Here is a 72089-nt window from a genome sequence, read left to right as displayed (position 1 = left end):
AAGGCTAAAGTGGATAAGAAGTTAGGGAAACTCACCAAAGTTCTTCAAACAGATAATGGGGTAAGTATGTGAACTCAAAACTAATAGACTTTTTCACTTAAGAGGGTATTGACCTTCAGAATTCACTACCATATACACCACAATAGAATGGTGTTGCTGAAAGGAAATATAGAATGCTCAATCTTTTGGGTAGAAGTGATGAATTGTGCTAACTATATCTAGAATGGGAGTCCTCACAAAGCTTTGGATGGTGTACCTCCTTTTGAAGCATGGACTTGTAGGAAACCTATAGTTAAGCATTTTAGAGTCTTTGGTTGCCCCACATGGGCAAGAATAGCTCCATAAAAATGCAAGGCATTAGAAGCTCAAAGAAAACCTTGCATTTTTTCTAGATATGTAGACTCACATAAAGCCTACAAGTTAATGGATCTAGAGACACATAATATATTCTATGAGAGGAGTTTTCATTTTGAAGAAAGTTTTCCAAGCTTTTCTTCTTCAACTCCTCCTTCTTCCTCCTTCATTGAAGAGAGTGATAGTGAAAATAGTGACTTGGAAGATGTTCATCCCTGACCAATATAGAGGCATAACCTAGTTGAGATTGAGGATACTTCTACTACATCTTCTTCCACTAGACCTAGATGTGCCAAGTAGACATTGGATGCAATAGGACCATTGGCAGGGAATCCTTCTAATACAAGAAGGACAAGATCACATCACAATTCACTCCCACATGCTTATATTGCAATTTCTTTAGATCCATAATCATTTAAAGAAGCATCAGGTATTCTAAAATGGGATAGAAAAATGGAGGAAGAATATAACTTACTTATGAGAAATGATACATAGAACTTAGTCTCTTTTCCTAAGGGAATAAAATTGGTTTGATGTAAGTGGATCTATCAAACCAAATTTGCAATAGATGGAAGTGTGGATAAACATAAAGCTAGACTTGTTGCAAAAGGTTTCTCTTAGGTATCAAGCATTGATTACATGAAGACCTTTGCACTAGTGGCAAAGATAAAATCCATTTGTTTGACAATAGCTATATAGCACCAGATCCGAGATGGGTTGTTCATTAGATGGATGCGAAGAGTGCATTTTTGGATGATGATCTATACATATGAGGAGATAAATGGAGCAGCCATAGGGATTCATACAAGATGCTACCTTGGTTTGCAAATTGAAGAAGTCTATCTATGCACTTAAACAAGCCCCTAGAGCTTGGTACACCAAGATGAATTCCTTCCTTCTCTTCGAAGGCTTCACCAGATGTCATTTTGATTCAAATATCTATGTTCTTCAAAGGGATGATTCACATTTTCTCCTTGTACTTTATGTAGATGACTTGATCATTACAAGAAGTACTACACCCATCATCAACAATGTTAAGGCTATTTTGTAGGATAGGTTTTCGATGATAGACTTGTGACTACTACACTATTTCCTTAGTGTTGAGATACATTAGTCTTCATCACGAATAACACTATCATAGCCCAAGTATGTTCTTGATCTTCTAGCTTAGTTTCACATGAGTGACTGCAAGGCTACATCCACCCCATTCCTTTTAGGTGTTATGTTAGAAACAAAGTGTTCCTCTCCACTTGTTGATGCAACTTTGTATGGATAGTTGGTGGGAAGCCTCATCTACATAACACATACATGCCTCAACATCTCATTTGTAGTTGGCATGGTTTCTTGCTTCATGCAAGATCCACATGAACTTTATTGGAAGGTAGCCAAACACATCCTACATTACCTCCAGGGTACACATACACATGAGATACAATATGCAGCTAATACAGGTCTTCAGTTAGTGGGATATACAGACTCTAACTATGTAGGAGATATTGATTCTTGCAAGTCTACTTGAGGATATGTGTTTCATCTTGGTTTTTGCCCCATCCACTGGTAGAGTGAAAAGAAAAACAATAGTGCTCTTTCATCAATCGAGGCTAGGTATCGAGGAGCTGTGAATATAACAATAGAGGCTATTTGGCTACAACAAATTCTAAAGAAATTTGGATTTGATCTACCCAAACCTACCATCATCTATTGTGATAACTAGAGTCCTATTGAAATTTTGAAACATCCAGTCTAACATCAGTAGACCAAACAACTGAGGTTCATATGCACTACATCAAAATGTTGGTCCATGAGTAGGTCATTGTACTGTAGTATTGTCCTACTGAGTAGCATGTAGCTGACATCTTCACCAAGCCCTTCATAGAGGTTAAGTATGTTCATTTGTGAGATCTCTTGGGGGTGAGGGATTTTTCGCTAGGGGGGTCACATGATCCTTCTGTACTATATTGTACATATCTCTCTTTTTAGGGGACAGTTTTCCCCATGAGGTTTTCCCTCTTTCTTTGGTTTCAGAGAGATTTCATGCATTTCAGCATTACATTGTATTTGGTTACCTAACATGGCCTAGTAGTTGGGACCCATTATGCATTTTATTATAGCTTTTATGAGCTTAAGTGCATTCCCCTAAGTTTCACTTAAGGGGGGTTGTTAGTGTAAATAATAATTATTTACACTTTACTTGAGTTTACTTAGGATAAATGCATTATTTTATTATTTCTTAGGTTAGACACCTAGGAGTTTGCATACTCATTTGAGTTGTCATGTTGACAACATAGGAGTAAGAAACTCTAATTTAGCACATGGTATCTAGAACACTGGAGTTCACATAAACAACTGAGTCATCGTGTAGAAAACATAGCTTTTCACACTACTATTCTAGCCAATGTTGTCTACAACATACTTTTATGTGCTATACCTTTTTAGGCTTATCCTCTCATCATCACACTAACTCCTATGCTTAATGGAGGATAACCCACACCTAGTGGACATGTAGAAAACACAGTTGTTTGGACTATTATTCTGGCACATGTTGTCTACAACATAATTTTATGTGCTACACCTTGTAGGCTTATCCTTTCATCATTGCACTAACTCCTTTGCTTAATGGTAGATAACTTGGACACCTTGTGGACATGTGCCTAGTTGTAAGACTTATCATGTAGTAAACTCTTAGGCATTCTCGATGCATCATAGAGGCCTTTATATACTGTAATATACAATGGAATTGAATATCATATTGTTAGTCTGATCATAGTCTATTGGTATTTGTGCTAGTTATTGTACTTCTTGGTCTTGGATGAATTTTTCCCTACAGAAAATTCTTACAAAAAGTGACATCACAAAAACTAGCCAAAACTCAAAATTAAACTTCACATGCAAAGATAAACTCATGAATTTAAAAAGGGTGGAAATTTAGTTATGAGTCCTCCTTGCAAGATGAGTATATAGGCTATGGTTGGGATTGGAACTGATCATTATCTCTCCATTCTTACCATTGAGTTATTGTGATAGGTTATGCTAATCCTATCATTTTAGGGAAGTTGATGCCTGGCACCTACAAATCTGTATAAACAATGAACATGTACATGTGCATATATATCTAAGCCAAACATACAATGGCAAGGAGTGGTACATCATGTAGATCTTGGTTAGTAGGTGACTATGACTCCCTCCCTCAACCATATTGGGCATGCCAAACATAAATATAAAATAGACACACATAGCATACAAATGCAAGTATGGGGTAAGTAGAATAGTATATTAGAAATGTAAATAACATCATATTCTAAAATGAACATCTCATCATGAGGACATAATAAACATTTTTTTAAGACACATCATATGACATCATCGTAAAAGTAATTTCATTAACTAACTAAGAGCAATTAAAGCATCATTACTACAAGTAACAAGTTGTTACAACCTACAATAATCAATTATTCAACATATCAAAGTATTGCATTTCAAATATCAAGTAAGGTTTATCACATCTATAAAAGATTCATATAGAATTTTAAGCAAATAACTATTAAATGATAGCAAAGGAGGGGCATTACATCCTCCTTCCCATAAAATAGGCTTACTCTTGGAAGCTAACTATTTCTACTAGGATAAAAAAGATGAAATGTAAAGTTACAAAATAGCTTTGAAACACCACATGGTACGATTCCAAATTTTATTTAGTTCTATTGTTTTCAATTTTGTTGTTTATATTTAATGTTGATAAGTCTTTTAGTTTAATCTTGTTGTATGTTTAACTACTTGTTAACTGATGGCATAAAATATGCCTAGAGTTTCCAAAGTTGAAAGTTGGCTCTTATACCAAATGTAATGCCTTGCTCAGGAATCGAAAGGAAATAAAATTAATATGTTACAAAGTTTGTGTAACTTTTTTTAAAATTTTAAACAACATCAAAGTAATATTACAGAAGCAATATGCACATACATAACATTTATGCAAATGCAATTACAATATGTATTTCATTCTTGAAGGGTTCCTTTCAATTGATTCATGTTTAAGAAGTTTATAATAATTAGTTTACGTATCCAGTAAATGTTCAAGAGTCTCTAGCCACATTCATATATATTGCTACTAGCATAATTTCCACTTGTACTCTCACTCCTTGAGAGTGAAGGACAAACACTTAATTAACTAAAAGAAAAATCCACTCTAGGGAACTCTCTAGCTTGTCTCAAACTTATATATGTTGCTTCCAACCTTCCAAGAAGATTCTCTCTAAATAATTTCTCTATACAAGGTACCCATTGTTCAATTATTTGTGTTATCTTCTAGAATGGTGGTGTCAAAATTTATAAGATCTTCCATATGATCTTAGCTTCTTCTTTTGTTCCTTTAAATAACTCTTTTTTCTTACAACAATTTCTAATATTCTACCAATATAACTTCTTAAAGATTCATCTTCCTTTATCTTAGCCTCTTGAAATAGACATATCAATTTTGTAATCTAACCCTCTTAGCATGACTATCACCTTCAAAATTAAATTGAAAAGATATTAAAATTTTGTGAGATAATCCCAAAGATTTTACCTAACTATACTTGCAACAGCCCACTCGAGAAACCAAAAGAAATAAATCTAATATGTTACAAAAGTTTACAAAACTATTTTTAATTTTAAACAACATCAAAGTAATAGTGTGAAAGCAACATAAACATACACAATATTTACACAAATGCAATTACTATACATATTTCATTCTTTAGTGGTTCCTTCACTTTGAGTTATGTTTAAGATGTTTATAATAATTGGTTTAAGTCTCCAGTACATGTTCATGAATCAGAAGGATATAATAGATACATTATCCCATAAGAAAATGTATAAGTACATATGAGACAATACAATTAGTGAATAACAACCACTATGAATGTTATAGGGTATATGAGAATAGGTACAAGTACATCCAAATATAAGTTACATGTTAACATGTATACATCAACTGAATTGAATTCTCCAAGATATGAATAAGAATGATAAAGTTAAATTTCCTACAACAAATATCAAACAACTAGCAATGTGAGGTGAACCCAAAAAGACACTACCTCCTGATCATGTGGTTACCTAGTCATGCTTCCACTCCCACCATGAAGGGAAGATAATGAATGATCCAAAAAATAGCTAATCAATCACAAAAAATTCCTAGGAAAGGAATCCTAATAGCCAAAATTAACTCAAAGGTAAAACAAACTACTCAAGAAGAAGAGATAATCCAAATCAAAAGGACACCCATTCCAATACTAATATCGCACACCAAGTCAATATCCATATACCAAATAAGATATCGTATCAAATAAAGATTAAGTCAATAAAAGGTATCCACCTTAAGTCAAAGGTCATATTTCCAAAAAGAATGATTGATATATAACAAGTGCTATTAGTAAAGGTAAATCACCAACAATAAGAACATCTACAAATAAGTACACCACTAATAAATAGCTAACACTAATCAATAGAAGTCAGCTATCAATAATAAATGACATCAAATCAATGAGTAACAACTCAAAATAAATACACCATCAAAAGAAATATCCAACAAGTACACCAATAGACACAAATTTAGAAAAAATCATGAAGGTGACTCGGGCTACATACTAGGGAGTGTCATCATGGTCAAACTAATTGAGTTACCTTAGACTAGTCCCTCACTAGACCCCAAATCTATAAGTGTTGAGTTACCATTGACTAGTCACTCTTGGCCTCCAACCCTCAATGTGGCACATGCAAAAGCAAAATACCCTCTCATGGAAACAAGGAAAACCAATCACACCTCTCACTAGGTATTATCCCATTCCCATCCTTACCATGTACAAGTACTCAAGACATGGGTTAGGAAAACATTTCTAACTTATCTTTTTAGTGTATCTAGAGGAAAAGTTCTAGGCAAGATATTTTAATTACTATGATATCACTTGTTATACAACTTACATTGAGTTACCTTGGTAGTCACTTTGGGTCTCGACCCCTATTGCAAACCACTCCCATGGACATGCATCTAGACTATATTCCAAAATCTCACAAACTAACTTTGTGTCTCATACCACAAAAGTAATACTGATTGAATTCAGTTTATTAATAGTATACCAAAAAATAATATTAGTTCTCAAACCCAAGTTCTCGTAAATTCTCAATAGCATAAATCTCAATTCAAATCATTAAGTACATCATGACGTCAAATCAAATAATCACAAGAGAGATCTTAAAAACTCCTCTAGTGCATATCCTAACTTGGTCAACTAAAAGAGCCACAAAGAAAACCATTAGCGATATAAAGATCACAATACCATAAATAGAATATATGAAAAGACATAGTTTTTAGTCATATGATTTAATTCAATCAATAAGTTTTTCTTTTCAAAATATAGGACATAATTCTTTATCCAAAATTCAATACAATAAATGAATAAGCATTATGCAAGCATCCAAGAGGACAGAAAGTAGAGAGATCTTTCAATAAAGTTATACAATGGGTTTTCAAACCCATCCTAAAAACCGCAGTGAAAATCTCAAACAATATGTGAATGCATGCAAATCCAAAACCTCTGAAATTTTCATCAATTATCTTGCTTCAATTATTTTTTCTCCCCCAAAATCTATGTCTCTCAAATGAACTACAAACCCCCTCATAAAGAACCATAAATCTAAATAGCATTTCCAAACTATTAAAGCTACTAACATTATTAAATAATAGGGTAAAAGTACAAATTTGTGTCACCTTTCAGGTTGACTTATCAAAACAAGTGATTTTGAGTATTTCTATCTAAAAATAAAATTTTCTCAAACATATGATCTAGATAAATTCATTCTAGCTAAGTTATATATGGTCTCACAAATTTCCAATTAGAAATATCTATTAAATGCATGTTTTATACTAGTTTGTATCTAGTTACTAAAGAAATACTATTATTTAGAAAAGTAGCATTTCAATAACTCTTACTATTTTTTATGATTTTTTTCATAACATATATACACCATTTTAAAGAGCTCAGAGTAAAAAATATTCTCATATAGAGTTTATAGTGTTTTAGTTACATATAGTATTTTGTAATTAAAAAATTCTACAAGCAAATATTTTAACAATAAAAAAGATGTCAATTTTGAGAAAGAAAAAAAAATTAAATAATATCAAAAAAATTAATAATCATATGATATTCTAGAGTAGAGAGTCCTTTTTTATAATGCATATTTTTTCTCCTAGTTAGAATAGATTTGTTTTGAAAAATGTGGTCGGAGATGAAAACTATCAAATTTAGTTAAGTTGAAATTTGAATCATTACAAAAGAGAAAATATAGGTTTAAAATTGATTTTTATTTTTTATTGTTTTGGCTACATGATGGAGAGCATCTTGAATGGGAAATTTGAAAGTGATGAAAATTATAATTGAAATAATAAAAAAATAGAAAAAAGGGAAAAGGAGGAAAAAGGAATTTCTATTTTCGAGGTGCATAGGTGGCATAAATAGAAAATCAATTTGTCATTTCACTTATCAAGGTGTGCAGGTGGAATTTTAGGAGTTTTTAGACACTTTATTAAATCATGCATTTAATATGTGTTGGGCCATGTGGTGGTGCTTAGTTGTATTTGGGTGGGAATTAAATATTTGTTGTAAGGTATTTGCATTTACCTTTTATCCTAGATTGGTTGTGTTTGCAACATCTTGGATGGTGACTTGCTATTTACGCAAGGCATTTGAGCATCTCTAAACAAGCTTGAAGGTGTGATATCTTCTTAGTAGAAGCATGGAAAGGAGGAAGCGATTAGTGACTTTTCTTGAGTTTGTCGACGAAGCATCAAATGTGAGGCAGTTTACAGTAGGATTATGGTGGAGTTATGAGTTCATGAGATGTGCTAGTAGTTGTGGTGTTGAAGACATGAAGATTGCTTCGTGGGCTTGTGAGCACAACTTTAGATCTTCTTTGGAGGTTTCTACCAGAGTGTGGATTTAGACTAGATAGGGTTTGTATTGGATCTTGAGGGATCTTGCAAAACTATTATTATAATTGCTATTATATTTGGCCATAATCGTGAAGGCCTTCTTGCCTAACACATTGCATATAATCAGTTATATCTATGACTAAATTATTGTGAGTTGGATTCATATCTGATATTGTTATTGTGTTTCCACTGCGTGGTTATTTGCTAGGTATTGGGACATCTCCTTTGAAGATTCTCCTACCATGCACTATGTTAGATGGTGTAAGAGAAAAAGTTGTTCTTGAGCATGTAGAAAAATTGCCAAAGTTGAGACAATTTGCACCAGGATTTGAGTTGGAGAAGTAGATCTAAGTTGATCTTGATCTAGTGGTGGATTTTTCATTCTAGAGTCCTAGATCTCTTTGTTGTGAGATGACAAATCATGGTTCTAACTTAAATTTGCAGAGGGATTGCAGATGGATTGATGAATGTGAAGATGGAAGGTTGATCTTGTTGAGGCATGATCATAAAGAGTTTGTGGATTATAGATCCATGGTCTTGGACTTGTGATGTGGTTATTGATTATTGATGTGTGGTGCCTAGTTGTGATTTAACTTGCAAAAAATTCAAGTTTTTCACAAGAAGTGTGGGAAGGATTTGTTGTAGAGAGTTTACGAGGACCTTGGGAGATGGTTCCAAGAGTATTGGAACCTGAGATGTTTTTGAATCTCCACGATGTGGTGGAGAGGAATTTTTTGAAGATGTCTACTTGGCTTGAAGCTAGTTTGGCTAATTGAACTAAGAAGGTGGTTGCTCAATTTGAAACTAGTTTGGATGATTGAGATAAGAACAAGATGAGGAAGGCATTTTGTAGATATTTGTGGAGCTAGAGTATACCAATCTAGAAGAGAGTTGTTTGGATAGTTAAGAGACTTATTCATGAGAGATGATGGCATAGCAAGGTCAATGTGGAAGAGGTTGGTTTTTTTGATTAGTTTGTGAAGTCTAATACAAAACTTGCAGAGCAAAAGGATGTTGTTCCTAAAGATATTCCTAACCTTGTTGATATTGGGATGGAGATTAGTTTTTATGATCATTTGGTTGAGTCTAAGATGGGGATTGTAAAGCACTTGATCATGGATGATCTAGTTGTTGTTAGTGATGATTTGTATGTTACAAAGCATCTTGTTGTGAGCAAAGAGACTACTAGTGTTGCGAGCTTGACATATGTTGTTGAGGAGTTGTGTATTGTTGCTGATATGGAGTTTGTTGTTGTTGGTGTAGATTCACTAGTTGCTGATGTGGATGAGGTTTTGCTAATGAAACATTATGTTCAAGTTGTTTTTGGGAGGGAGCATGCTAATTGGATGGTTGATATTCTAGTGTTTGATAGAGTAATGCAGATGTTAATGATGTGCAGATTGGTTTTCTTGTCCCTGTTGAGGTGGATACCTTTGGTAAAGATGAAGATGGTTGTAGATCTTTCTTTTGGTGTCAATGTGTGGAGCACACTTTTTATCTACTTGGGGAGTCTGATGTAGGAGCATCTTGCATGGGAAAATTTATTTAAAAAATAAAATTGAAAAAAATTGGAGGAGAGAGAAAGTGATGAAAATTAGAGGAAAAATAATAATAAAATATTTAAAAAGGGAAAAGGAGAAAAAATGAATTTCTATTTTTCAGGTGCATAGGTGGCATAAATAGAAAATTAAATAAAAATTGTTGTCATTCCATTTATCGAGGTGTGTAGGTGGAATTCTAGAAGTTTGTGGACACTTTATTAAATCATGCACTTAATATTTGTTGGGCCACTTGGTGTTGCTTAGTTACATTTGGGTGGGAATTAAATATTTTTTGTAAGGTATTTGCATTTACCCTTTATCCCACATTGGTCAAGTTTTTGGAACATCTTGGATGGTAAGTGCCTATTTCAGTAAGGCATTTGAGCATTTGTAATCAAGCTTGAAGGTCTAATCTCTTCTTAGTAGAAGTGTGAAGAGGAGGAAGTGAGGAGTGAGTTTTCTTGAGTCTGTTGAAAGAGTGTCAAATGCGAGGTAGTTTACAGTAGGATTGTGGTGGAGTTGCAATTTTGTGAGAAGAGTTAGTAGCTACAGCTTGAAAGACAAGGAGATTCCTTGGTGGGCTTGCAAGCATAAGTTTAGATCTTCCTTGGAGGTTTCTACCAGAGTGTGGATCTGGACTAGCTAGGGTTTTGATTGTATCTTGAGAGATTTTGCAAAATTATTATTGTAATTGCAATTGTATTTGGCCATAACCGGGAAGGCTTTACAGCCTGGTACATTGCATGTAATCAGTGATATCTATGAATAAATTATTGTGACTTGGCTTCAGATCTTACATTGTTATTGTGTTTCCGCTATGTGGTTATTTTCTAGGGGCTAAGAAATCTCCTTTGAGGATTCTCCTACCTTGTACTACATCACTATATGTGTTATCTTTAGCATAGTTTGAGATCAAAGGGAAATAAGTTTACTTCCATCTAGTTTTGTGGTGGGAACTAGACCACTAATTTTTAGCATTTTTCAACAGCAAAAAAATTATCTATAAAAATTAGGAAAATATATCAATTCTTATTCGAAACAATTATTAAAAGTTATAATCCTAAACTTCATCCATTTCTACACATTTCATTAGTTTACTTCATTTTTGAATTCAAAATAATAATACCAATTTTATGTCATTGAACGTGAACAATTATAATTTTGTTACCCTTTTCCTTTACAAAAGGGTGACACAGGTTTGTGCTTTTACCCAATAATTACTTTGAGTATTTAATCCTTTCATTCACACTTAAAGTACCTTTTAATTCTTTTGTTTTCTTTTCTCCACTTTATTAATTAGTGTAAGCACTTTTTAATGCATAGTTTATGAAGGGGACACAACCCAAGACAAAAATGAATGTGATAGGAAAGGGGGAATATTATTATCAGAAGTAATATAGTATTACATTGAGTACAACAAAAATAGACTCCACAACATGCTTTATGGGCTTGCAATGTTATCAGATTCTAGAGAAAACCCTTCTCATAGTATCTTCTCCCAAACTCAAACAAAAACTACCTTTAAAATGCTAGAAATGTCCTTAATTAAACCAAATTAGGTTTAGGGTTAGAAATGCATTTTAGAATATGTCATTTGGCATCCACTGCCAAAACAAAAGGTTCTAGAAAACATGTCAAAAGTTATTGTAAAATTAGAAGAATCCAAAAATGGTAGTCCAACATCCAAGAGGCATAACTTTTGATCTAGGACTTCAATTAACAAACCATTTACATTGGAAAATTCTACAAGAACTCTATAGCCCTATGGACTAGCTTCATTTGTCCCCCAGTTTTTAGGCCCATACGAGGCCATTTAGTGCCTCATATCTGACTTTGAAGTGCTCTTAGGAGGTCTCCAAACAACTCAAAACTGCAATAACTTTCAAACTGTAAAGCCTTTTGACCAAATTCTTTATCTAGAGTGCTTTAAATTACAATTATAATCATCCCTCCAACTTACACCCTCTAACTCATTAAATTACAAAATGACCTTTTTTACATTGGCACATATCCCAAGGTGCTCAAAAGCTCTAATCTAGAAAACCAATAGTGGAACAATGAGAGTTTGAATCTTTATTTGACCAAATAGGTATCTATAAATGAAAACATTTTAAACAAAAACTAACACTAAGCATATTTTTGGATGATACAGGATTACCCTTACACAATTGGATGCTCTTGTATTAGTTTGTTATTTAAATAAATAATAATAAAATTTAGCTCATTATTAAATGCAACTCTAATTTAAATATTATTAATTAAATTTTTATAATAAAACAATACCGAATCTATAATCTTTTAATCTATTAATTCTTTTTTTAATTCAACTTCCTAAATTTAAAATTTAAAACTAAATCTGTTAAACTAAAGCACACATTTAACTAGTTATCAATTAATTAAATATCTTCATATTTTTATTTCTCTTTAACCAATTTTGTAATTTAGACTTCCAAAATAAGTCCTTTAAATTAAAGCACATATTTAATGATTTTTTAATTAATTAAATATTCTTATATTTTTATATTTTCTTATTAATTAAATAATATTTAATAATTATCAATATAATATGACTGACCCAAATATTATAATTATATCATCTACCAAGTAAATCACATAGCTAAATTCACATAAAGGAAACATTACAAAAATTGGCCAAAGCTCAAAATTAAACTTCACATGCAAAGATAAATTCATGAGTTAAAAAATGTTGGAAAGTCAGTTATGAGTTCTCCTTGTAGGAAAAGTATTTAGGCTATAGTCAGGATTGGACATAATAATTGTCTTTCCATTCTTACTATTGCATTATTTTGATAAAGAGACACTGATCCTAGCAATTTGGGGAAGTCAATTCTTGGTACCTGCAAATCTGTATAAAAGATGAGCATGTACATGTGCATATATATATCTGAGTTAAACAAAAAATGGTGAGTAGGGGTACATTGTGTAGATCTTGGCTAGTCGGTGACTACGAGTCCCTCCCTCAACCATATCAGGCACACCAAACATAAATGTAAAACATACACACACACCATACACATGCATGTATGGGGTAAATATAATAGTAAATCCTAAATATAAATAACATCATATTCTAACATAATAAACATCTTTTTAAGATACACCATATGAAATCATAATAAAATTAATTGTATTAACTAACTAGAGCAATTAATGCATCGTCACTACAAGTAAGAAATTGTCACAACCTGCCATAATCAATTACTTAACATATCAAAGTTTTGCATTTAGAATATCAAAAAAGAGCTATCACATCTATAGAAGAGTCATATAGAATTTTAACAACTAATTATAAAATGATAGCAAAGGAGGGGCATTAAAATACTCATTTTTAGGAACAGCTGACAAAAATTGCTTCTCTTGCAAGCTAGTACCATGGACACATGCATAGAATATAGGCCTTCATCTTCTCTTTCTAGTTGTCATAGTTCACTCAATCAAACTTAGGATTTTATTTTTTGAAATATCTCAGCATTGATCTCCTCTAGGTGTTAAGATTTTCTATCAAGTACTTGATGCTCTAATAGTTGGAACTCTTTAGAATAACTAAGAGTGGGGGTGAATCAATTTTTCAAGGTCCAAATGTCCAATTAAAACTTTTTCATCAAGTAAAGTGGGCCCATTAAATTGTTCATTCATCCAAGCTTTAACCTTCCTACATAGCAAGTTACTATAAATCAACATGCAAGCATAACGCATGAAAGATCAACACCTAACACGGTGATTTATGTGGAAACCCAATTTGGAAAAAACCACCACTAACATGCTACTCGATTTTCACTCTTCTAAAGTGATGCCCTATGAAAGACCTACTCTATTAAAGGCTACAACACAATGTTAAATGTGACTTGGTTAGAGGACATTAGAACATTCACTTGGAATGTCACCCTATGAAAGGATTTACAAATGGTTGTTAAAGTAACCTATGTCCATAGGATTTTACCCTAGTTGACACAATTGTTAGAGAGTAACAACAAGGGTTTTTGACCTAATACAACTCACAAATTAACTTGTTAATTTCAGACCTCTATTCAATTCTTCACAATTTTCTTGGCTTTCGATCTCTGCATCTCTAATAGCTTGTCCTCCTTTCAAGCTTCATCTCCTTGAGTCTTCATGGTCAATATATATCTCCTATATGACCACTTATCAAAGCAGAGTCTCTGTACTCTGTTCTTCCTTCTTCTCGATGCCTTCTCCTTGACACCCTTCAACCCAACCACTCTAACTTCTTGGCCTATGAATCCTTAACTAGAAGTCTTGAAAATGTTTTTCCCACTCAACTCTTCCCTCCTTTAATTTCACTTCAAATGGATTAGGTAGGATTCAATGAATTTACCCCATATCTTGTTTCCTCTAGAAACATCATGAAGAATCCTCTTGAATTTACTCAAAAATAGTTTATCCAAAATTTTGTGCCTCCAGCTCATCATCCTTATCCTCCATCTAGTTTACAAAATTCAAGATAACAAAATTTTTGGCTCAGATCTGGCGAATCTTTGACTTTTCTCATAATGCAGCAATTTGACACTATTAAAATTTTGGTGCTTGGCACATACTGTGTTACTTAGCACCAACTACATTTTACTAATGCTCGACATCTACTATGGATTCATTCGACATCCACTAAGTTTTCTAATGCTCAACACTTGAAGTTTTCTTGGCTCCTTCTATATCAGTTGACACACACTAGATTTTGTATTTTCTTGGCACTAACTAAAAATCTACTTGGCATGAACTAGTTTGCTCGACACTCATTAATGAACTTAGTTAAGCTTTGTAGATAGCCTTGTTACAACTTGTTTTTCTCAAGCTTTCAACTGTGTTCAACCTTTTTATCTTCAAGTGTATTATCAATACATCATTTTACCATTGTCTTAACTAATCTTTGCACTTCATTACAAAACCATAACTCAACCTTTCCCTTAAGTACTTTTGTTGCTTCTTGTTTATTAAATCACCTTCACCAATCAACTAAGTGATAGTGCTTGGATCTTATAAGAATTTTTCATTCCAAAAAATAATAGGTTTGATGTTAGTGACAAAACAATGATTAAAAACATTCTTTATCAACAATCTCCCTCTTTGCAAATAATCTTCTTCACTCTTCAACACTGATCTTTTCAATTAGATTTCTAACAATCTTCGTCTCTGGCATTGATGGAAAACCAAATTGATCAACTAAGTTATCAAAATTCTAACTAGGTTAAAATGGTAAATCGAATGCCAAAAAGAAATTTTATTACCATTTCTATTTTCACCAATTTTCACATCTCTCTCTTAGCTATTTTTTTCCTTTCTATTTCCTTTTTGTCATATCTTCTCCCTTTGCTTGTTTGATCAGTTCCACTTGTCTTAACTACTATTTCTCCCTCTTACATTTTTGTTTCTTCATTTCTCCCTCTATATGAATTGATCAGTTTCTACTATTTCTCAATTTTTGTTATTTCTCCATTTCTCCATTTGATTCTATAGATTTGATCAGTTTCTACTATTTCTCCCTCTTTGAAAACAATGTCAAAGATATATTATCTTTGCATCTTAACATGCAAGTGTAGCATTTGTAGGTACTCCAAATTCTCCCTCTGTCACCTTGCTTGTGACTAATTTGGAACTTCAATATTTTAGTTACTTCAGGGAAAATCCTAAAGTAAGTGTCCTCTACATCAATTTGTAATATTTCAACAATCAACCTATTTGATGTAGGGAAATCTTGTTGTTTTTCAAATAGTCTTGGATAGGGGTATCACCCCTAGCATACCTCTAATATACTCAAATGCATCTTTAGGTAGTACTTTTGTAAATATGTAAGAAATTTTTTCCTTTGAGCTAACATATTCCATCCTTACTTGCTTATCTTCCACCAATTCTCTCACATAGTGATACTTAATTGAAATATGCTTTGTTTTGGCATGCATCACAAGATTCTTTTATATGTTGAAGGCAATTGTGTTGTCACAATAGAGTATCATAGCTTCAATTACTTATTCCTTCATACCTTGCAACAGATGTTTGATCCTTACAATATTGGTGTAGTTGATAGCAGCAGCAACATATTTAGTTTTTGTTGTGGACTATGAGGTACAAATTTTCTTTTTACTGGTCCAAGTAACCAATCTTTTACCTAAGAAAAGTTATCCACCATTTGTGCTTTTTCTATTATCAATATTAACTCAAACTTTTCACTTCTCTTGTAGTATAATCCAAATTCAATAGTTCCTTTTAGGTACCTCAATATTCTTTTTACTACCATCAGATGATTTTCTCTTGGGTTTGTAGAAAATCTTGTCACTATCCCAATAGCTAATGCAATGTCTGGTCTACTATGCACAACATATTGCAACTTTCTAATCTTTGATCTATACATGGTTTGATTTACTTTAGCTAACTCATCATTCTTGGATAACTTAGGTCCTATTACCGTTGGCGTATTGACTAGTTTTGAGTCTTCTAATCCAAAAGTCTTGAGTATCTCCTTGATATATTTTAATAGGGTCACAAATATGCCCTGCTTTAGTTGATTTACTTGTAATCCAACAAAGAATTTGATTTCTCCAAACATTGACATCTTAAACTCATGTTTCATTTCATCAGCAAAATCTTTGCAAAATGACATCTTTTCCTTCAAATATTATATCATCAACAAAGATTTCAGATATCAGAATATCTTTACATTTTTCTACCATCATATACAAGTTATTGTTGTCATTTGTTCTCTCAAATCCAATCTTCACAATATATTTGTGCAATCTCTCATACCATGCTCTAGGTGCTTGCTTCAAACCATAGAGTGCTTTATTCAATTTACAAACCATATCCTTTTTGTTATCATCAACAAACCCCTTTTGTTTCTCTATGTAGACTTCCTCTTCTAGTATAACATTTAGAAAAGAAAACTTTACATCCATTTGGTAGACTTTGAAACCTTTATAAGGAGCATATGCAAGTAGTGTTCTCACTCCTTTCATTCTTACAACAGGGGCAAATGTTTCCCCATAGTCTAGTCCTTCTTCTTATGCATAGCCTTTGCAAACTAGTCTAGCCCTATTTCTTGTGATCTCACCATTTTCATCAAACTTGTTTCTAAATACCCATTTTCTACTAATCACATTTTTAACATCTAGTCTTTGAACTAAGGTCTAGGTTTTGTTCTTCTCAATTTGGTCTATCTTCTCTTCCACAACTTTATGCCAATTATCATCTTGCAATGCATCTTTCATTGTTTTTGGCTCAATCTTGCTTAGAAAACATGATTCATTTCTTAGTCTATTCCTTGTCATTGATTTGGCTTCCTTGTCACTAATGATTTTTTCTATAGGGTGATGCCTTCTCACATACCTAGATAGTCTTGGTTCTATCCTTCTTTCCATGTTTGATCCTTTAGCTTCAGTGTCACTATGCACATCTTTGTCTAGTATTTCATCATCTCTTTCATGTAAACTAATTTTAGAATCAAAATGTGCATTTTCTTCATTCTATAACTTAGCTTCTAAATGTAGCTTGACATTCAATGGCTATGACTTAGCTGATACTAAAACTTATTGTTGATTACCAACTTGATTTGTAGCTTCATGTTCAATAAACATTCCTTCATAGAAGTATACTAAAGACCTATAATCTTCTGGTTTCCTAGATTCATCAACTTGGACTTTTGTATGCTCATCAAAATTTACATTTTCACTCTCCAAAATTCTTTTAGTGTTAGTATTCTTACACTTATATGTTTTATTTCCAGTGGAGTATCCAAGGAATTTTTCTTCATCACTTTATGCATCAAACTTTCCATTTCTAGTATCTTTAAGAATATAGCACCAAATACTTTGAAATGTTTTACATTGGGTGGATAACCATACCATAATTCAAAAGGTGTTGCATTTGTACCTTTCTTGACTTGTACTCAATTTAGGGTGTAGACAACTATACTTACAACTTCTCTCCAATATTTCAAAGTAACATTTTTCTCCATCATCAATGTTCTGACGTAATCTATCACTGATCCATTCCTTCTCTCTACAATGCCATCATGTGGGGGAGTTCTAAATGTTTATGTTTGTCTCTTGATTCTTTTATCATTGAAAAGTGTCTCAAATTCCTTCGATGTAAACTCTCCTCCTCTGTATGATCTTAGGAACTCCAAAATCTTTCCTATTTCCTTTTCAACCCTAGCTAAATACCACTTAAACATTTGAAATGCATTAGATTTTTGTTTTAGGAAAATGGTACTCATCATCCTAGAGTAGTCATCCACAAACAATATTATGTATCTATCTCCTTGGTAGCTTTGTACTTCTATTGGGCCACAAAAGTTTGTATGGACTAGTTCTAATACTTTGTTGGACGCGTAGACTTTGCTTTTGAAACTTGACTTGGTCATTTTTCCTAGCTGACATTGTTTTCACATGGTATTTTCTAGCTTCTTAAGCTTAGGAAAACCTCTAACTTTCTTCTTTTTGCTGATGCTAATTAGATTATCAAAGTTAACATGACATAACTTTTATGTCATAGCCACACATCTTCAAGTTTTACAATAAGATATGTTGCATCTTCCATATCTAGGTAAAATAAATTACTCCTAGTTTGTTGTCCTTTTCCTATCAAATTTCCATCAATGTCATAGATTTTGGTAGTTTTATTTACAAATTCAACTTTGCAACCTACATTTCCTGATTGTGATACACTCAGCAAGTTGTAGTTCAATCCTTCAACATAGTATACACTATCACATGAAATTTTCTCTATAAGTTTAATTGAACCTTTCCCTTTGGTTTCACATGGAGCATCATTTCCAAATCTAACACTATTTCCATCATACTGAGTAAAGGTAATAAACTTACTTTTATCTCCTATCATGTGATGTGAGCATCCACTGTCTATGATCTGTTTGTCATTCTTATTCACATAGGTTACCAGTGATGTTGCCTCATCTTCATCTGACTCATCCTTCATGGCTACATAAACTACCTCATTAGCATTTTCATTAGAATCTTGTTCTTGAACAATGTATCACTTTTTGCCTTTATCTTTGTAATCTTTTCCATCATCTTCCCTTCTGTTCTTGTTATTGTTTCCATCCTTGTAGTTCCTCTTCTATGTGTATCTTGCAGCAATATGTGTTACTTCATTGGAATTAAAAAAAATAATTGAAGCTTACCTTTAAATTTACCTTTGCCACTATGAAATCTTCTAGCTAGTAGTGCTTCCAATTGTTCCACATCTTCTTCATCTCTGCTACTGTCACTAGATGCATATTTTACCTTTTTCTTCTTCTTCTTTGCTTTCACCTCCTCAATTTCTTTCAATGATAGTTTGGCCTTGAAAGCATATTCAAGATTCTTAGCTCTGTAGTTTTCAAAATTGGACAACTCAAATATAGCGAGCCTTCCTACTATTTCTTGAAAAGTTAGCTCATTTCCTGGTACACACCTTAACTCTTATATGGTTGAAACTCTAATAGCATAGATAGGGAGTAGGGTTCTTAAGTATTTACTATAAATAGTGTCATCTTTTAAATGACCACTCAAACTTCATATTACACTTACTACTTTCATTCTAGAGGCATATTGAGCAACATTCTCACCTTCCTCCATTTTCATGTCATCAAACTTTCCTTTGAGGCTTTCCCTTTTGGCTCTTTGAACATTTTGATCCCCTCCATAGATATCAGTCGGGGCTTTCCACATCTTGAATGCAAAATCACATCCCTTGATGTCATCAAATTTAGCATAATTGAGGGCAGAGGCAATCTCTAGCATTGCCTGATTGTGCTCCTTTTTCTTCATATCTTCTATAGTGGGTACAGATGGATCAACATGTTCTACTTTAATTGAGGTTTGTGCATGGTCACTTATTGATCATAGGTGTAGCTTCATCAACTTTTTCCATGCAGTGAAGTTGTCTCTGTTGAGCTTGGGAACTTCTCTCTTGAACATCTTGATCTTCTTGCTTCTAGTACCTTTAAACTAAATCAACAGATGGCTTTGATACCAATTTTTAGAAATGCTTTAGAATAATTAAGAGGGGAGGTGAATCAGTTATTCAAGGTCCAAATGTCCAATTAAAACTTTTTTTATCAAGTATAGTGAGCCCATTAGACTTTTCATGCTTCCAAGCTTTAACCTTCCTATTCAGCAAGTTATTGTAAATCAACATGCAAGAATAACACATGAAAGGTAAACACATAACACAATGATAAATGTGAAAACCCACTTTGTGAAAAACCACTAGTAACATGCTACTCAATTTTCACTCTTCTAAAGTGATGCCCTATGAAAGGCTTGCCCTGTTAAAGGCTACAACACACTATTAAATTTGACCTAGTTAAAAGATTTAACTACCTTATTAGAAGTGGGCCTAGTTAGAGGACTTTAGAACATTCACTTGGAATTTCACCCTGTTAAAAGATTTACAAATGGCTATTAAACCAACCTAAGTCCATAGGATTTTACCCTAGCTGAAACAATTTTTAAAGAGTAATAAGAAGGGCTTTTGACCTAATACAACTCAAAAATTATCATGTTGATTTTATATCTCTATTTAGCTCTTCACAATTTACCTAGCTTTTTGTCTCTACAGCTCTGACAACTTTTCCTCCTTTCAAGCTTCATCTCCTTGAGTCTTAATGCTTGATATACCAGTGCAATCTCATATATGACCATCTATCCAAGCAGAGTCTCTATACTATGTTCTTCATTCTTCTCTATGCCTTCTCCTTGACACCCTTCAACCCAACCACTCTAACTTGTTTGTCTATGACTCCTTAACTAGAAGTCTAGAAAATGCTTTTTTCACTTGATTCTTCCCTCCTTTAATTTTAGTTTGAATGGATTAGGTAAGATTCAATGAATCTACCTCATATCTTGTTTCTTCTAGAAACATCATGAAGAATCCTCTTGAATTTGGTCAAAAATATTTTATCTAAAATTCTATGCCTCTAGCTCATCATCCTTATCCTTCAATTGGTTCACAAAATTGAAGATAACAAACTTGTCAATTCAGATCTAGTGAATCTTTGACTTCTCTCATATTTTAGCAACTCGACACTATTGAAATTCTAGTGCTTGACACATACTATGTTACTCAGCACCAACTACATTTTACTGATGATCGACACCTACTATGGATTTGCTTGGCATCCACTAAGTTTTTTGATGCTTGGCACTTGAAGTTTTCTCAACTCCTTCTTTATCACTTGGCACACACTAGATTTTTCATTTTTTCAGCACTAACTGAAAATCTACTTGGCATGAACTAGCTTGCTCGACACTCACTAATGAATTTAGCTAAGCTTTGTAAACAACCTTGTTACAACTTATTTTTCTAAAGTTTCTAAGTCTGACCAACCTTTGCATCTTCGAGTGTAATATCAATACATCATTTTACCATTTTCTTAACAAATCTTTGCACTTCACTAGAAAACTATAACTCAACCTTTCCCTTAGGTACTTTTGTTACATCTTGTTGATTAAATCCTCTTCATCAATCAACTAAGTGTTACCACTTGGATCTTATAAGCAATTGTCATTCTAGCAAATAGTAGGTTTGACATCAGTGACAAAACAATGATTGAAAACATTCTTTATCAAAAATCACCCTCTTTGCAAACAATCTTCTTCATTCTTCAACAATGATCTTTTCAATCAGATTTCTAACAATCCATATCCATAAAGCATTTTCATGATCCATGCATCCATTAGATCATATAATCGCTTAAACTTGTAGGTTACTGCTAAATCAACTTTTCAAAAATGTAAATGTGAAACATAATAGATTCAATAATGCATTTAGAAATCCAATTTGGGAAAAACCACCAGTGACATGCTACTCATTCTGACTCTTCTTAAGTGATCCCTTGTGAAAGGCCAACCCTGTTAGAGGTTACAATGCACACTATTAAACATGACCTAGTTAAAGGGTTTCAATCTCCCTGTTATGAGTGGGCCTTGTTGAAGGACTTCAAAACATTCACTTGAAATGTCACTCAGTTAAAGGATTTAATAATGATTATTAGGTCAACCTTAATCCAAAGGATTTACCCTAGACTAGTACAATGATTAGAAGGTAAGAGTAAGGCTTAATCTAATAGCAACATACAACATACTTGCATATTATAGATCTTTATTTTTAGTTCTCCATTCTACTTGGCTTTAACACACTTCAACTCTAATAGCTTGTTCACTTTTGAAGCATACATACCCTTAAGCCTTCTTACTTTTCTTGCCAATGCAGTCTCTTCTCTTCTGTCACTGAATGAAGCAATAACCTAGACTCCTTATCTTTCTTAGATTCTTGCACATGATAACCTTTTCTTCTAAACAATCATATATATAAATATAGAATTCAGATCTTTTACATTCATCCTCCTTCATCCATTTTAGGTGTAGGTTGGATTAGGTAGGAATTAATTACCCTACCCATCATTTTATTTCATTCGCTTCTAGAAACTTCTCATTTAATCCTCTTTGAATTCACTTCAAAATGGTTCACCTTGAATTCTATTCCACTAACTCATCAATCTTTTCTTCCACATGGTTCACGCAATGCAAGTAAACAAACATTTTGGCTTAGATTCCTCAAAATTAGGATCTTTCTCATAATGCTAACACTTGGTATTAAATTGCTTCTAATGCTCAATACATACTGTATTGCTCAACATGTACTATTAAAAACACTTAGCATGAGCTAAAGTTTTCTAGTGCTCGTCATCAACTAAAAATTTTCTCGACTTACACTATATCACCTGGATTATGCTAAAATTGACTTTGCTTGCCTCCAATAGACATTCTTATCATTATAAACTAACTTTTCTTGGCAACTACTATGTAGATTCTTAAGCTTGACAAACAAACTTCATTTAACTTGTCCTTCTAAACTTAATCAGTGTATCCATTCTTTTCAACCTTAAGTAGATTATCAATGCACTATAATATTATTGTCTTAACTAATCCTTGTACTCTTTTTTCAGATCATAACTCATCCTTTCCTCTAGCTACTACTATTACCTCATTTGAACAAATGCTCTTCATCAATCAAACAAATTATAGTACTTAAACCATATAAGAAATTGTCTTGCCAGCAAGTAGTAGGTTTGATATTAGTGACAAAACAATGATTGAAACACATATTCATAATTGTCTCAATCAGTTTTCAACAATCTCCCTCTTTGGCATTGACCAAAAAGCAAACTGACCAAACTTAATATCTCCCTCCATCAACAACTTTTTGTTAAAAATTCTTTAGATTAACTAGGAGGAGGGGTGAATTAGTTATTCAAGGTCCAGATGTCCTGGTAGTTTTTTTTTCCATTCATTATAGTGAACCCATTTAACTAATCATGCATCCAAGCTAAACATTCATCCTAGCAAGTTACTAAAAATTAACATGCAAGAATAAAACATGAAAGATCAACACATAACAGAGTAATTTACGTGGAAACCCAATTTGGGAAAAACCACCAATAACATGCTACTCAATTCTCACTCTTCTGAAGTGATGCCCTATGAGAGGCTTGCACTATTAAAGGTTACAATAGACTGTTAAATGTGACCTAGTTAAAGGATTTAACCACCTTGTGAGAAGTGGGTCTAGTTAGAGGACTTTAGAACACTCACTTGGAATGGCACCCTATTAAAGGATTTAAAAATGGCTATTAAACCAACCTATATCCATAGGATATTACCCTAACTAATACAATTTTTAGAGAGTAACAATAAGGGCTTTTGATCTTATACAACTCACACTATAACTTACAGATTTTAGATCTTAGTTTACCTCTCAAATTTGCTTGGCTTTTAGTCTCTACAACTTGTCCTCCTTTCAAGCTTCATCTCTTTGAGTCTCCATGCTCGATGGACCAATGCAATCTCCTATATAGCCACTTATCGAAGCAAAATCTCTATACTCTATTCTTCCTTCTGGATGTCTTCACCTTGATATCCAACCAACCACATAGCTACTCTTGCTTCTTGACTTGTAACTCCTTAAATAAAAGCTTGGAATACTTTTCCCACTCTAATCTTTCTGCTCTTAATTATGGTCTGAATGGATTGGGTAAGATTCAATAAATCTACCCTTAATCTTGTTTCCTACTAGAAACATTATAAAGAATTCTCCTGTATTCACCAAAAAATGGTTTACCTAAAATTTTGTGCCACTAGCTCATCATCCTTATCTTGCATCTAGTTTACAAAATTCAAGGTAACAAACTTGTCAGCTCAAATCTTTGACTTTTTGAAATAATGCAGTAGCTCGACACTATTGAATTTCTATTGTTCAGTATATACTATGTCAGTTGGCACCAACTATGTTTTACTAATGTTCGACACCTATTACATTCTTAGCCCCTTCCGTTTCACTTAGCACACCCTAGATTTTCCATTTTCTTGGTACTTACTACTAATCTACTTGGAATGAACTAGCTTGCTTCACATCTACTAATGAACTTAGTCAAGCTTTGGAGACTACTTCATTACAACTTATTCTTCCAGAGTTTCTAAGTGTAGCTAGCCTCTGTATCTTCAACTGTATTATCAATGCATCATTTTACCATTGTCTTAATTGATCCTTGTAATTCATTACAAAACAATAACTCAACATTTCCCTTAGGTGCTTTTGTTACATCTTATTGATTAAATCCTTTTCATCAAGAAACTAAGTGATAGTACTTGGATCTTATAAGAAATTGTCATTCCAACAAATAGTAGGTTTAACATTAGTGACAAAACAATGATTGAAAACATTCTTTATCAATAATCTCCCTCTTTGCAAGCAATCTATCTTTTCCAATAGTGGTATTTTCAAACAGATGTCAAAAATCTACCTCTTTGGCATTGATGGCAAACCAAACTGATCAACCAACTTATCAAAATGCTAACTAGGTTAAAATAGTAAGTCAAATGCCAGAAAGAAAACTGAATCCAAAGAAATGTTCATTCTATCAGTAGAATGAACTAGCTTTTGACTTCCTCTAAATTCTATAAGTAACTCCCTCTTTCAAAGTATTAGGGATATCTATTTTTTTGATACATTTTCTTATACTCTCTCTTTGATTGATTCCTGCCTACATTTTTCTCTCCCTCTGAGTTGCTATTTTCTTTTTTTCTTGTTTTCTACTATTCTCCCTTTACACATTTCTCCTTCTATATGTCTGATTAGTTTCTGTATAACTCCCTCTTTTTAACTTTGATAAGTTTTTCTCTACCTCTTAGATACTATTTCTCCCTTTGCACATTTGATTCTATAGATTTGATTAGTTTCTATTATTTTTCCCTCTTTGACAACAATGTCAAAGACATATTATTTTGACATATTATCATGCGAGTATAGCATTTTTATGAACTCTTATTTCTCCCTCTATCACTTTGGTTGTGACTGATTTGAAATTTTGGTATATTAATTACTTCAAGCAAAACCTAAAGTAAGTATCCTTTGCATCAATTTATATCATTTCAGCAATCAACTTCTTTGATGTAGGGCAGTTTTGTTATGACTCAAGCAACTTTGGATAGGGGTATCACCCCTAACTTACCTCTAAGATATTCAAATGCATCTTTAGGTAATAGTTTTGTGAAGATTTCAGCAATTTGTTCCTTTGAGCTGACATATTCCACCTTCACTTGCTTGTGTTCCATCAATTCTCTTACATAGTGATACTTAATTGCAATGTGTTTGGTTTTAGCATGCATCATAGGATTCTTTGATATGTTGATGGCACTTGTGTTATCACAATAGAGTATCATAGGTTCAATCATCTCTTCCTTCATACCTTGCAATAGATGCTTGATCTATACAATATTCATGCAATTGATAGTAGCAACCACATACTCAGCTTCAACTGTGGACTATGAGGCACAACTTTTCTTTTTGCTAGTCCAAGTGACTAATCTTTTACCTAAGAATAGTGCTCCTCCACTAGTGTTTTTTCTATCATCAATATTACCTCCCCAATCTACATCAGTATAAGCTCTCAATTCAAACTTTTTAGTCCTCTTGTAATATAATCCAAAGTCATCAGTTCTTTTTAGGTACCTCATTATTATTTTTATTTCCATAAGGTGATTTTCTCTTGGATTTGCAGAAAATCTTGCCACTATTCCAATAGCTAATGCAATGTCTAGTCTACTATGCACAACATACTACAACTTTTCAATCATTGATCTGTACATGGTCTGCTTTACTTTATCTAATTTAGCATTCTTGGATAACTTATGTCCTATTAGCATTGGTCTATTGATTGGTTTTGAATCTTCTAAGCCAAACGTCTTGAGTATATCCTTGATATATTTTGATTGGGTCACAAATATGCTATGTTTCAGTTAATGTACTTGCAATCCAACAAAAAATTTGAGTTCTCCAAACATTCACATCTCAAACTCATGTTTCATTTGGTCAGCAAAATATTTGCACAGGGCATCTTTTCCTCCAAATATTATATCAACAAAGATTTCAACTATCAAAATGTCTTTACCTTTTTATACCTTGACATACAGGTTGTTTTTGTCATCTATTCTCCCAAATTCTATCTTCACAAGATATTTTTGAAGTCTCTCATATTATGCTCTAAGCACTTGTTTCAAATCATAGCATGCTTTATGCAGTTTGCAAACCATATCCTTGTTTTTGTCAACAATAAATCCCTCTGGTTGTTCTATATAGACTTCCTCTTCTAGTATACCATTTAGAAAACAAGACTTTACATCCATTTGGTAGACTTTAAAACCTTTGTAAGTAGCATATGCAAGTAGTGTTCTTACTCCTTCCATCCTTACAATAGGACCAAATGTTTCCCCATAGTCTAGTCCTTCTTGTTGCGCATAACCTTTGTAGACTAGCCTGGCCTTATTTCTTGTGATCTCACCATTCTCATCTAGCTTGTTCCTAAATACCCACTTGGTACCAATCACATTCTTATCAACTAGTCTTGGAACTTAAGTCCAAGTTTTATTCTTCCCTATTTTCTCAATCTCTTCTTCCATAGCTTTACGTCAATTATCATATTGTAGTGCATCTTACACTATTTTGGGTTTAATCTTTCTTAGTAGACATGATTCATTCCGTAGTCTATTCCTTATCATTGGTCTAGCTTCCTTGTCACCAATAATTTGTTTTGTAGGGTGATTTCTTCTCACATAATAGGATAACCTTGGTTCTATCCTTGTTTCTATGCTTGGTCTTTCAGCTTCAGGGTCACTATGCACATCTCTTTCAGGTATTTTATCATCTCTTTCATGTGTACTATTTTTAGAATCAAAATGTGCATTATCTTAATTCTGCAACTCAGCTTCTAAATGTAGTTCAACATTCACTGGTTGTGACTTGGCTGATACTAAAACTTGTTGCTAATTTTCAACTTGATTGGTAACTTCTTCTTTAGTAGACATTCCTTCATACAAGTACATAAAAGATTTTTACTCTTCTAGTTTCTTGATGGGTTTATTATTTTGAACTTCTACATGCTCATCAAAATTTATGTTTGTACTCTCCACAATTTTGTTAGTGTTAATATTTAAACACTTATATGCTAAACTTCTAGTAGAGTACCGAAGGAGTATGCCTTCATCACTCTTTGCATCAAACTTGTCATTTCTAGAATCTTTAAGAATATAGCATCTACAACCAAACACTTTGAAATATTTTACATTGTGTGATTGACCATACCATAATTCAAAAGGTGTTGCATTTTTACCTTGCTTGACTTGTACTTGATTTAGCATGTAGATAGTTATACTTACAGCTTCTCTCTAGTATTTTAGTGCAACATTATTCTTCATCATTAATGTTCTGTCATAGTCTATCACTAATCTATTCCTTCTTTCTTTAATGCTATTGAGCGAGGGAGTTCTTGCTGCTGATGTTTCATTTTTAATCCCTTTGTCATTGCATAATTTTTCAAATTCCATTGATGTGAACTATCCTCCTCTGTTTGATCTTAGGCACTTCAAACTCTTTCCTATTTCTTTCTCAACCCTAGCCAAATATGACTTAAAAATTTGAAATGCATCAAATTTTTTCTTTAAAAACATGACAATCATCATCCTAGAGTAGTCATCAACAAAAAAAATTATATATCTATCTCCTTGTAGCTTTGCACTTCTATTGGGCCACATAAATCAATATGCACTAACTATAGTACTTCTTTGGAAGTGTAGGTTTTTCTTTTGGAACTTGACTTGGTCATTTTCCCAAGTTAACACTGCTTGTACATTGTATTGTTAGGCATTTTAATTTAGGAAAATGTCTAACTTTCTTCATTTTGATGATGCTAATCAAATTATCAAAGTTGACATGACATAGCCACACATCATCAAATCTAACAATAAGATAGGCTGCATCTTCCATATCTAGGTAAAATAAATTACTCCTAGTTTGGTCTCCTTTTCCTATCAGATTTCCATCAATGTCATAGATTTTGGTAGTTGTATTTCCAAATTCTACTTTGCATCCTACATTGCCTAACTATAACACACTTAGTAGATTTCAATTCAATCCTTCAACATAGTCTGCATTATCACATGAAATTTTCTCTATAATCTTAATAGAACCTTTTCCTTTGATTAGAGATGGAGCATCATTTCCAAATCTAACACTATTTCCATCATATTGAGTAAAGGTAACAAACTTACTTTTGTCTCCTATCATGTAATGTGGGCACCCACTGTCTATGATCCACTTGCCATTCTTGTTTACATAGGTTAACAGTGTTGTTGCCTCATCTTAATCTAACTCATCCTTCATGGCTACATAGACTACCTCATCATCATTTTCATTAGAATCCTCTTCTTCAACAATGTAGCACTTTTTGCCTTTGTCTTTTTAGTCTATGCTATCATCTTCTGATCTGTTCTTGTTCTTGTTGCCTTCTCTGTAGTTCTTTTTCTATGTGCATATTGAAATAATATGACCTACTTCATTTTAATTTAATAATATGATAGGTAGCTAAGCTTTGAATTTACCTTTGCCTCTGTGAAATCTTCTAGTCAGTAATGCTTCCAATTGTTTCACATCTTCTTCATCTATGCTACTATCATTGGATGCATATTTTATCTTTCTCTTCTTCTTCTTTTGTTTCACCTCTTTAGTGTCTTTCATAAATAACTTGGCCTTGAAAACTAATTCAAGATTCTTAGATCTGTAGTTACATAAGTTGGATAACTCAAATGCAATAAGTCTTCCCACTATGCCCTCAAGTGTTAGCTTGTTTCCTATTATGCATCTTAACTCTTGGATGGTTGATACTCTACTAGCATAGATGGGGAGCAAGGCTCTTAAGAATTTTCTATTGATAGTTTCATCATCTAAATGACCACCCAAAATTCTTATTACACTAACTACTTTCATTCTAGAGGCCTATTGAGCAATGTTCTCACCTTCCTCCATTCTCATGTCATCAAACTTTCCTCTAAGGCTTTCTCTTTTTTCTCTTTGAACATTCTAATCTCCTCCATAAATATTAGTCAAGCCTTTCAACATCTTGAATGCAGATTCACATCGCTTAATGTCATCAAATTTAGCATAGTTAAGAGCAAAGGCAATCTCCAACATTGCCTGATTGTGCTCCTTATTTTTCTTCATATCTTCTATAGTGGGGACAACTAGATCAACATATTCCACTTCAATTGAGGTTTTTGCATGGTCACATATTTATCCAAGGTGCAACTTCATTAAACTTTTCCATTCAGTGAAGTTATCTCTATTGAGCTTGGGAACTTCTCTCTTGGACATATTGATCTTCCTACTTCTAGTACCTTTAAATCAAATCAATAGATGGCTCTGATACAAATTGTTAGAAATACTTTAGAATAACTAAAAGGGGGGATGAATCAGTTCTTCAAGGTCCAAATGTCCTGATAAAACTTTTTTCACTAATTATAGTTAGTCCATTTAACTAATCATGCATCCAACCTAAACATTCATCCTAGCAAGTTACTAAAAATCAACATGTAGGAATAAAACATGAAAGATCAACACATAACACAATGATGTATGTGGAAACCCAAATTGGAAAAAACTACCAGTAACATGCTACTCAATTCTCGCTCTTTTGAAGTGATGCCCTATGAAAGGCTTGCCCTATTAAAGACTACAACACACTATTAAATGCAACCTACTTAAAGGATTTAACCACCCTATTAGAAGTGGGCCTAGTTAGAGGACTTTAGAACACTCACTTGGCCTAGTTAAAGGATTTACAAATGGTTGTTAAACCAACATAAGTCCATAGGATTTTACCCTAACTAATACAATTGTTAGAGAGTAACCATAAGAGCTTTTTATTTGATACAACTCACAACATAACTTGTATATTTCATATCTTAGTTTAACTCTTAAATTTTCCTAGCTTTCAGTCTCTACAGCTTTGATAGCTTGTCCTCCTTTCAAGCTTTGTCTCCTTAAGTCTCCATGCTCGATATACCAGTACAATCTCCTATATGGCCACTTATTGACACATAGTCTCTATACTTTATTCTTCCTTCTTGATTCCTTCACCTTGATATCCAACCAACCACACCACTTTTCTTGCTTCTTGACCTGTAACTCCTTAAATAGAAGTCTGGAATACTTTTCCCTATCTAATCCTTCTACTCTTAATTATGGTTTGAATGGATTAGGTAAGATTCAATGAATCTACCCTTAATCTTGTTTTCTTCTAGAAACATCATGAAGAATCCTCTTGTATTTGCCCAAAAATGGTTTACATAAAATTTTGTGCCACCAGCTCATCATCCTTATCTTCCATTCGGTTCACAGAATTCAAGATAACAAACTTGTCGACTTAGATTTGGATAATCTTTGACTTTTCAAATAATTAAATAGCTTGGCACTATTGAATTTCTAATTCTTGATGCATACTGTGTTACTTGACACCAACTATGTTTTACTGATGCTTGACACTTATTACTTGCTCAACTCCTTCTGTTCCACTTGGCACACACTAGATTTTCCTTTTGCTTAGCAAATACTAATAATCTGCTTGGCATGAACTAGCTTGCTTGACATCCACTATTGAACTCAGTCAAATTTTGTAGATAGCTTTGTTACAAATTATTCTTCTAAAGTTTCTAAGTGTAGCTAACCTTTGTATCTTCAAGTGTATTATCAATGTGTCATTTTACCATTGTCTTAAGTGATCCTTGTACTTCATTACAAAACTATAGCTCAACCCTTTCCTTAGGTGGTTTTCTAACATCTTATTGATTATATCCTCTTGATCAATCAACTAAGTTATAGTACTCAGATCTTATAAGCAATTGTCATTCCAAAAAATAGCTCATTTGACATCAGTGACAAAACAATGATTAAAAACATTCTTTATCAACAATCTCCCTCTTTGGAAACAATCTCTCTTCTTCAATGGTGATCTTTTCAATGAGATGTCAACACTTTCATCTTTTGAATAGGTTACAAAATTCTTTTCTTATCAATAAACAATCAATAAACTCATCCTTTTGAATCCCTCTAGATGACTTCTTATATTACCTTTGACATTAACTCCCTCTTACTAGGTATTAATTTTTCTTCCATGTTTACATTCATCTTCCTTAGCAACCATTATTTCTCCCTCAATAGATTAAGGCAGATCAAAATTTCTCCCTTGTATCTCCCTCAATAGGATTTTCTCATCTTTGACAACAATGTCAAAGACTAGTGATCTTAATATGTAGATATGAACATGTTTAGTTTCTTCCTTGGTCACATATCTTGTGTCTAATTTGTAATTCCAACTCATTGATTACTTTAGGTAGCTCCTAAAGTAGGATCCACTACATTAGAATGTAACATATGTCAATCAACATGTTTAATGTAGAGCACTCCTCATGCTTCTTAGATAGACTTTGATAGGGGTATCAGCCTTATTTTACCTCTTAGATACTAATGAGCATCCTTAGATAATGCTTTTGTGAAGATATGAGCTATTTGATCTTTTATGTTAACATATTCCATCTTCACCTCTTAATCTTGGACTAATTCTCTAAACTATAATGATACTTGATTGCAATGTGCTTAGTCTTTGTATGCATCACATGGTTCTTTGATATATTTATAACACTTGTATTATCACAATAAAGTATCATAGGTTTAGTATTTCCTCCTTCATACCTTTGAGGAGCTATTTGATCCATATAGTGTTTGTACAACTTACTATGGTAGCAACATATTCAGCTTTAGTAGTAGATTGAGAGATGTAGTTTTGTTTCATGCTAGTCCATGTAACCAACATTTTTCCTAATAAAAATGATCCTCCACTAGTGCTCTTTCTATCATCAATATTTATAGCCCAATGAGCATCAATGCAGGTTATCAATTCAAATTTCTCATTTTTCTTATAGTATAGACTATAATCTTCTATTCCATTCAAATATCTCATTATTCTCTTAATGAGAATCAAATGAATCTCCCTGCAATTAGTAGAGAATCTTGTAACTATCCCAATAGATAGTGCAATATCAAATTTTTTTGTGTACTACATATTGTAATTTGTCAATCATACACCTGTATAATATTTGATTCAACTTAGCTAAATCATCATTCTTTGACAATTTATGTCTTGTCACCATAGGTGTGCTTAATAGCTTCGAATCCTCTAATCCAAAAAAAATCAATATATCCTTTACATACATTGACTAAATGATGTATATGTTGGTGGAAATACGTATTTACTATATATACTTTACTTAAGTTTACTTAGGTTAATGCATTATTTTATTATTTATTTAGGTGAGACATTTAAGAGTTTGTCTATTCTCATGAGTTGTCATGTTGACAATACTGAATTATGCAACTCTATTTTAGCACATGGTGTCTACAACACTAAAGTTTGCATTATTCACTAAGTTTTCATGTTGGAAACATAGTTATTTGCACTCCTAATGTTGCACATGTTGTCTACATCACTAATTTACGTGATACACCATTGTAGGCTTATCCTCACATCATCACACTTACTTCTGTGTTGAAGAGAGGATAACCCATATCTAGTGGACATGTACCTAGTTGTATGACTTATCATGATGTTGAATTCTATGCATTCTAGAAGCTCTCTAGAGGCATTTATATACAACCACTCCTAGTGTACTTTTGATATGGTTGATAAGGCATATATGGCATATTGAATGAATATATCATCAATTTTTATCATACTCTCTCTCTAGTCTACTATTGTGCTTGTGTTTGAGTTCCTTGGTCTTGGATGAATTTTGATCGAAGCTAAATTATTACAAGGTATCAGAGCTTGTGGAGATTCTCCACACATAGCCATTTGAGACCGTTCATCCTTCAACACCTCAACCCAAATCTAGAACAACTGTACAATTTGGGAGCATCCAGAGCTAGATCTGAACTAGCCATTGCTTCTAGAATGTTGATTTAGTGAAGATCAACATTAAATTTTCCTATGTTGCATGAAAGTTAATCGTGAGGCAAATTTCTTTTACAAATCAGAATCTAGAGGCCTTGATTTGTAGTTTGGGTATGATCATTTTTGGATCTATTTAATTGGTTTTTTAGATCTGAATTAATTCTCTCTCTATAATACTAAGTATTTTTTGAATTTTAATTTTTGGAATTCAATTGGCCAATTGCAGAATTTTTTTTTGCAGAATTGAGCAATCACACCCGAGCTCTACAATTTATTTGTGTGGAATATTCTATTATTATTTAATCACATGGTTTATTTATTATTCTATGGGCATTATTATTTTGGGCCATACCATTAATTTAGTAGTCTAATCCACTGTCGAGCCATATCAACAAATTTGGCAGCCACTTTTCCAATTTTTGACAAGAAATCTGGTGGAAAGCATTTGTAGGCACCTTATCTCCACTCACAGTCATTTTCTTTTTTAACTACAGTGTATTATATTCATACACCTCCATAGTGTATAACCCCACCAATATGGGATTTATAAACATAAAACCTAGCCCACTCAGTCAAAGATTCTAGTAGACTAAAAAATCTTTAGCCTTCATGAATTTGGAAAGCTAAAACCTATGTGCAAATGCTTGGCATCTCCCTATGCCACGTGGCTAAACTTTATTGGCTTGTAGGTAGTAGACCTAGCTACACATGACCATGTTGTTAGCCTCATTAGTGCTAGTTGATCATCCCAGTTAGCCCAAATTGACATGGAAATAGAGCTAACTTAGCAACTAGTCTGCACCATGTCAGCAACACATGGTAGCCATATCATGCCCCATTAGTTTTGATGTACCAATTTGTACATAGCACATGGCATCTATACAAGTCCATACATGTTGATGTCATCACTAGGGTGGGAGGAATGCTAATGTCATCAATTTCATGAGCCTGAATTTGACAACCATCTCACCATCATTCCAGGGTAAAAATACAACTATTGCAATGGCCATATTACTGTCAAATTTAACCCCATCTTTTGTTGATGCAACCCCACTTCAAACTAATTTTTGATTTTGCAATCCAAATTTGGGAGGCCATATCTTAGTCATCTGGACTCCAAATTAGGTGCAATTTTTTTTGAAATTGGGTAAAATTTCTTAAAATTTTTAGCGGTACAACTTTTTTCTAGTATTGGTGCACGGATTTGTCAAAAATTTAATTTTTTGGCAACTGTACCTACATAATCCTACATTTTGCAACTTCAAATACTATGTATAGGAACATCTAGAGTCAAAAATAGGTTTCATTTTTTTTTAGAGTTCATTATTTTTCATCTACTTTCTAGATCTTTAGTCAGATTGTAGGGTTGTGTGGACAAAAGTATCACTTTCAGCAATAGGGCATTTCTTTTCTTTGTATTGCTTCAGAATTGTAGCACATTGTAAAGTGCTAGATTTGTAATTCATTAAGAGGTTGTAACAAGAAAAGTTAGATTTCCATGAAGGCTGAAATTCACAAGTGGCCCATTGTAATCATACTACTGATAAAGTGCCAAAAGCATCTATTTTGGGGGTGTTTCTTGATCTAGTAAAAATGGGGGGTGTTCTTGGTGTTGTGTTCTCTCTTTTTTGCACTTTTCTTTCATTTTCTAAATTATGGAAAATTTTAAGTTTTCAAAATTAACCCCTTATAACTATGCTACATGGTCCATAAAAATGTGGTGTCACTTAATGCATAATGGAGTTTCACAATATGTAGATGGTACTCTTCCTAAACCAGTAGATGATAATGTATCAACAAGTGACATTTCAGCTTGGGTAGCAATGGATAGGAAAGCACTAGGTGATATATGTTTGGGAATTGATGGCAAGATCATGTATTAAATTAAGAAGTGTTCTACATCCAAGGAAGCTTGGGATATCCTCCAAAGCCTATATGGTAAAGTGTCTAAAGAGGATGTTTTCAAAATTAAAGATGAGCTTGTCTCCTTACATCCTAAGTCATATGATTCAATAAAGGATTTCATCATCAAGGTGAATAAACTAAGGACAAATCTTATTGATTTTGGGGTTTCTATAAAAGACGATAGATTGATCTATCTTATACATAACAAGCTACCATCGAAGTATTCCACATTTGTTTCTTTGTTTAACACCTTAAAGACTACCTTAGGGTTTGCCTACAAGAAAGTCATTTTTGATGAATATGATGATATGTTGGATATTGAAGAAAAGAAGTTGAAATCAATGAGGATTCTCAAATCACCTAAGTCTAAAGCATCGGTGGCCAATAATGAGGGTTCTCAAAATTCAGCTAGACAATCTTCAAATAAAGGAAAGGGTAAAAGGAAATGGAAGAACAAATCAGATGATGTAGAAAAGACATCACCACAATCCAATCAACAAGGAAAGTCTTCCTCAAATTCCAATAAGAAGGGGGACAACAATAAGGAGAAGAAAAAGTGTGCCTATTGCAAGAAATTGGGTCATTAAGAACATGAGTGTTATCTTAAAAAGATTGATGACTTGATCAACATCATTAAGAGACATAATGTTTCACTACCTAATGCTTATAAGGATAAAGGGTCTTCTTTAGATTCAAAGGGCAAAGGGTAAGCACTCATGGCTAATTCAAACTCTTCAAAGGAATGGATATTTGACATAGGTGCCTCATATCACATGGGCTCTTCAAAGGAGGATTTTTCTTCAATGAAGCAATCAAAGGTACCATACATATTCGTGGGAGATGATACAAAAATGGAAGTTGAAGGGAAAGGAAACATGGAAATAGAAAATGGAGAGCTTCAATATGTTCTCTATGTTCCAAACATAAGTTCAAATCTCCTATCAATCTACCAAATCACTCATCTTGAAGATGGACATAGAGTTGAGTTCCTTCTAGACTCAGTAAAGGTGCATAGTCTTAAAAATGACTCCTTGGTTGTTGAGGGGAAAGTGAATCATAATAAAAGGTTATACTCTTTCTCTCATTTTGTGCCCAAGTCTCCTTCAAAGGCCTTGTTATCACAATCCAACTCAAGAATCCAATTATGGCATCAGTGATTTGGTCATCTTGACTTCTTCTATTTTCAGAAGCTTTGCACAAATAGAATGGTCAAACGTCTACCCCAAATCAACTTTTCCCATGGTGACTGTTCAACAGATTTAGTGGATATGAATCTAGAGGAGAAGTTTTAGAAATGGAATTCTTCAAGAGCACTAGGTGTTCTATAGATGGTTCACATAGTATTAGTAGGTCCTTTTGCATTCAGCTAGGGTCACAACATACTTTCTTTCATTGATGACTTTTTAAGATACACTTGGGTCTACTTTCTTCATAATAAGAATGAAGTGTTTGACAAGTTTCTAGCCTTCAAGACTCACATTGAATGGAAATCCAAGAAAGCCATCAAAGTTCTAAGAATGGACAATGGAATTATGTATGTGAATAGAAGACTAAAAGACTTTTGCAAACTCGAGGGCATTGGTCTTCAAAATCCACAAGAATTCAGTCTTCATAAGACAAATGTTGTAGTATTGAGGATCTAAATTCTTAAGTCTATGGAAAGTTGCATGATAAAAGCCAAGTCTCTAGATCCATCACTAAAAGTTGAAGCAATCAATAGTGCCACTCACATTCTTAATCGATCTCCTCATCTAGCCTTAGATGGAAAAACTCCTTTTGAGGCATGGTGTAGAAAAAAACCTATTGTGACACACTTTAGAGTCTACGGTTGTCTTGTGTGGGAAAATGCATCTTCTAAGGGATGCAAGGCATAGTCACCTTGGCCTTGTACTTTTATTGGTTATGAAGATAGTGTGAAGGCATACAAACTATTGAATCTTGAGACACATCAAATTTTTGTGGAGAAGGATGTGCACTTTCAGGAAAGTTCACCTAGCTTGTCTTCTAATCCTCTCCATACATCATATCATGTGGAAATTGATAGTGACACAAGTGATAGTGCTTCAACAAATTCAGACACATGGGGTTCTATCAATAGTTGTAGTGAGAGGTCATTATATCAGTTCAATCCACATGCATATATCACCATAGTGATAGGTCTAGCACAATAGGGTACATCCAGTCTTCTAGGTTCAACAATAGTATCAGCTTTGGGGGATAGTATCAATGATTTACCTCTTCTTCTTAATGCAAAAACACCTTCTTTAGTTGCCACAAGGGCTCCATCTAACCATCTTGTTCATTCTCTACATGATCGATCGTCACAGGTTTAAGTGATTGTGGATACATATGATCAGCAGTTGTAGAAGGGTTCCTCATTAGTTGAGAAGATAGATAGTTCTTTGAGATAGGTTGTTTATCTAGTTGAGTAGATTTCAAAGACATCACTTATCCATGGGATTCTTTCCACACAAAGTAGAAGCATCTCATTTGTACCCTTGGCATTGTTTCTTCCTAAGGGGAGGAACACCATTCTGCAATGTTGGATCAAATTCTTCATCAAAGCAGTCTCTAGAAGACATTCTTCTTTGGGGGGGGGGAAGGGAGCCTATCCTATCTCTCTTCCTCTTCTCATTATTCTCTAATGTATATACTAGATGTATGTTGTAATGGGGGGGTCTTGATTACTCCATCCATCCATACATCGTATGTATTTTTTATCTCTCTTTTTTGGGGGAGGGTTTTTCCCAAGAGGTTTTCCCTTTTTCTCTGCTTTATGAGAGATTGCATATCATTATGTACATGGGTATCTAACATGGCCTAGTAACCAGGACCCATCATGCACTTCATCCTAGATTTCATAAGCTTAAGGGTATTCTGCTAAGTTTCACTTAAGGGGGGAGTTGGTGTAAATATGTATTTACTATTTACACTTTACTTAATTTTTCTTGGGTTAATGCATTATTTTATTAGTTTGCATTATTTTATTATTTATTTTGGTGAGACACTTAGGATTTTTTGTACTCTCATGAGTTGTCATTTTGACAAAACTAAAGTACACAACTCTATTTCAGCACATGGTGTCTACAACATAGGAGTTTGCATCATTCACTAAGTTTTCATGTTGGCAACATAGTTATTCACACTCCTAATTTTGCACATGTTATCTACACCATTGATTTGCGTGATACATCACTATAGGCTTATCCTAAAGGATAACCCATATCTGGTGGACATGTGCCTAGTTGTATGACTTATCATGTGATGCTGACTTCTATGCATTCTAGAAGCTCTCCAGAGGCCTTTATATACAGGCACTCCTAGTGTACTCTTGTGTTGGATACAATTGTTAATTGCATATTGTCTTTGATGTTACACAAATTTCATATCAGTTATCAAACAGAGTCTACTGAGCTCAAATGATCAGCAAAGCAATTTATAGTGTCTATCAAACATTCCTAAACATTACACAGTAAAGTCAGTACTTACCGAGCTCACTCGGGCATCAAAGGATTTTGTAGCAAAAAGTTAGTGTTAACCGAGCTCCCAAGGTTAATGAAGAAAATTCAATGTCTACCAAGCTCACTCGGGCATCAAAGAATTTTGTAGCAGAAAGTTAGTATTAACCGAGCTCCCAAGATTAACGAAGAAAAGTCAATGTCTACCAAGCTCACTCAGTCATCAAAGATAATGTGGCAAAAAGTTAGCTTTTACCAAGCTCACAAGGTTAGCAAAGGAAGGTAAGTGCTAATCGAGTTCAATCAATCTCCAAAGGATTTTTGTAGAGTTTGCAATGTTTACCAAGCTTCACTTGGTTAACAATAGAAAACCATTCTGAGTAGTTGTTACGGAGCTGGGTCGGCCAGCGAAGGATTTTATTGTTTTGATAATAAGTTCAATTATTTCATGCAATAAGTGTAGCCGACTGATGTAATGATCTTTTCAGTTGTTGTAACTTATATTTGATCCGACTTGATAATCTAAAAGGTATATATATAGATGTTCAAGTTGTGAACAAAAAGAGAGTGTGTAGATATATGAATGAAGATGGAATAAGCAAATATTGAGTGAATTCTAATTGAGGATTAGATATCTTGGAGGAGCTGCAAAGTTGTATTCGATCAGTAAGGATCTAGTAAAGCAGAACAAAGATCTATAATCAGCATAAGATAAGTTGCATATCATTCATATCATTTCATTGTTGCTTTCTAATCATTGTAACAGTGAATCCAGAATCTCTTTATAGAGTTGGTTTAACAGCCATTTTATAAATCCTCTAACAAGGTGACAGTTCAGTCAAATTGTTCTAAAGACCTCTAACCAAGCCACTCTTAATAGGGTGATTAAATCCTCTAACAAGGTCACACCTAATAGTGTGTATTGTAACCTTTAATAGGGTTGGCTCCTAACAAGGATCACTTCAGAAGAGTGAAAATTGGTAACTAGTTACTTGGTGGTTTTTCCCATATTAGGTTTCCCCATTAAATCTAGTATCTCTTGTGTTTATTTATTTAACCTTTGCATGCATATTAATAACTATGAATGCTAGATGATTAATAACTAGTTAACCTACTGAGTTATAGTATTCCTACACTATTTACCTAGTATCAATAGTAAGTTTTAAGCTTTATAGACATCTAAGTGATTTTTGGAATTGTTTTTGTGGTAACTGATTCACCCCTCCCCTCTCAATTACTTCATCTATATTTCCAACAATTGGTATCAGAGCTTTTGGTGCTTACAGGATAAGATTTCAAATATCTAAGCCAAAGATCAAGATGTCTTATAAGAGGGAAATTCCAAGACTTAATAGGGAAAACTTCTCAGCATGGCAAGGGTTGATGAGACTTCATCTAGCTTCTATTAGAGATACAAGAGTAAAATACCTTGAGGAAAAAATATGCAGAACCAGCTGGTACACTATCTGTCAATGATATTGCTGAAAAGAAGACCCACAACATTATGATGATAGATATAGCATCTGCTTTGAGTTATAAAGAATTTGATGAGATCAAGGTCTACAAATATACCTTTGAAATGTGAGAAAAGCTAAAAGATATCTATGGAGGAGATGATAATGTAAGAAGAGCCAAAGCAAAAAGTTTGAGAGAACAATTTGATCAGATGAGGATGAGAGAGGATAAAAACATTGCAATATATGTTGAAAGAGTCAAAGCATGTGTCAGTGCAATCAAAGCATCTGGAGGAGATATCAAGGAGGAGATAGTTATAAGTAAAGTTCTTAGAAATCTACTTCCCATTTATATAATCAGAGTTTTTGCAATTCAAGAAAGAAGATGTGAAGCAAATCATAAGATAAATTTAGAGGCCATAGTTGAAAGATTAACTGCATTTGAACTAGAAAACTTTGACAACTATGTTCCAGCTTCCAAGAACAATGAATCAACATTTGAAGCCAAGCTTTCACTCAAGGAGAAAATAAAAATTAAAAGGAATCTCAGTCAAGAAGTGAAGATGAATCAGACCAAAGTTCAGATAGTGAACTTGAGTTGATTAAAGCTCTACTAGCAAGAAAATATTCTAGAGGCAGAGGAAAATATAAAAGTAAAGTTCCTAGAATCTATTTTTCATGTGAAGAAGTTGGTCATATTGTTGCTAGGTGCCCAAACAAGAAAAAAAAAGATGAGACGAAAGGTTACAAGTACAATGGCAAGAAAGACTTCAAATCATTCAAGGATAAAGGTAAGAAAACATGTTTTATGGCTAAAGATTCTAATGATTCTAATGATGAAGAAGAAGATGAAATTGTCTACATTGTTGTTAAAGATGAGTTTGATAATGATGAGGAAATGACACTCACTTCTCATATGAGCAAAAATGATACATGGATCATAGATAGTGGTTGTTCTCATCACATGACTAGTGATAAAACTAAGTTTGAATACTTTCAAGACTATGATGGTGGCAGTGCAAGATTTGGTAACAATGAACCTTGTTGTATAAAAAGAAGAGGAAGAATCTCTCTAACCAAAGAACTTATATGTGATAATGCCTATTGGGTAGAAGGACTAAAGCATAATTTTTTGAGTTTGGCACTGCTACTCAATAATGGATTCAAAGTAGAATTCATGTATGGAAAAGAAAGACTATTGGATGGCAAAGGAAACTTGATTGGATCAGGCACTCAAACTAAAGGTAACTTGTTCTATCTTGAACTAGGTGAATGTTCATGTTTTAATGCTTAGATTGAAGAAAGTTGGTTATGGCATAAAAGGTTGTGTCATGTCAATTTTGATAATTTGGTGAAGATAAGAAAATTCAAGAAAGTAAGAGGCATTCCTAACATAAAGAAACCTGAGGTCGGTCTATGCAAGAATTGTTAGATTGGTAAAATGAGAAATATTAGTTTTAAAAGTAAAAACAATCAATCTGAAGATATATTAGAAATTGTGCATACTGATTTACGTGGACCCACTAGAATTGAAAGCTATAGTGGAGAAAAGTTCTTCATTCTTTTTGTTGATGATTACTCAAGAATGATGGCTATCATGTATCTAAGGAACAAATCAGAAGCATTTGAGAAATTCAAATGGTATTTGGCTAGAGTAGAAAATGAAATAGGGAAAATATTGAAATGCTTGAGCTCAGACAAAGGTGGAGAATTCATTTCACATGAGTTCAATAACTTTTGCATTGAAAGAGGAATCAAAAGATAGGTATCAGCCCTTGAAACTCCTGAGCAAAATGGAATAGACGAAAGGAGAAATAGATCTATCATGGATTGTGCAAGAATCTTAATGATTGAAAAGAGCATTGCTATCAAATACTTGAAGGAAGCTATCAGCACTGCAGTTCATACCTTAAACCGAGTATAGCTAAAAAAGACTCATTCAAAACTCCTTATGAGCTATGGTATGGCTATAAACCTAATGTAAGTTATCTAAAAGTATTTGGAAGTAAAAGTTACATTTTGAAAGAATCTAGAAAAGGAAAATTTGATGTGAAAAGTGATGAAGGAATATTTTTGGGATACTCTTGCAAAAGTAAAGCATATAGATGATACAAAGTCAGAGAAAGGGCACATGTGAAAGTTGATGAGTTTGCAAAAAGGACTAGAGAAGAAAGCAAAAGAGAACCAGAAGATTATAGAAGGTTTATTTTCATTGAACTTGTCTCCTTACAAAGTCAGAGAAAGGGCACGTGTGAAAGTTGATGAGTTTGCAGAAAGGACTAGAGAAGAAAGAAAAAGAGAACCAGAAGATTATAGAAGGTTTATTTTCATTGAACCTGATACAATACTAGTAAATCAGGAATCTTCTACTCCTGAGTCATTAGTAACCAAGTTATAGGAAGTTCAAACCGAGCTACAGCAACATGAATTACATTCAGATGCTACTTAGAAAGTGTCTATTGAGTCTGAAGGACCCGAGCCAATATCTACCAAGCTAGAATAGCCAAAACCTAAAGTTGAAGTACAAGAGGATAACAATGAAAATCATTCAAAAGGAAAGGAACCTATATTAGCAAAATATGTCAGGAGACAGCATTCAGCAGATTAGATCATTGGAGACAAATCTGAAGGAACCATGACAAGAAGTAAGTTGAAAGGTACCTGTTTACTTGTTGATTTTGAACCTAGAAATATCAAAGATGCATTGGGAAATGATAGTTGGATTGAGGCCATGAATGAAGAAATAGAGCAGATAGAGAAAAATAAGACATGGACTCTTGTACCCAGGCCTAAAGATAAAAATGCAATTGGAACTAAGTGGATATTTAGAAACAAGTTGACTGAAGATGGTAAGGTATCAAGAAACAAAGCTAGAATAGTATGCAAAGGATATGCTCCAAAAGAAGGAACAAACTATGGAGAAACCTTTGCTCCTATTTCAAGATTGGAAGGAGTCAGAACCTTACTTGCATATGCTGCTCACAAAGGATTCAAAGTTTATCAGATGGATGTCAAGTTAGCATTCCTCAATGGTATCTTGGATAAAGAAGTTTACATTGGACAACTTGAAGGTTTTGTTGATCTAGATAAGAAGAACATGGTATAAAAATTACACAAGGCATTGTATGGTCTGAAACAAGCCCCTAGAGCATGGTATGAAAGATTGCATAACTATCTTATTCAGATTGGTTTTCAAAGAACTAATGATAACAGTAGCTTGTATATAAAGGAAGGACCAGATAAGAAGATTGTCTTGGAAGAAATATTTGTAGATGATATTGTTTTCAAAGGTAATGATGATCTTTGCAAATAATTTTCAGAGCAAATGAATAAGGAATTTGAAGAGTCTACGTTTGGTGAAATCAAATTCATTGTTGGTCTTCAAATTTAGTAGAATAAAAATGGTATCTACATCACTCAATCAAAATACATCAAGGAGATATTGAAAAAGTTTGGTATGGAAGATTGTAAACCAATTGGGGCTCGTATGTGTACTAGATTAAAACTTACCAAGGAAGATGAATCAAAAGAAGTAGATCAAACATTGTATAGATCTATGATTGGGAAGTTGCAGTATGTGGTTCATACTAGGCCAGATATTTCCCTTGCAATTGGTATCGTAGCAAGATTTTCAGCAAAACTAAGAGAAAATCACATGATGGCAATCAAAAGAATAATGAGATATTTGAAAGGAACTAAAGATTATGGTTTATGGTACAAATTTGGAGGTAATTTGAATTTGAAAGTGTTTACTAATGTTGATTGGGTAGGAAACTTTGATGATAGAAAAAGTACAAGTGGAGGAGCATTCTTTCTTAGAAAGAGGTTGGTTTCTTGGACAAGAGAAAACAAAATTGTACATCCCAATCTATACCAAAGGAAAAGTATGTTGTTGTTGCAGTAAACTGTTCTAATATTGTTTTGTTTAAATAGTTGTTGGAAGGCATGAAGGTGAAAATCAAAGAACTAGTTGTTATGTTCTATGATAATACAAGTACAATCAACATATCTAAGAATCCAGTGATGCATTCCAAAACCAAGCACATTGTAATAAAATATCATTTTATCAGATTGGAATATGTCCATACAAAGGAAAAAATTGCTGACATATTCATAAAACCATTACCTAAGGATGCATTCTTGTATCTAAGTGGTAAGTTAAGGATCACTCCCCTATCTGAAGTTCACTAAAATGAAGTTTTAGTGATGCATTAATGCATACCAAGTTGAAGATCTATCAGTTGATGCAGCATAATTAGGAAATATTGCATATGAATCAGTAATAAAGGTATATTAAAATTCATTTGAGTTGTGTTGTCTTTGGGATGTGTTGTCAAAGAGGGAGATTTTTACTATCATATCTTTCTGAAATTTATTTGAGAGGGAGAGTTTGCTATGTAATTCCTTCATAGAGGGAGATTGCTAAAAGAGGGAGAGTTTGCTATCTAATAGAGAAAGTTATTCTGACAGAAAAAGACTTGTTAGACTTGTTTTCAAATTTCATTCTACTATGACATGTGTTTCCATCAGTGCCGAAGAGGGAGATTGTTGGATACAATTGTTAATTGTGTATTGTTCTTGATGTTACACAAATTTCATATCAATCATCAGATAGAGTCTACCTAGCTCAGATGATCAAAAAACCAATTTATAGTGTCTACCGTACATTCCTAAACATTACACAGTAAAGTCAGTACTTACTGAGCTCATTCGAGCATCAAAAGATTTTGTGTCAAAAAGTTAGTGTTAACCGAGCTCCCAAGGTTAACGAAGAAAATTCAATGTCCATCGAGCTCACTCGAGCATCAAAGGATTTTGTAGCAAAAAGTTAGTATTAACCAAGCTCCCAAGATTAACAAAGAAAAGTCAATGTCTACCAAGCTCACTCGGTCATCAAAGATAATGTGGTAGAAAGTTAGCTTTTACCGAGCTAACAAGGTCAACAAAGGAAGGTAAGTGTTAACCGAGTTTACTCAGTCTCCAAAGGATTTTTGCAGAGTTTGCAATGTTTACCAAGATTCACTTGGTTAACACTAGAAAACCATTTTGAGCAGTGGTTATCAAGCTAGGTCGGTCAGCAAAGAATTTTATTATTTTGATAATAAGTTAAATTATTTTGTGCAATAAGTGTAACCGACTGATGTAATGATCTTTTCAATTGTTGTAACTTATATTTGAGCCGACTTGATAATCTGAAAGGTATATATATATAGATGTTCAAGTTGTGAACAAAAAGAGAGTGTGTAGATATATGAATGAAGATGGAATAAGCAAATATTGAGTGAATTCTGTTGAAGGATTAGATATCCTGGAGGAGCGGCAAAGTTGTATTCGATCAGTAAGGATCTAGTAAAGCAGAACAAAGATCTATAATCAGAAAAAGATAAGTTGCATATCATTCAAGTCATTTCATTGTTACTTTCTAATCATTGTAACAATGAATCCAGAATCTCTTTACAAAGTTGGTTTAACAACCATTTTGTAAATCCTCTAACAAGGTGACAGTTTAGTTGAATTATTCTAAAGACCTCTAACTAGGCCACTCCTAATAGGGTGATTAAATCCTCTAACAAGGTCACACCTAATAGTGTGTATTGTAACCTTTAACAGGGTTGGCTCCTAACAGGGCTCAATTCAGAAGAGTGAAATTGGTGACTAGTTACTTGGTGGTTTTTCACATATTGGGTTTCCATGTTAAATTTGGTGTCTCTTGTGTTCATTTATTTAACATTTTCATGCATATTAATAACTACGAATTCTAGATGATTAATAACTAGTTAACCTACCGAGTTACAGTATTCCTACACTATTTATCGAGTATCAACAGTAAGTAAGCTTTATAGATATCTAAGGGATTTTTGGAATTTCTTTTGTGGTAACTAATTCACCCCTCCCCTCTTAGTTACTTCATCTATATTTCCAAAACTCTTGATATAGCTAATTTGGCATATATGGCATATTGAATGAATATATTGTCATTCTAATCATACTCTCTTTGGTCTACTATTACGCTTGTGTTTGAGTTCCTTGGTCTTGGGTGAATTCTAGTCTAAGCCAAATTCTTACAGTGTATACCATATTTTATTTGATGTACTTGCAAACCCACAAAGAACTTGATCTCTCTAAACATAGACATCTCAAATTATTTCTTCATTTCATTTGCAAAACCCTTACATAAAGTATCTTCTCCAAATATGATTTCATGAAGGAAAATTTTAGATAGTAAAATACATTTGGCTTTCTATGTCTTCAAGTATAGATTTTTGTTATCATCAATCCTCTCAAATCCAATCTTCACAAGATAATTATGAAGCCTTTCATACAATTCTCTTGGTGCTTTCTTCAAACCATACAAAGCATTGTGTAGTGTACATACCATGTTTTTTTTGTTAGCATCAAAAAATACTTCTAGTTCTCCTATATAAACCTCTTCCTCCAATATACCACATAAATTTAGAATTAACATCGATTTGACAAGCTTTGTAACCTTTGTATATAGAGTAAGAAAGCATAGTTCTTACTCCTTCCAATCTTGTAACAGGGGTGAATGTTCCTCCATAGTCCATCCCTTCTTCTTGTGGATATCCTTTACAAACTAATCTTGCCTTGTGACTTTGTCATTTTCATCTAACTTTTTTATGTACACCCACTTGGTGCCAATCATGTTTTTGTCTTTTAATCTCAGAACTATAGTCCATGTCTAGTTTTTCTCAATTTGTTCAATCCCTTCTTCCATGGCTTTACTCTAGTCCACATCTTCTAAAGCATCTTTAAATTTTCTAGGTTCTTTCATGCTCAGAAAACATGTATCATTTTTTAACTTGTTCATTGTCATTGGTCTAGCATCTTTATCTCCAATGATTTGTGTAGCATGGTGATGTCTCTTGACATACATAGACAATCTTGGTTCTACTCTTTTTTCTTCACTTGGTTTTTCAAATTCTAAATCACTAGGTACATCTCTGTTAGGTAATTCAACATCTCTTTCATGTACACTAATCTCAAAATAAGAATGTGCCTCAACTTCATTGTGTAACTTGGCACGTTAATGTAGCTCAATTCTTGGATGCAACTCAACATTCATAGTATGTGACTTAGTAGTCACTAAAACTTGCTATTAATTTTCAATTTGACTAACAACATCTTCATTAGTATGCATACCTTCATAAAAATATACAAATGATTTCTATTCTTCTAGTTCCTTCATAGGTTCAGCCTTATTTACTTCTATATATTCATCAAATTTCATATTCACAGTTTCCACAACTTTGTTAGTGTTAGTATTTAAACACTTATATGCTTTACTTCTTGTGGAATAACCATGGAATATACCTTCTTCACTTTTTGCATCTAATTTACCATTCCTAAAATCTTTGAGAATATAACACTTCTTCCAAATACCTTAAAATATTTTACATTGGGTGAGTATCCATACTATAGTTCAAAAGGTGTTGAATGAGCACCTTTCTTGGCTTGCACACAGTTTAACACATAGGTAGTTGTACTTATAGCTTCTATCTGGTATTTCAAAGGAAAAAATTTCTCCATAATGAGTCTCCTAGCATAGTCCACTATAGACTTGTTCCTCCTTTCAGAAATTCCATTTTATGGAGGGGTTTGAAGAGAAAATAATTTCCTTTTGATTCTTGTATCATTGCAAAACATTTCAAACTCATTTTTTGTAAATTCTCCTTCTCTGTCAGATCTCAAGTATTTAAAAATTCTATCTGTTTCCTTCCCAACTCTTGCTAAGTACCACTTAAACATTTGGAAAGCATCAGATCTCTATTTTAGAAACATAATTGTCATCATTTTAGAATAATCATCAAGAAATAGAATAATGTACTTATCCCCTTTGTAGTTTTGCACTTCAATTAGTCCACATAAGTTAGTATGAACAATCTTTAATATTCATTTAGATGTATGAGTCTTACCTTTAAAACTTGACTTTTTCATTTTCCCTAACTAAAATTGTTTTCAAATTATATTGTTATGTTTCTTCAACTTAGGCAAATCTCTGACTCTTCTCATATTACTGATACTAACCAAGTTATCAAAATTAACATGACATAACCTCTTGTTCCATAACTAAAAATCATCAAATAGAAAATTAACAAAAAAAATCCTCTATATCAATGTAGAATATATTACCTCCAGTTTGATCACCTTTTCCAATTAGTTTTCCATTAGTATCATATATCTTAGCAATCTTGTTCTCAAACTCAACCTTACAACCTAAATTTGTTAGTTAAGACACACTCTACAAATTATAGTTAAGTCCTTCAACATAATAAGAATTTTCAAATTAATTTTTTTTTTGAGTTTGATAGAACCTTTTTATTTTATCAGACAGGGTGCATCATTACCAAACCTTACACTATTTTCATCATAATAATTCAAGGTAATGAACTTACCTTTATAACTAGTCATATGACGTGAATTCCCACTACCAATGATCCATCTTTCATTCTTGTTCACATGAGACACTAGTGCTATTGCCTCATCCTCATCAAATTCATTCTTTATTACAACATACACCACTTCATCATCATGATCGTTAGATCCATCTTTTGCTTCCTCTTTAGCAATGTTGCAATACAATTTGCCTTTGTCTTTGTAATCTTTTCTCTCTTCATCTCTTCTACTTTTGTACTTGTCTCCACCTTTGTAATTTTTCTTCTTTGGACATGTAGTAGCAATGTGACCAACCTCATTGCAATTGAAACACATGATAGGTAACTTACCTTTGAATTTTCCTTTACCTCTATGGAATCTCCTTGTTAGTATTAGAAAACTCGAAAAAAAGAACATAGCTATCTCCACAAACCCATAATATATCTAAAATAACTATAAAATTAAAATCCACATGCAAGAGAATAGAAAACATACCCACAAAAAATGTGACACAAGATATACCCTAGGAAACCCTCATTGAGGGAAAAACCCAGTCTCCAAAAGCATCTATCACTATGTATTATTCAACAAAAGAACCATTGCAATACAACCATGGAAGCCTTCAAAGCCATAGCCACAACTAAGTAATCTATGTGAAAAAGCATGAATCCACACATCTCATGCCATGCATCCAACCTTCACAAATGCTCCCTTGGCTAACATGTCAAGCCTTTTCCCACTCGACTCTTGTCTTTTCCCTTCTTCTTGTCACATCAACAACTACCCTTATGACTGCTTATATAGTAGCAAGTCCCACAAAACCACTAGATGGTATTACATAAACTATGTGTTAAAACCATGTGCTAGCTAACCCATTGATCACACATTTGATATTTGAAAATCTTAATTCTTTCTCCCAATATTAAATAATTACATCAAATATTATCACAATGTTACAATATAATTCATCAAGAATATCCCATGAGAATATTTATATTTTACACATCCATCTAGGTGAAACATTAAATAATAAAATAAAATAATACAATATAACAATATTATACAATGTGTGCAATGCTCATTATCTCAATAGCTAGTAGTGCTTCAAGTTGATCTATGTCTTCCTCATCTATGTCATAGTCACTGGACACATTTTACCTTTTTCTTCTTCTTTTCATTAGGTTCTTTCAATGATAGCTTGGCTTTGAAAGTAGTTTCAACATTGTCAAGATTGAAATTATCAAAATTAGATAGCTCAAAAGCAGTGAGCCTACCTACTAGAAACTCAATAGTCACATTAGAACTTGGTATGCATCTCAGTTCTTGTATTGTAGAAAGTCTAATAGCACAGATAGACAATATTATTCTCAAAAAATTTCTTAGTGGAGTCTCATCATCTATCTTATCAAAATCTCCTATTATTGCACTAACAACATCTTTTATCCTAGAGAAATATTGAGCAATATTCTCACCTTCTTGCATTCTCATATCATTGAACCTACATCTAAGACTTTCAAATTTGGCTCTTAGAACATTTGTGTCACCTTCATAAATAGTGTGAAGAACATCACACATTTTCTTTTCACTTTTGTAACCCTTGATATTATCAAACTGATCATAACTTAGGGTAGAGGAAATCTCCAACATTACCTAGTTGTGTTCTTTCTTCTTTTTTAGATCTTTAGTAGTTAGGGCTCCAATAGAATTAACATGCTTAGTGGTGATGGTAGATTGTGTGTGATCTCCAAGAGCTCCTAGGTGTATCTTCATCAAAATTTTCCATGCAAGAAAGTGATCTCTATTAAGCTTGAATACATCTCTTTTTGACATCTTGATCTTTTTGGTTATAGTATCTTCAAACTCCTTCTCTTAGGCAAATGGATTTGATACCAATTGTTGTAATTATTTAGAATAACAAAGAGTGGGGGGTGGAGTGGGGTGAATCATTTATCAGAGGTACAAATGTACAATTAAAAGTTTTTACAACTTAGTGAATCCATATCCATAAAACATTTTCAACATGCATACATCCATTAGATCATCCAATCAATTCAACTTGTAGGTTACTATCAAATCAACTTTGAAGAAATATAAACATGAAAGAGAAAAGATTCAATAAAAAATTTGATACAATGATTTGATTTGGAAATCCAATTTGGGAAAAACCACTAGTAACATGCTACTCATTCTCACTCTTCTATAGTGATGCCTTGTGAAAGGCCAACCCTATTAAAGGTTACAATGCACAATGTTAAATGTGACCTGATTAAAGGATTTCAATCACCCTATTGGAGTGAGCCTTGTTAGACGAATTTAGATCATTCACTTGGAATGTTGCCCAGTTGAAGAATTTACAAATGACTATTAGGTCAACCTTAATCGAAAATATTCAACCTAGACTAGTACAATGATTAGAAAGTAACAATAAGGCCTGATTTGATAACAACTTACAACACACTTGCAGATTAAAAATCTCTATTTTTAGTTCTCTATTATGCTTGGCTTTCACACACTTCACCTCTAATAGCTTGTTCACCCTTCAAGAATACATACACTTAAGCTTTCTTGCTTTTCTTGTTAATGCAATATTTTTTCTTAGGTTATTGAATAAAGAAATACCCTAGACTCCTTGTCTTCCTTAGGTTCTTGCACATGAAAATATTTGCTTCTAACTAACCATCTCTATAAATAGAGAATTACGGCCTTTTTTTGTTCATCCTCCTGCATTCATCTTAGGGTTAGGTTGGATTAGGTAGGACTTAATGAATCTACCCATCATTTTATTGCATTCCCTTCTAGATGCTTCTCCTTCAATCCTCTTTGAATTTTCTTGAAAAAATGGTTCACCATGAATTTTGTGCCACCAACTCATTAAGCCTATCTCCCACATGATTCACACAATCCAATAAATTAAACTTGTTGACTCAGATTCATCGAATTCATGATCTTTGTCATAATATTGGCACTCAACATTAACTTGCTTCTAATGCTTGACACATACTAAATTTTTCGACATCCACTGTAAAAAATACTCAGTATGAACTAAATTTTATTGGTTCTTGACATTAATTAAGTGTTACTCTACTTACACTATATCACTTGGCTTACACTGAAATTGACTTTTCTTAACTCCAACTGATTTTTTTCTCAACTGACACTAACTTTGCTTGGCACCTACTATGTAGATTGTTAAGCTTGGTAGAAAAACTTCATTTAACTTGTCCTTCTAAACTTAATCAGTGTATCCATCCTTTGCAACCTTAAGTAGATTATCAATTCACTATAATATCAGTGTGTTAACTAATCCTTGTACTCCTTTTCCATATCATAGCTCAACCTTTCCTCTAGGTGGTATTGTTACCTCATTTGATCAAATCATCTTCATAAATCAAACAAATGATACTACTCAAATGATATAAGCAATTATCTTACAAGCAAGTAGCAAGTTTGACATTAGTGACAAAACAATGATTGAAACACATTTTCTTACTTGTATCAATTAATTTTTAATGCTAATACCAATTTTTAGAAAGTAAAGTCCACCAAGATAACTAAGGACAAATTATAACACCAACTCTGTTGATTAGGTAAACCCTTGATCAATGGAAAAACCTTGATGGGGATGGTACGCATAAAATGATGTACTAATAAGGTATGTGTAATATCACTATGGGTGAAAAAGTTGTGATATAAAACAAAACCATTTTCATTTGAGCTTGATTAAATGAAAATGGTTTCTTTAGGAAATTATCAAATTCCCATTAAATATTTGTTGTCCAATTATGAGTTCAATAAGTAATTAATACTTACTTTCTAGTGGAGTTGCTTATAAAGTGCTTACTTATATATTGATTGGAAAAAATTTATAACTTTAAAATGGTATAACCTTTTCAAATTTTGAAAAATGGGTCACATTCTATGCTTTTCCTACTATGAAGAATTGTTTTAAAAAATTTAATTTTGTGTTGATTTCAATGAGTTAAGGTGGTTAAACAAAAGCTTTTTTATTCCAAAAAATGTTTTACAAGAAAATTCGACATTAATTATTTACTTCGAATTAAATTTTAAAAAATATGCATGACATCCAAGTATGAGTCTACATCTTATATCTAGAATATTTTTTAAAAATTATCATTTGGTTATGATTAAGGTGGTTAGACATACACCCACTTCTTATTTCCTAAATTGTTTTGTACTTATACTTTCAAATTCCAATTTTCTACCAAATAAAATATATTTTTATCATGAAATGGCTAGTATTTTAGAAACTACATTCAATAAATATAGATTCTATTGTTACAAATTTGTGATATAAGGTTCATAACTAGTTGAAGATTTGACTCCAAGTTGACTAATATTGATGTCCTAATTTTTCATTCCCCCTTAAGGCCATAATTTGGTCCATCATGATCCTACACATACCAAATGTATAAGTTCCTTGTAATAGGATAGAATCTACAAGGAGTCAATGAAACACATTCAGTATATATCAGTCTATCCTAGGATACTTTGAATCCCTATGAGGATATTCCAACCCTTTTAGGAGTTGTGTTAGTCCTGCTAGGAGTTTAGAAGGAAAAAGTACCCAACTAATTGTCAAACTTGCCTATGTATTATTCCTTTCAAAATAAAAGAAACTGAACTAATATAAGGAATTAATACTCTTTCCCTACCCTCTTAGCATGCCTCTTCTACACCAAACACTTCTAAGATCTCAATACTAGATCTACAAACTCACATCACAATAATCTCTTCGATCACTTACTTGCATTATACTTTGCATGTAAAAAACACTTGATCAACTTACAGACCTTACATAGTTCATTACAAGTAAAATAACTTTCCTTTATAGAAATTCATCAAAAAAACTCATTAATTCAGCCTTAATACTTTCCCAATTAATTACAAATTGGACCTCATTAAGATAACATGCTACATCACATCCTTTTATAGTTACATAATACTATCATCTCATAGTATTTACAACTTCTGACATGTGTGACCTTACACTTCACGCACCTTTTGATGTCATCATTAGGATTTCTTCTTCCTCTATCTAACTATGGTCAGACATATTCTATCTCTTTTAGGAGATATTATTCAAATGAAAAAAACCACTTCTCATGAAGTATGTCTACAAATTGTCTTCTATAAATCTTAAATAACTGCTACTTTGCCGATCTGAATAGTATGCTGACATATATGACATATTCGTGAATGCAAAACTTAACCATGCTAACTACCTCTCCAATGCTCTAGCTATGCTAGGGTACTCACCCATAGGAATATCATTGTCATTCAGGCTAAAAAAATGTCACTTTAGAAGAGTGAAAATTACAAATTGCCAGCTAGAGGTGGTTTCTCTTTATAAGGCTTTTGCATTAAAAATATTTGTGTCAAATGTGCACAAATGATTTTTATGTTACAAGTTAATTTTGATGTTATTTTCATTTTATTACAACTCGGTAATAAGTGAGTTAATAGTCAGTAATAAAAAAATTAATATTATTGTCAGTTAGTTTAATGAATTTTGTTTGGTATTAAAATGGTTTGAACGAACTATATGATACCTAGACAAAACAAATTCACCCCCTTCTCAATTACCTAGTTCACACACACACACACACACACACACACACACACACACATATATGTATATCTATATATGTATATTATATATATTATATATATATAAAAATTTATATTTTATATATATATATATATATATATATATACATACATACATACATACATACATACATACATACATACATATAACTTATTACATCATTTAGAGAACTAAAGGATTAAATTAAATTCTATTTGATTCTTTTGAATAATTTTTTTTTAAAAAAAATTGTTTATTATTCATATATAATTGTTTTATATAGTAATAATAATAACACTTATCATTTTCATTATTCTTATAATTTAAATAATTTAAGGAATACCATCTCAATTATTTTATGAAATTTGAACAATAATGTTCATAAATAATATGTGGTGGACTAGACATTGGAATGCATGGATGAAGTCTTGTGGAATGTTAAGAAGTAGTTCAGTGACAAGCTTCAGAATTGGTGACATACATACATACATACATATATATATGTATATGTACACACACACACATATATATATATATCTATATATATGTATATGTATACATATATATATGTATATGTATACATATAATATATATATGTATATATATATGTATATAAACATATATATATATATGTAGATATACATACATATATACATATATGTATATATGTATATGTACATATATATATATATGTATATACATATGTACATATGTGTGTATATATATATATACACATATGTACATATGTATATACATATATATATGGATATATACATATACATATACATATGTACATATATATGTACATATGTATATATATATATATATATATATATATATATATATATATATATGTACATATATATATTTATATATATATATATGTACATATATATATTTATATATATACATATGTACATATATATATACATATACATATGTATATGTATATGTATATATATATGTACATATGTATATGTATATGTATATATATATGTACATATCTAGATATATATATATATGTATGTACATATATATATATATATATATATGTATATATGTATATGTATATATATATGTATATATGTATATATATATATGTGTGTGTGTGTGTGTGTGTGTGTGTGTGTGTGTGTGTGTGTGTGTGTATAACTTATTATGTAGTGCCTACCCTCGTTCACATTTTTTCTAGATTTATTATTATCAGACTATGTAGACTAGTTTTATGTTGATGGTTTAGTGGTGTTGTTTTGACACTATCAGATATTATGATATGGATTCAGTTGATATATGATGAGATCATTTAGACTTTACATTTCATGTATGTATGATGATTAGTTAGATGGTTTATTATCTCATGTGTTTTATTATGGTTACTTACCCCATACTTGCATGTTTATGGTGTGTGTGTTTTCTTATTGTATGGCGTATCTGATGTGATTAAGGAAGGGAGTCGTAGTCACCTACTTAGTCAGGATCTACACGATGCACCACTTCCTGCCATTGTCTGTTTAGCTTAGCATGATATATTGTATGTACATGCATGGTTTTTCTGCAGGTTGCAGGTACCGAGTATCGACTTCCCTGAATTGCCAGGATGAGTGTACCCTATTATACTATCTCAATGATAAGAGAAGGGAGATAAATTCTCAAGTCCAAATCCCAAACCTAAAAACCATTTTTCCTAGTGAGTTAGGACAAGTATCAAAGTTGTATACCCACCGAATGTGTCAGATGACATATTTCGTGATTTTTAACCCTTTAAATTTATTTTGTATGATTTGTTCTATGATGAGTTTTCATATTTTATCTTGGAGGTCTATGGTGAATTTTCCATTAATTAAGTCTTAGTAAATAGATTTAATTAATAAATTATTTATTTGAGAGAATTAATAAAATATCATGATCTTTGATATTTTATTGTAATTAATTAAATGAGAATTATTGGGGAAAAGGAATTAAATAAAAGAAAACTAGAAATTAAAATTAATAATAATTATAAAATAATAATAAAGTAATAAATAAAATAATAATAATAAAATTTATAAAAATTAAAATGAAAGTTATAAAATTTAAATAAAAATTATTTAAAAAGTAAATTGGAGTTATAAGCTTGCATGGGAATTAACATGTGTCAACAATAGAGGGGTTAGTGCATCAATTAAGCACAAGGTGTCTATAATTCTATGACTCAGCAAAAAGGTTGGAAAAGACCCATGCTTAGTTGGTGACACCTTTCAACGGTTTCAAGAAGCATTCCAAATGTTTCTCGAGAGCTCTTTATATTCAGGGATTCCTAGAAGCTTAGGGAGAGAGGGTGGAGAGCAATTGGATTATTGGAGGACTCAAGAAATTTGAAGAAGGGAACTTGCTCTATGGGTTTTCTGAGGAAAAGCAAATTAGCATCAGAATCCGGGTAGATTCTTGTGATTTTTCTTATGCTATTTCCGCATCAGGCATTCCTGTCTTCTTCGTGTCTTCCATATGTCTTCTAAGGAATTTCATATTTTTATTGTATGTATTTTCAATTTGGGCAATTAAATTTATTTGAAAATTTTATATGCATGGATTTAAAAAAAAAAGAGAAAATGGGGCTAGGGTTAATTCATAGCCAAACCCATTAGATTATTTATTGGATAAATTTGAGATCAAAGTTTATAGAAAATTTTTGAAAATTAGAATTTCTAAATAAACCGTGTATATACATGTTTATATTTTTTAATCTACACACACACACACACACACACACACACACACACACATGTATATGCAATTATATATATATAAATATGTATACATGATTATATGCTGTGATGTTTTTTTTAAAATTTTGCAAGTATATATAATATATATATTTAATTGAAAAAAAATGAATAACATTAATTGAAAACATTTTTTGAAAAATTTTGAACTTTATTTAAAAAAAATCGAATTGCATACTCGCGAATGGAAATCGCATAAGTGATTTAAAAAAAAAAAAAAAAAAAAAAAATTGAATGCAAATTGAGGCGGGCGGGGAGGGCCGAGCCCGTACCCCCACCCCACTATGTATATGTGGCAGAGGCCGGCAGCACTGCTACCGTAGGCCTACGACAGCAGGCCCACACGGTACCTCCTTTGTGCAGTGATATAGATATATATGAATTGACTTCCAAGATTGTCACGCAATTTTGTGATTTGCGATTTGCGATTTGTGAATTGCAGTTTGATTATTATATTTTGTTTTATAAAATGTTTTTTTTTAATATGTAAAGATGTATATTTATGTGTATATATACATATTATTAACTATAAATGATTATTATAAAGTTCTCAATTAATGGATCACTCTTTTAATGATTAGAATATTGCTATTAAGCTTATCAATTATGAAGAGATATTAACAATTAATTTAATTAAACTTAGTTTTTTTTAATTAAGATTAATTATTAGAATATATAATCAAAGTTTTTGATTCAATCAGAATGTCAATTTTCAAAAAATGTCATATAAATCAATTAGAAAATTGAATCTGATGGAGATACTTTTATCTATCAAACGAATACTTGGGTTAGGAAAAACGTGAAATTTCTCCACTTGATATAATTTGGAAAATCATAAACTCAGACTTTTAAAATTCAAAAACTTAGCAAAACCAAAACATGTGTTTACATTGTGTATTCCTTATGCTATTGTTTTGAGTTTTGGGTTGACTAGTGTTGACCAGTATAGGGCATCTACCAAGGGCTTGGGGGTTATGTGACTGTGATGCCATGATGATGTTTTAATCTTGATCTTTATATCCCAACCATCGTTATGTGATGGAATGCTCTGTGTATTGGATGTGAATACTGATTGTTATAGTTGAGATTCTTATTTATGAGACTTAACCATTATTTTTGGTCATCGATCAGTTATCCTTGGTTATTTTCTAGTCGCCATGATGGGACTAAGATGTGGATTTATTCTTGATGATGTCATGTTGTGACATGTTTCACTCAACCATTTTTGGAGTCTTCGATCAGTATGATTGAGATATATTTTGGTTATTGAGAACCATTGGATATTTGATTATCAATGATACTTCAGTTGCCAATAGAGAGTGATGCAGGAGCATCCAGAGGTATAAGGGCAATCTTGTGTCACCCAAAAAAAAAAATGTACTTAGACTTAGTTTCTATTTTATGTCTTTGCATTTTTGGATACCCATTTGGCTCAAATAAAGGTTCCAACTCTCATAGTTCAACTATCAGTGCATTTGAAAATCCCGAAAAAATAGGAGCATGCAATTTGACCATCATTTTGGTGACCTAGAAGGTGTGACTTGGCCAGATGAATGTAATCGAGATTTAGAGTATTCCAGAAAAAGAATCAGGTCAAAAGGCCCCACGGTTTGAAAGTTATTGCAGTTTTTTGGGTTTTGGAGACCCCCTAAGAATGCTTCAAAGTCAGGTTTGGGGCATTAAATGACCTTGAAAAGGGTCAAAAAATGGGGGATGAGTGAAGCTTGTCCATAGGGCTATAGAGCGCTTCGAGAGCTTTCCGAAAATGTAAACGGTTCGTCAATCGGAGTTACGGTTCAAAAGTTATGCCTCCCGGAAGTTCGGCTACCGTTTCTGGATTCTTCTAGAATTGCACCGACTTCTAACGCAGTTTCCGGAACCTTCTATTTTGTCGGTGGATGCCTACTAGCACTTTCTAGAATGTACTCCTAGTCCTTAACCCTCCGGGGTCTATTTAAGGAGATTTCTGGCATTGTAAAAGGCAGTTCGGATTGGAGCTTGAGAGGAGGTGCTAAAAGGAGAAATATTCTCCAGATTTATGCTATTGTAAGCCCGCAGGGCATGTTTTGAGTTTATTTTCTCTGCATTGTTTGTACCAACTTATTTTCTCAGTTAATATAATTTCCCCTTTCTATTGTGTCTATTCTGGTTGTTGGGTTGTGTATCCATCAGAGAGCTGTTGTGTTCATGATTTTCTATGGATGTTTGCTCATGAAGATTTGATGCTTTTATGCATATTTGGTGGTTTTATTATGGATTATCTTTTGTGATTTTTACATTTATGAGTTCATGAGCATTAGGGTAGGATATCTGCATGTAGTGACGGGAAGTGGCTTGCAATGGGGGCCGGGGCCCTAAGAGGCAGCTAGGGTAACTCATTGTAAGTTGGATTAATAAGTGATAACATTCACACCTAATACTAACAGAATGAACCTAAAAAGATAAGTGTTTTGTTCTCGCCCATGCCTTGAGTGCTTGTACAGGCTAGGATGGGAGTAGTGAGATGCATGGTTGCGACCTTGCATTCTTTAGTATGCTTCATCAGTATGAGAGGATACTAGTGGCCGCATGAAATCAGTATGGACCCGTGGACTTTAGCTAACTACTAGGGTAACTTGTACGTGATAAATGTGATGATACTTTCCTGCTTGCATAGTAGGTTCCTACATGTCATTGTGTGCCTCTGAGAAGTAGATGTCAGTTTTGTGATTGGAACCTTTGAGGTAGTATACTTTTAGGATTCCTAGACTATAGAGATTTGAGCTATGTGTTTTGTTAACCTGTTTGGGACTTGAGATTATCTCCTTAGCACAATGGGAGTGGACCACTTTGGTACCATGCGGTCAAGTGGTAGTGTATTTTTCACTCTTATCATTTTGAGATTCATTGAGACATCATGGCTGATGCGTCCTTCATGATGGTGGATATGTATCCTATTTCATTGATGATTAGCATATGTTAGATGATGTTATCTTATGCTTATATTTGCATGTTAGATTACTTTCTACATATGATGTTGTATATGTTAGGAGTGACATTCCTACTATGTTAATACCGATGATCTCTTCGGTGATTTGGTATGTTACGCACAGAGGGATGGCTAGGGCCCACAATGGTTTAATGATGCTATTAACGGTTGGGAGGAACCTTGCACTTAATTAATTATGTTTGATCTTATGATGGATGTATATGTATTCTATGATGATGTATCATGAGTATCATGTGATTGTCTTTGATGTATCATGGATTAGCATAGGATGATGTTCCTTATTTCACATATTTATATTCTTTGAGCTTGTCATACCCTGTGACATGTACAGAGGATGATTGAGCATTTGGAAATGTAATGTATGAACATTGGACTTATCATTATTATTTCATGTGGGTGTTGTACTAGATGGATTCATGTATGTTAGTTAATTTAGATGTAACTCAACGTTAAGGGATTCTTAAAGAATGAAATCGGTTATGTATGTTATGTTTACTTTTAGATGGACATTGCTATTACTTCTGTTATTATGTACAAGTTATATGTGGTATTTACTTCCATGTTATTTTTAAAAAAATAAATAAATAATGTTATCAAACTTAGTGAAACTCTAGGTTAATTGTTTGGATCCCTTGGTGAGGCATTACATTTGGTATCAGAGCCTGAGTTTCTACATTGGGAGCTCTGGGTATTTTGGAACAACTAGAACTGTGAACTATTAAGTGTATCTCTTCAACTTGAGACTAGTTGAACTGAAATAGAACTTGAACTGTTACTTGAATATTTTTCATACTTCAACACTTAGTTTTCAAAATTGGAGATTTTACTTAAACCTAAACATAGAATTGAACTTAGTCTATTGCAAACATGTGTCTTTTTATTGTAATAGTACCTTGTTCTATTGTAAGATGGTGTCTAGAACTAGGTCTTCTGTTAGAGGCCATGGTAGAGGCTGAGGAAGAGGTCGTGGTCGTGGTAGAGTTGTCAGTGCCCATGAGTCTACCCATGATGGATCGGCTCGTGTAGAGAGCAGGGAAGAGCACTCTAATAGGCAGTAGGAAGAGAGACGTAGAGAGGACCAAGATGAGTCTGAAGAGTTTGGTTTGAGACAAATGATGTAGACTATTTTAGAACATTTACCTCCTGTTCAAGAACAACCTAAAGTGCATCAGATAGAACAAGAGCATAGACCTAGATCTAGAAGTCCTCAAAAGGATTGTTAGGGGTCCATTGTGTCCACTCGGATGAAGGATCTTTCAAGATCCAAGGTCAAGCCTTTCAATGGGAAAGATTCTGGTTATGTGGCCGAGCAGTGGCTGATTTCCCTCGATAGGATTTTTGCCATGCAGGATTTTGAGAGCAATGTTAAGGCAAGATTTGCGATCACTAATTTAGAGAATTTTGGGGCCACTTGGTGGACAATTGAGGAGAAGAAGCTAGGAATCAATATGAGCAGTGTTACGTGGAAACTATTCTTAGAGAGTTTTCATGAACGATTCCTACCAGAGGAATGGAAACTACAAAGGGTAGATGAGTTTCATAATATCAAGCAGTACACTATGTCAGTGATCGAGTATGAGCGTAAGTTTTATGAGCTTATGCTTTTTTCAGGGTTCAGTGAAAATTCAGCTCAGTTGACACAACACTTTATTAGGGGTTTGAGTAACCATATAATTGGGGGTGTCAAGGTATTTGAACCAAAAACTCTCAAGGATGCGGTACATCAAGAAATCCTTGTTGAGAAAAGTGTCAACCTTGGTCAAGGTGGTTTTGTAGGAGCACCAGCAGCATCAGGATCTAAAGGAAACTTCAATTTAGGTGGTAACAAGAAGCCTTTCTTTTCTAAGGGAAAATAGTATCAGCATCAATCTCAGCAGACGTAGCAGAAGAAGGGATCAAATTCTTAGGCTCAAGGTGGTGGCAAAGGTTCTAACTTTAAGAACAACCATAATGCTCAACGCAATAAACAAAATCAGTCCAATCAGCCAGCTCAGAGTAGCCAGTCTTTTGTAAGCAGGAACAGTCGCCAGCAATCTAATGTACCACCTATGGGAAGAGGATCTGGCAGGAATACAAAATGTTTTTCATGTGGTCAGATTGGACATTATGTAGCTCAGTGTCCACAGCGAGCACTTCAATTTTTAGGACCTAGGCCTACAACTTCAGAACCCACAGTTGGTGATGCAGGGAGAGCTCATAGAGTTTTTGCAGCAGTTGATCAGCGTTAGGTAGATCATTAGAAAACAGTGGTTGAGACCACAGATGCTATTCGAGGTATATCTCTTTCAGTATTATTTGATTCAGGAGCTACAGATTCATTTATTTCACCATCTATAGTTTCTAAGTGTAAGCTAGATGCGATGAAGCAAGATCATGGTTGGCAAGTGGAATTAGCCTCAGGGATTAAGGCCTCCACGGATTCTGTAGTTCATAAGTGTGGCCTTAGCTTAGGGAGCTTTGATATGGCAGTGGATCTTCGAGTCATACCCCTTGGTTCCTATGATGTGGTTCTAGGCATGGATTTTCTTGGATCTCATAGAGCCAATATAGATTGTAGGAAGAAGATTATTTTGTGCCAAGATGACCAAGGGAATGATGTGAAGATAGTTGGGATACCGAGGCCTATATCTCTGTAGATGATTTCTGCTATGCAAATAAAGCGAAGTTTCCATAAGGGATGTCAGATATTTGTTGTTATGGTAAATGATCTTGATGAGGAAGATCCCATGAAGAAGACTTTAGATCACCCAATTTTATAGGAGTAAACAGATGTCTTTCCAAGTGAGATTCTAGGCATGCCTCCGAAGAGGGACATTGATTTTAGCATTGATCTAATTCCTGGAGCAGAGCCTATCTCTAAATCTCCTTATCGTATGACTACTCAAGAACTGGGTGAGCTACATCTTCAGCTACAGGAACTTCTAGCCAAAGGGAGCATTTGACCTAGTGTATCACCATGGGGAGCTCTAGTGCTCTTTGTGAAGAAGAAAGACGGTTCTTTGCGCCTTTGTATTGACTACAGATAGTTGAACAAGGTGACTATTAAGAAGAGGTATCCTTTGCCTAGGATTGATGATTTATTTGATCAGATCAAGGGAGCTACAATATTCTCCAAGATTGACCTTAAGTCAGGATACCACCAGCTTCATATTAAGGAAGTAGACATTCACAAAACCACTTTTCGAACTCGCTATGGGCATTATGAGTTCACAGTGATACCTTTTGGATTGACTAACGCTCCATCGGTGTTCATGAGTTTGATGAATGGTGTTTTTCGATCATATCTTGATAGGTTTGTTCTTGTGTTTCTTGATGACATCTTGATATTTTCTAAGACTTAGAAGAAGCATGAGGAACACCTGTGGTTGGTATTGTAGTGTTTGAGAGGCAATCAGCTTTACGCCAATGCCGCTAAGTGTGAATTTTTCAAATTGAAGATTCAGTATTTAGGGCATGTTATCTCAGGTGATGGTATTTCAGTGGATCTTGCAAAGATTCAGGCGATAATAGATTGGCCTACCCTGAATAATGTGTTACAGATTCGTAGTTTCATGGGTTTAGCTGGTTATTATCGCAGATTTGTCTAGAACTTCTCTAGGATAGCACATCCTATCACTTCTCTTCAGAGGAAAGGTAAGAAGTTTGTATGGACAGAGAAATGTGAGGAAGCATTTCAGAGGCTCAAGGAGATTTTGACTAGTGCACCGATTTTAGCTGTACCTAAACCAAAAGGTGATTTCATGGTGTGTAAAGATGCTTCTCTTGAAGGAATTGGAGCAGTGTTGATGCAGAATGGACGGGTGATTGCGTATGAATCACACAAGCTCAAGGATCATGAGTTAAATTACCCTACACATGATCTTGAGTTAGCAGCAGTAGTTCATGCTTTGACAAGGTGGAGACATTTCTTGTTGGGGCACAGATTTGAGCTACATAGTGATCATCGTAATCTTCAGTACATTTTTACTCAACCTAATTTGAATGCTCGCCAAAGGCAATGTATGGAATTTTTATGCAAGTATGATTTTGAGGTTAAGTACATTCAAGGTAAGGAGAATATGGTGGTAGATGCTTTGAGTCACAGGAGACATGTGGTAACATCGATGACTCTTAGTGTGGAATTGAGGAGTCAGATTCTTCAGGCACTTCCTATAGATTCCTAGTATCAGGAAGTGTGCAAAGAGATAGATTTAGGGAGACCCTTGGAAGGTAAGTTTGTAGGTTACGTTTGAGAATCAGATGGTCTTTTGAGACATTTGGGGAGGATTTATGTACCATTACTGGATGAGCTTTGCACCTTGATTCTGGCAGAAGCCCATCATACACCTTACTTAGCACATCCAGGTGTCAAGAAGATGCATGCTGATTTTAAACATTTGTTCTTTTGGTCTGGGATGAAGCGAGATATTGCTGATTTTGTGGCTAGGTGTCTTGAACACCAGCACCCGACTGGACTTTTGCAGCCAAATCTCATTCCTTCTTGGAAATGGGATATCATCTCCATGGATTTCATTGTAAGATTACCTATGACTGTTCGTCATCACGATGCTATCATGGTCATCGTTGATCAGTTGACTAAGGTGGCACATTTTTCACCCATCAGGTCTTCCTCCACAATAGCTTCTGTAGCTAATGTCTTCATGTGTAACATTGTGAGATTACATGGTATTCCTAGAAAGATCATTTTTGACAGGGATCTTGTATTCACATCTGCATTTTGGACATCACTACAGCATGAGCTTGGAGCGTAGTTAAACTTCAGTTCGACATATCATCCAGAGACTGATGGTCAGACAGAGAGGGTGAACCAAGTTTTGGAGGATATGTTATGGATGTATGTGATGGATAGGTAGACACATTGGGAGGACTATCTCTACCTAGTGGAGTTTTCTTACAACAATGGGTATCATAGTTCTATTGGCATGGCACCATTTTAGGCATTATATGGACATCCTTGTCATACACCCTTGAGTTAGGACAACCTTGAGGATCGCATCATGTTGGGTCCTGAGATGCTTCATGATATGGAGCAACAGGTAGTACGTATCCGTGAGCACTTGACTACGGCATAGGATAGGCAAAAAAATTATGTTGATGCTCATAAGATAGATAAGCAGTTAGCTGTGGGTGATAAGGTTTTCTTGAGAGTGTGACCGCAAAAGAGTCTGATCCAATATGGAAAAGGTTCTAAGCTAGCACCTCATTTTGTGGGACCATTCAAGATTTTGGAGAGGATTGGCCCGATTGCTTACCGTCTTGCTCTACCGTCCAGCCTAGCTCTCATTCATGATGTTTTCCATGTTTCAGTGCTTAGGCAGTATATTCTTGATATTGTGCATGTTCTTGATTGGAATGCATTGTAGGTAGAGGACGGGTAGCTGGCTTTGGAGCTAGTTTGTATTCTGGAGCAGCGGGGGTCGAACCATTGAGCAGGTAAGGGTCCAATGGGACCCTACTGATGATTCTTTAGCTACTTGGGAGGATGCAACTAGATTGAGGGAGTTATATCCCTATTTGTTTGTAGGCTTCCAAGAGTAAGCCTGATTCAAGGGGGGGTGGATGTAGTGCCTACCCTCGTTCACATATTTTCTAGACTTATTGTTATCAAACTATGTAGACTAGTTTTATGTTGATGGTTTAGTGGTGTTTTTTTGACACTATCAGATATTATGATATGGATTCAGTTGATATATGATGAGATCATTTAGACTTTACATTTCATGTATGTATGATGATCATTACATTGTTTTAAGTTATTAATGATGATTAGTTAGATGGTTTATTATCTCATGTGTTTATGATGGTTACTTACCCCATACTTGCATGTGTATGGTGTGCATTTTTTCTTATTGTATGGCATATCTGATGTGGTTAAGGAAGGGAGTCATAGTCACCTACTTAGTTGGGATCTACAAAATGCACCACTTCCTGCCATTGTCTGTTTAGCTTAGCATTATATATTGTATGTACATGCATGATTTTTTTGCAGGATGCAAGTATTGGGTATCGACTTTCCTGAATTACCAGGATGAGCGTACCCTATTATACTATCTCAATGATAAGAGAGGAGAGATAAATTATCAAGTCCAAATCCCAAACCTAAAAACCATTTGTCCTAGTGAGTTAGGACAAGTATCAAAGTTGAATATCCACCAAATGTGTCAGATGACATATTTCGTGATTTTTAACCCTTTAGATTTATTTTGTATGATTTGTTCTATGATGGGTTTTCATATTTTATCTTAGAGGTCTATGGTGAATTTTTCATTAATTAAGTCTTAATAAATAGATTTAATTAATAGATTATTTATTTGAGAAAATTAATAAAATATCATGATCTTTGATATTTTGATTGTAATTAATTAAACATGAATTATTGGGGAAAAGGAATTAAATAAAAGAAAACTAGAAATTAAAATTAATAATAATTATAAAATAATAATAAAGTAATAAATAAAATAATAATTGTAAAAGTTATAAAAATTAAAATGAATGTTATAAAATTTAAATAGAAATTATTTAAAAAGTAAATTGGAGTTATAAGCTTGCATGGGAATTAACATGTGTCAACAACACGGGGGTTAGTGCATCAATTAAGCACAAGGTGTCTATAATTCTATGACTCATCAAAAAGGTTGGAAAAGACCCATGCTTAGTTGGTGACATCTTTCAGCAGTTTCAAGAAGCATTCCAAAGGTTTCTTGAGAGCTCTTTATATTCAAGCATTCCTAGAAGCTTAGGGAGAGAGGGTGGAGACCAATTGGAGCATTGGAGGACTCAAGAACTTTGAAGAAGGGAGCTTGCTCTGCGGGTTTTCTGAGGAAAAGCGAATTAGCATCAGAATCTGGGTATATTCTTGTGATTTTTCTTATGCTATTTTCGCATCATGCATTCCTGTCTTCTTCATGTCTTCCATATGTCTTCTGAGGAATTTCATATTTTTATTGTATGCATTTTCAATTTGGGCAATTAAATTTATTTGAAAATTGTATATGCATGGATTTTTAAGAAAAAGAGAAAACGAGGCTAGGGTTAATTCATAACCAAACCCATTATATGCTATGATGTTTTTTTTTTTAATTCTGCAAGTATATATATATATATATATACACATATAGATACATATATATATATATATATATATATATATATGTATTTATATATAATATATATATTTAATTATAAAAAAATGAATATCATTAATCGAAAATGTTTTTTGAAAAACGTTGAACTTTATTTTTAAAAAAATTGAATCGGATACTCGCGAATGGAAATCGCATAAGTGATTTTTTTTTTTAAAAAAAGAAATTTAATGCAAATTGAGGCAGGCGGGGAGGGCCGAGCCCGTACCCCCACCCCACTACATATATGTGGCAGAGGCCGGCAGGACTGTTGCCGCAGGCCTGCGACAGCAGGCCCGTACGGTACCTCCTCTGTGCAGTGATATAGATATATATGAATTGACTTCCAAGGTTGTGACGCAGTTTTGCGATTTGCGAATTGCAGTTTGATTATTATATTTTGTTTTATAAAATGCTTTTTTTTAATATGTAAAGATGTATATTTATGTATATATATACATATATACATGTATATATATACATATATACATGTATATATATACATTTATATATGTATATATATATTATTAACTATAAATGATTATTATAAAGTTCTCAATTAATGGATCACTCTTTTAATGATTAAAATATTGCTATTAAGCTTGTCAATTATGAAGAGATATTAACAATTAATTTAATTAAACTTTTTTTTTAAAATTAAGATTAATTATTAGAATATATAATTAAAGTTTTTGATTCATTGAGAATGTCAATTTTCAAACAATGTCATATAAATCAATTAGAAAATTGAGTCTGATGGAGAAACTTTTATCTATCAAACGAATACTTGGGTTAGGAAAAACGTGAAATTTTTCCACTTGATATAATTTGGAAAAACAAAAACTGAGACTTTTAAAATTCAAAAACTTAGCAAAACCAAAACATGTGTTTACATTGTGTATTCCTTATGCTATTGTTTTGGGTTTTGGGTTGACTAGTGTTGACTAGTATAGGACGTCTACTAGAGGCTTGGGGGTTATGTGACTATGATGGCATGATGATGTTTTAATCTCGATCTTTATATCCCAACCATGGTTATGTGATGGAATGCTCTGTGTATTGGATGTGAATACTAATTGTTATAGTTGAGATTCTCATTTATGAGACTTAACCATTATTTTTGGTCATTGATTAGTTATCCTTGGTTATTTTCTAGTCGCCATGATGGGACTGAGATGTGGATTTATTCTTGATGATGTCATGTTGTGACATATTTGACACAACCATTTTTGGAGTCTTCGATCAGTATGATTGAGATATATTTTGGTTATTGAGATCCATTGGATATTTGATTATCAGTGATACTTCAGTTGCCAATAGAGAGCTGTTGTGTTCATGATTTTCTATGGATGTTTGCTCATGAAGATTTGATGCTTTTATGCATATTTGATGATTTTATTATGGATTATCTTTTGTGATTTTGAGATTTATGATTCCATGAGCATTAGGGTAGGATATCTGCATGTAGTGATGGGAAGTGGCTTGCAATGGGGGCCGGGGCCCTAAGAGGCTGCCAGGGTAACTCATTGTAAGTTGGATTAATAAGTGATAACATTCACACCTAATACTAACAGAATGAACCTAAAAAGATAAGTTTTTTTTTCTCGCCCATGCCTTGAGTGCTTGTACAGGCTAGGATGGGAGTAGTGAGACGCATGGTTGCGACCTTGTATTTTGTAGTATGCCTCATCAGTATGATAGGATACTAGTGGCTGCATGAAATCAAAATGGACCCATGGAGTTTAGCTAATTGCCAGGGTAACTTGTACGTAATAAATGCGATGACACTTTCCCGCTTGCATAGTAGGTTCCTACATGTCATTGTGTGCCTCTGGGAAGTAGATGTCAGTTTTTTGATTGGAACCTTTGAGTTAGTATACATTTAGGATTCCTGGACTATAGAGATTTGAGCTATGTGTTTTGATAACCTGTTTGGGACTTGAGATTATCTCCTTAGCACGGTGGGAGTGGACCACTTTGGTACCATGCGGTCGGGTGGTAGTGTATTTTCCACTCTTATCATTTTGAGATTCATTGAGACATCGTGGCTGATGCGTCCTTCATGATGGTGGATATGTATCCTTTTTCATTGATGATTAGCATATGTTAGATGATGTTATCTTATGCTTATATTTTCATGTTAGATTACTTCCTACATATGATGTTGTATATGTTAGGAGTGACATTCCTACTATGTTAATACTGATGATCTCTTCAGTGATTTGGGATGTTACGCACAGAGGGATGGCTAGGGTCCACGATGGTCTAATGATGCTATTAACGGTTTGGAGGAACCGTGCACCTAGTTAATTATGTTTGATCTTATGATGGATGTATATGTATTCTATGATGATGTATCATGAGTATCATGTGATTGTCTTTGATGTATCATGGATTAGAATAGGATGGTGTTCCTTATTTCACATATGTATATTCTTTGAGCTTGTCATACCCTGTGACATGTATAGAGGACAATTGAGCATTTGGAAATGTAATGTATAAACATTGGACTTATCATTATTATTTCATGTTGATGTTGTACTAGATGGATTCATGTATGTTAGTTAATTTAGATGTAACTCAACGTTAAGGGATTCTTAAAGAATGAAATCGGTTATGAATGTTATGTTTACTTTTAGATGGACATTGCTATTGCTTCTATTATTATGTACAAGTTATATGTGGTATTTACTTCCATGTTATTTAAAAAAAAAAAAAAAAAGGTTACCAAACTTAGTGAAACTCTAGTTTAATTCTTTGGATCCCTTGGCGGGGCATTACATATTACATCATTTATAGAACTAAAGGATTAAATTAAATTATATTTGATTCTTTTATATATATATATATATATATATATATATATATATATATATATATATATATATATATATATATATATATATATATATATATATATATATATATATATATATATATATATATATATATATATATATATATATATATATATATATATATTTTAAAAAATTGTTTATTATTCATATATAATTGTTCTATATAGTAATAATAATAACACTTATCATTTTCATTATTCTTATAATTTAAATATTTTAAGGAGTATCATCTCAATTATTTTATGAAATTTCAACATAAATAATATGTGGTGGACTAGACATTGGGATGCATGGATGAAGTCTTGTGGAATGTTAGGAAGTAGTTCAGTGACAAGCTTCAGAGTTGGTCACACACACACACACACACACACACACACACACACACACACACACACACACACACACACACACACACACACACACACACACACACATGATGTAGTGCATATAAATAAAAATAATTTTTTTTATCGAATATATTGTTTTTCCTATGGACTCTCCTATAGTAATTAGTTTAGTCCATATTTCAAATAAGAAAGCACTTAGTAAGGTGAATTCCTTGATTCTAGTCCCTCATAGTCCAATGATTGACAAATGTACTAATTCTATTTCTTTTAGCATACAATCCCTTGAAAATGTGGAGTATTGTTTTTGTATTTTATGTCAAGCCAAGTAAATTTTAAAAGTTGAAAATGACCTACCTTATAAATCAAACATACCTCTATATACAAGTGATAAATAAATAGAAATATCATAATTGAAAGGGACAATATATCTATGTTTCTTAATGGAAAAAATAAGGTAATATTAATATTATCACAGAGAAAGTTGAAGAGTATAATTGTTCTATATAGTAATAATAATAACACTTATCATTTTCATTATTCTTATAATTTAAATATTTTAAGAAATATCATTTTAGTTATTTTATGAAATTCAAAAATACAATTCCTAAACAATATCTGGTGGACTAGACATTGGGGTGCATGGATGAAGTCTTGCAAAATATTAAGAGGGAGTTCACTAACAAGCTTCATAGCTAGGAGCATCTATAGGAGCAAGTGGAAGACATCAAGAACACATTTTCAAACGAAGAGAGAGATTAAATGTTGATGGTTATTGTGTTCATAAAGAAAACTGATGAATAGCTTGCGATACAAATTAACAATTTTGCCTCTCAAAGAAATTTGGTTTTCTCCAAATTGGTGAAGGACATAGGTAGTTTGAAGGCATGGTTGGAGGAAAAATTATGAAGAGGAATGGGAGCTTGAATAAAGAAGGAAGGAATGCTTGAGGCCTCCATGGAGCCAAGTGAGTCTAGGCCATTTTGGTCCCCCAAGTTCTCCTTACTCGATCAACTCAAGGAGTTGCCGAGGTGATGGGTTGTCTTATGTTTTGTTTCCTTCGAGTGGTGTGCATTAGATACTAATTGTGTGCTAGTAAATGATGGTACTCATTGCCACTTTAGTTCATTTTAGTTATTCCATTATGTTGCTAGGTGTAGGAAGTGATTATTTTCTTTTAGGCTTTTATTGCAATAACTCGGTCCTATTGTAGGGCCTTATTGGTTGTCACTAGTTTTTTCATTCAACTTAGTTTGGTTATTTTTTCTTAACTTTTAGGTTTTATCTTGGTTGTTAATGTTTTTTTATAGTTCTAGTTCTTCTTGGTACTAGTCACTTTTCATGACCTTGTTTTTGTTGTCCACAAGCTTGATGTAATGGATTCACACCCTTCCCACTTTACATAAATAGAATAACATTATAGCAATATATTATATTTAATCAAAGAGTAATATAATTAAAAGAAAATGTTGAACACCAAAAATTATTTGGCATAAACTTTTCTTTAATTAATTAATTTTTAATATAAATAAATTTCCTCATTGAAATTGATTTATATTAAATAAAATATTATAACACTTTAACAAGATATAAGAATCCTTAAATTTTATATTGAATATATATCTTTAGCTTTGTGCTAATATTTATTCTGTTTAGGTGATATGATTTCAATGCTTCATTTAAAAAAAACTAATCTAACATATAGTTAGAGATTTTCTTTCAAATAGCATATACAAGAAAACAATATGTGCCTAGTATTTTATACTTATATAAAGACTTGTCTCTATTAGAATATTTTATTAAATTCATCTTAAACTTATCACCTTTGTACCTTTAGCATGACATGAATTAATATTAAAAGTTTTTCTATGTCTACCAATAATACAAAAATAAATCAAATTAAAGGGTAGAATGGAAAATACAATGCAGTTACAGTTTCCAAAAAAAAATGATAAATAAATAATAATAAG

Source organism: Cupressus sempervirens, chromosome 9, assembly GCF_028749045.1.
Source record: "Cupressus sempervirens isolate cs-2001-9-10 chromosome 9, ASM2874904v1, whole genome shotgun sequence".
NCBI lineage: Eukaryota > Viridiplantae > Streptophyta > Pinopsida > Cupressales > Cupressaceae > Cupressus > Cupressus sempervirens.
Note: the sequence above shows the minus strand (reverse complement) of the source record.